This window comes from Mirounga leonina, unplaced genomic scaffold (assembly GCF_011800145.1).
Source record: "Mirounga leonina isolate KUSES-001 unplaced genomic scaffold, KU_Mleo_1.0 Mir_224, whole genome shotgun sequence".
Classification (NCBI taxonomy): Eukaryota; Metazoa; Chordata; class Mammalia; order Carnivora; family Phocidae; genus Mirounga; species Mirounga leonina.
Genome location: NW_023270615.1, coordinates 11,908,922 through 11,981,010, shown reverse-complemented (window position 1 = coordinate 11,981,010; position 72,089 = coordinate 11,908,922). Strand labels below are relative to the sequence as shown.

The 72,089-nt window shown below is 39.0% G+C and overlaps 1 long non-coding RNA gene across 1 annotated transcript; it reads right to left on the bottom strand.

Moving 5' to 3' along the window:
• Positions 1-25,727: 25,727 nt before the first annotated feature.
• Positions 25,728-51,515, bottom strand: LOC118026332. The gene is made up of 3 exons (XR_004683532.1): positions 51,214-51,515; positions 50,659-50,752; positions 25,728-26,080 (listed from the first exon to the last, which is right to left on the bottom strand). It is a non-coding gene; the product is annotated as an uncharacterized LOC118026332 (long non-coding RNA).
• Positions 51,516-72,089: the final 20,574 nt, after the last annotated feature.

The following is a 72,089-nucleotide window of genomic DNA, read 5'->3' as shown; positions in this document are numbered from 1 at the left end:
CGCGAGAGGGAACACAGGCAGGGGGGAGTGGAAGAGGGAGAAGCAGGCTTCCCGCCGAGCAGGGAGCCCGATGCGGGGCTCGATCCCAGGACCCTGGGATCATGACCTGAGCCGAAGGCAGACGCTTAACGACTGAGCCACCCAGTTTATTCCCTGTGTTAAGAAATCACTCAAGGATTCTGTGCAAGGGGATGCTATTATCTGATTTCTATCTGGAAGGGATTTCTCTGGCTGCCCTGAGGAGACTGTGGAAGTTCAGAAGTAGAAGAAAAGGAAACAGGATGTTGTTGCAGGAAATCACAGAGATGAGGGTGCCAGCTATTCAGGTGGTGAGAAATGATGGGACAGGTTTTTGAAGACCGAGCAGATTCAGGACTTGATGAAGGATGCAGTGATGGAGAAAAGTCAAGAATATGCATTCAGGATGGATGGCATGTCACTCTTGAGATGTCTAGCACACATTCAAGTAGAAAAACTTTATAGGCTGCCAAATAGGTAAGTTTGGGGTTCAGAGGCAATGTCAAGGCTAGCAATATATGTTTCTGAGTTATCAGCATGCAGATGGTATTTAAAGTCAAGCAACTGGATAAGGCACCAAGGGAGTGAACAGGAAAAAAAAGAGGGCCAACCGTGGGGCAAACTGACCTTTAGAAATCTGGATTACGAGAGGTGTCCAACAAAGAGAACTGAAAAAGTGTAGCCATCATACCATGAAAGAAAGGAGGAAAATCAGGAGTGTGGTAGATCAGCTTTCAAACTTTCTTCTTAGAACAGCGTAACTCCTTTCAAAAACTATTGCTAAATCTGGGCACCTGGGTGGCACAATTAAGTGTCCAGCTCTTGGTTTCAGCTCAGGCTCTGATGTCAGGGTCATGAGATTGAGCCCCATGTTGGGCTCTGTGCTCAGCAGCAGAGTCTGCTTACGACTCTCTCTGCTCCTCCCCCGTGCACTCTCTTCTCTCTAAAATAAGTAAGTCTTAAAAAAAAAAAAAAAAAAAAAAAAAAACCCACACACAAACTATTGCTAAATCTAATCTTACAAGAAGCCAACAACAACAAAACATTTTAAACCCTGCTGTTTAAGAAAGGAGTGTTGGGGATGCTGGATGTGTACCTGTTGGTAAGAAATGCTTCCTGAACCCTGGGCTTTCTGAAGGTCAACCGTCCCCTCATTGGGATAATTAGAGGTTCCTAACCAAAGCTTCATGTCTGTCCATTTCTTACACTCCAGGACCCAGCGGAGAGCAAGGGATTGAGGAATTACACTTTGGTAAACTCATTTGGGGTCAGAAGAGATAGGTGTGACTGGCAGGTACTATAGACTGAATGTTTGTTGTCACCCCAAATCCATATATTGAACCCCTAATCGCCAATGTGATGGTACCTGGCGATGGGCCTTAGGAAGGTAATTAGATCATGAGGGTGAAGCCCCTATGCTGAGATTAGTGCCCTTATGAGAAGAGATATACTGCCATTCTCTCCATCCCATGAGGGCACAACCAAGAGGAGGTTCCTTGTCAGGATCCAAATCAGCCAGAATTCAATCCCAGACTTCCTCGGCTACAGAACTGAGAGAAATCAATTTATGTTGTGTAAGCCACCCAGTCCATGGTATCATGTTATAACAGCCGAAACTGCCTGAGACAGCAGAGAATGGAAAAATACAAACAAACAAACAAAAACCCACCCCAAGACCAGCCAGGGGCCTGTCGACAGTAGGACACGTCTAGGGAGTGTGAAATGTGAGGTGAGGGAAGCAAACCCATGCTTGGCTCTTTGAGCTCTGCTTCTGAACAACTCTTACAGGAAGAATTCAGACCAATGTGCTGCCGTGGGGAGTAAACACATTTTGTCCACGAGTTGGGTATTTTCTCTTTCTTTTATGTTTTGTAATTTTTGTAATGTTTTACGCTTTCTAATTCTTCTTGAACTTGGATCTTCATCTCAGGAGACCACAGGGCCTTATTTGCCCTGATAATCCATTGATTTCACTCAGACACAGTCTGCATCTCAGTCTGGAACCTGTAGTTAATTACTTTTCAGACTCACTTCTACATACTGGGAAACTGACTTTGGTTCCCACCAAGCAAAATGTTTTCCTTCTTTTAAAACTATTACTTGTCAGTGAAATTGCAATTTAAACAACTTCTATTCATTTCCTCCTTATTTTAATGGGGATCTTCTTAGCGATATTCATGCATCTTTTATAAAAATTCACTCATGTAGCATTTATTTACTGAGCACCTACTAGGAATCGGGTACTGAGCTGGGCACTAGGGCACAGTAGGAAACAAGACAGACAAACATCTCTGCACTCAGGAAATCTGCATTCTTCAGAAGCAAATGTGTAAGGGGGAAAGGGCAAGTCAAGTTAGAGAAAGCTTTTAATTATGATTAGCATAAATGAGGTAATAAAGGTAATGTGAAGAGAGTACCTGTGCAGACCATTTTCCACAGAATGATCTAGGACACACTCTGAAATGGTGACATTTGAACTGAGGGGCATGCCTGAGGCAGCTATCCAAATGACTTGCAGAAGGGTCCGAGGCAGAAGGAACAAGTAGAATGTCTTGGAAAGGTAAGTGGCCTGACCTATCGAAGGAAAAGAAAGGAAGCCATTGCATCTGAAGCTACAGAAGGAGCGACAGAGAGGGAGATGGTTAGAAAGGCTGAAGGGGGAACAGATCTCACAAAACCATATAAAATCTAGAAAGAAGGTCTATTTATTCTAAGGGGGATGGAAGTCAAATGCTTTCAAGGAGGATGGAGACTTGATCTAGTGTACATTTTTTTAAATTAAGCTTTTATATTTTGAGGCAATTATAGATTCCCAGGCAGTTGTGAAAAATAAAACAGATCCCATGTACCCTTTTCCCAGGTTCCCCCAATGGTAATGTCTTGCAAAATTACAGTACAGTATAACCACCAAGATACTGAAAGTGATACAATCCACCAATCTTATTCAGATTTCTCACGTTGTATATGTACTTGTGTATTTAGTTCAATGACATTTTTAACAGACTCTATTTTTAGACCAGTTTCAGGTAAACAGAAAAAACAGAGCAGAAAGTACAGAATGTTCCCATGTGTCCCCTGAATCCACACACTCACACCTCTTCCACCATGAACCTCATGTACAATAGTGCTATATTTGTTATCATCCATGACACTACACTGACACATCATAAAGTCCACAGTTCATATTAGGGTTCATTCTTGGTGTTTCATATTCTATGGGTCTTGACAAATGTATAATGACACATCTCCATCATTATAGTATCATATAGAATAGTTTCACTGCCCTAAACATTCTCTGTGCTCCGCCCATCACCTCTCTTTCTTTCCAACCCAGGGCAACCTCTGATCCTTTTACTGTCTCCTTTTTGCCTTTTCCAGAATGTCATATAGTTGGAATCATACAGTAAGTATCTTTTTCCGATTGGCTTCTTTCACTATTAATATGCATTTAAATTTCATCCATGTCTTTTCATGGCTTGACAACTCATTTCTTTTTAGTGCTAAGTAATGTTCCGTTGACTCTATATACCGCAGTTTATTTATCCATTCACCTACTGAAGAACATCTTGGTTGTTTCCAAGTTTTGGCAATTGAATAAAGTGAATAACACTACCATAACAATCTGAGTGTGGACACAGTTTTCAACTCCTTTGGGGAAATGCAAAGGAATGTGATTGCTGGATCATAAAAGTAAATTTAGTTTTGTAAAAAAAAAACTGGCAAACTGTCTTCCACCATGGCTGTATTCCACCACCAGAATGAGTTAAGAGTTTGTTGCTCCATATCCTTGCAAGCATTCAGTGTTGTCAGTGTTCTGGATTTCAACCATTTTAAGAGATGTGTAGTGGTATCTCATTGCTTTTAATTTGCATTTCCCTGATGACATATGATGTGGAGCACCTTTTTCATATGCTTATTTGCCATCTGTGTATCTTCTTAGGTGGGGTGTCTGTTAAGGTGTTTAGACCATTTTTTAATCAGGTTGTTTGTTTTCTTATTATTGAGTTTTAAGAGTTCTTTGTACATTTTGGGCAACAGTCCTTTATCAGATATGTCTTCTGCAAATATTTTGTCCCAATCTGTGGCTTGTATTCTCAATAAGTCATCACCATAGCAAAGGTCATTTAGGTTTTCTCCTATATTAATCTTCCAGGAGTTTTACAGTTTTGAATTTTCAGTTTATGTCTGTGATCCATTTTGAGTTAAATTCTATGAAGGGTATAAGGTCTATATCTAGTATTATTATTATTATTTTTTTGATATTTGGAGTATTCAGTTAACTCTTTTTTTTAATATGTTATGTTAATTACCATACATTATATCATTAGTTTTTGATGTAGTGTTCCATGATTCATTGCTTGCATATAACACCCAGTGCTCCATGCAGTTTGTGCCCTCCTTAAAACCCATCACCAGGCTAACCCATCCCTCCACCCCCTCCCCTCTAGAACCCTCAGTTTGTTTCTCAGAGTCCATAGAATTATTTTTATTATTTCTTACATGTGGATGTCCCGTTGTTCCAACACCACTTGTTGAAAAAAGTATCTTTACTGTATGATCTTTGCTCCTTTGTGAAAGATTAGTTGTCCATATTTATGTGGGTCTATTTGTGGGCTCTATTCTATTCCACTAATCTTGTGTCTCTTCTTTCACCAGTACCACACTGTCTTGATTACTGCAGCTTTATAACAAGTCTTAAAGTTGGGTAGTGTCAGTCCTCCAAATTTGTTCTTCTTCCATACTGTGTTGGCTATTCTGGGTCTTTTGCCTTTCCATATAAACTTTAAAATCAGTTTGTTAATATCCACAAAACAACTTACTGGAATTTTGATGGAGATTGCATTGAGTCTATAGATCAAGTTGAAAAGAACTGACATCTTGATAATATTTAGTCTTCCTGTGCATGAATATGGAATATGTCTCCACTGATTTAGTTTGTCTTTGATTTCTTTCATCAAGAGTTTTGTAGTTTTCCTCATATAGATCTTGTATATATTTTGATAGATTTACCCCTAAATATTTCATTTTTTTTCACTAACATAAATGGTACTGTGTTTTTAAACTCAAATACCACTTACTCATTGCTGGTGTATAGGAAAGCAATTGCCTTTTATATATTAATCTTTTACTCTACAGCCTTGCTATATCATTTGTTATTTTCAAGTTTTTTCATCAGTTCTTTCAGATTTTCTACACAGTTATGTCATCTGTTAACAAAGACAGTTTTATTTCTCCATTCTCAATCTGTATGCCTTCTTTCTCCTTTTCTTGTCTTATTGTATTAGCAAGGATTTCCAGTAAGATGTTGAAAAGGCATGGTGAGAAGGGACATCTTTGTCTTCCACCTGATTTTAGTGGGAATGCTTCAAGTTTCTCACCATTAAATATGAGGCTGGCTGTACAATTTTTGTAGATTATCAAGTTTAAGTTATTTTCCTCTATTTCTAGTTTACTGAGTTTTTATCATGAATGGGTATTGGATTTGTCAAATGCTTTTTCTTTTTTTTTTTCTTTTTTTTTTTATTAACATATAATGTATTATCTATTTCAGGGGTAAAGGTCTGTGATTCACAGTCTTACACAATTCACAGTGTTCACCATAGCACATATCCTCCCCAGTGTCCATCACCCAGCCACCCCATCCTTCCCATCTCCCTCCACTCCAGCAATCCTCAGTTTGTTTCCTGAGATTAAGAGTCTCTTATCGTTTGTCTCCCTCTCTGGTTTTGTCTTGTTTCATTTTTCCCCTCCTTTCCCCTATGATCCTTTGTCTTGTTTCTCAAATTCCTCATATCAGTGAGATCATATGATACTTGTCTTTCTCTGATTGACTTATTTCACTTAGCATAATACCTTCTAGTTACATCCACATCATTGCAAATGGCAAGATTTCATTTTTTGATGGCTGCATAATATTCCATTCCACATCTTCTTTACCCATTCATCTGTTGATGCTTTTTCTGCAACTACTGATAGGATTATGCATTTTTCTTTTTTAGCCTGTTGATGTGATAGGTCACATGAACTGATTTTCAAATGTTGAATCAGCCTTGCATATCTGAGATAAATCCTATCTGCTTGTGGTACAGAATTCTTTCTATACACTGTTGGATTTAATTTGTGATTTTTGTATCTATGTTTACAAAAGATACTGGTTTGTAGTTTTCCTATAATGTCTTTGTCTAGCTTTGATATTAGAGTAATGCTGGCCTCATAGAATGAGCTAGGGATCCATTCCTTCTGCTTCCATTCTTTGAAAGAGGTTGTAGAGAATTGGTATAATTTCTTCCTTAAATGTATGAATTCGTCAATGTAAAATTCACCAATGCACCTATCTGGGTCTGGTGTCTTCTGTTTTGGAAGATTATTAATTATTGATTTAATTTCTTTAATAGATAGAGGTCTATTTTTGTTCATTTTTATTTTTTATTTTTTTTAAAGATTTTATTTGACAGAGAGATAAAGAGAGCACAAGTAGGCAGAGCAGCAGGCAGAGGCAGAGGGAGAAGCAGACTCCCTGCTGAGCGGGAAGCCTGACGTGGGACTCGATCCCAGGACCCTGGGATCATGACCTGAGCCAAAGGCAGATGCTTAATGACTGAGCCACCCAGTTGCCCTATTTTTGTTCATTTTTAAATAAGGTTGCTCATTTTCTTATTGTTGAGCTTCAAGAATTCTTTTGGAAATTTTAGAAAATAGTCTTTTACATTAGTCTTTTGAAAATATTTTCTCGGCCTGTGGTATGAGTTCTGTGGAATTTCACTGCAGGCTCATGTATGATCAGCACTGTCAAGATACAGGACAGTTCCATTACCACAGGATCCTTTATAGTTGCCCTTTACAACCATACCCACCTCCCTCTTGTTCTCCTTCCCAGTCTCCTCCCATGGCAATCACTAATCTGTTCTCTATTTCTATAATTTTGCAATTTAAATAATGCTTTATAAATGAAATCATAAAGCATATAATCTTGGAGGACTGGCTTGTTTCACTCAGTATAATTCTCTGGAGATTCATTCAGGTGTTTTGTGCATCAATAGTTCATTTCTTTTTATTGCTGAATAGTATTACACAGTATGGATGTACCACAGTTTGTTGAAACATTTACTCATTGAAGGACATCAGAGTTGCTTCCAGTCTTTGGCTATTGCAAATAATGCTGCTGTGAATATTCACATACAAGTGTTTGTGTGAGTCTAAGCATACATTTTTCTGGGATAAATGCAATCGCTGGTCACAGAGTAATAAATTTTTAGACTTAAAAGAAACTGAAAAACTCTTTAGTAAAATGGCTATACATTTTACATTCGTACCAGAAATGTATGAGTAATCCAGTTTCTCCAAATCCTTGCAGGAATCTGGTTTTGTCACTATTTTAAATTTATTTTTATAGTTTGCAGTGATTACTCATTGTGGTTTTATTTTGCAGTCTCCTAACAGCTAATGATGTTGAATGTGTTTTCATGTGCTTGTTGGCCATCTATATATCCTCTTCAATGAAATGTCTATTCATATATTTGCTCATTTTCTAACTGGATTGTCTGGGAATTGTTTTAACTATTGAGTTTTGAAGGGTTCTTTATATATTCTAGATGCAGAATCTATGTCAGATATGCAATTTGTAAGTATTTTCTCCTCCTTTATACCTTGTCTTTTAACCCCCTTAGCTGAGTTGTTGATAGAACAAAAGGTTTTAATTTTGCTAAGTTCACATTTATCAATTTGTTTCCATATTCACATCATATTCATTCATTTCATTTCATGCTGTATTTTTGGTGTTTAATAAGAATAGTTCATCTACTTTGCCAATCTCTGTCTTTTAATTACTGTATTTAGACCATTTACATTTAAGACAGTTATTCATATGTTAGAGCTTATGTCTACCATTTTGTAAGTTTGTTTGTCTGTTTTCTATTTCTTATTCCTGTGTTTCTATTTTCTTGTCTTCCTGTGGAATAACTTGAACAATTTTTAGAATTTTAACTTAATTTTTTTAAAAGATGTTACCTATTTGTCAGAGAGAGAGAGAGCACAAGCAGGGAAGAGTGGCAGGCAGAGGGAGAAGCAGGCTCCCTGCTAAGCAGGGAGCCCAATGCAGGACTTGATCCAGGGACCCTGGGATCATGGCCTGAGCAGAAGGCAGACACTTAACCGACTGAACCACCTAGGTGTCCCTTAACTTAATTTTTAATAGTATTTTTTAGTGTATCTCTTTGTATAGTTTTCTGAGTTATTGTGATATAGTTTAAATTTTTTAAAGGGTCACAGGCTGCTGTTACTAGAATGGGTTTGAAAGTAAAAAAATTAATGAAGAAAAACAAGTGGAAATGCTATTGAGGTTATTACACTAGTTTACAATGGTTACTTTAAGTGTTGCCCCAATTGGTATAGTCTCCAGAAAAGCACAGGCTTTTCTATCTGGGTGAAATATTATTTCTCACCCCTTTCACCTAAACTTTTTCTCATCTTTTATTTTGTCACTTTCATCTAGAAGCCATTTAATTCTTAAGATTGGATTTCTGTGTTGCCCCAGATAACCCCTAACACCTCCAATTATACAACTAACTACATGCATTTGTAATTGCTTATTTACTTGGCTGTTCTTCCTATTACACTATGAACTCCATGAGAGAAGAAACATATCTTTTCCCTTCTCAGAATTAACCCCTCACAGAGTGTTTGGGACCTAGTAAGCCCTCAAAGCATATCTACTGACTGAATCAATAAATTTTGTGAGATAGATGCAATGTCTTAAAAGGGCAAATTGTCTTCCAAAACATGGTCAGTTTATTCCCATAGATGTTATCAAAGTGCTTCAATATAGTATATGACCAATTTTAAAGATTACTAATTCAAAACCACACAGTTTAAGTTTGCTTTTACTATATTCCACTAGAATTGGGTTATAAACAATAAAAGAAATATTAATTAGCATGTTAATTATACATAAAAGCACTCAGTGTGCTAATGCATGATTTTTTAAAAAATGCTCTTTCTGGTCACTTCCGACTGGAAGAGAAACAGAATATTGTTGCAGAACTATTCCAGTGCATCAAATCATTATTTCAACTCACAGGGCACTGTGGATTAATCACTTCAGCATCCAAAATGAGTTCTGGTTTTCATTTCCCTGAGGTTTCAAAGGTAACAAACCAAAACCTCCCTTTTTTATGTTCCAAGGAAATATAGCTGAACCCACAACACTCATGTAACACCAAAAAGTGGCCCGAAAAGCTTCTGCTGCCGAAACCTTTATGTGCAGATCGTAACCCAGAGGAAACATTTTTGGACAAATGTGGATGAGGCCTTTCTGCACTGGATTCACTATTCAAAGGGCTGACACACAGGACGACAGTGTGGCAAGGGAATCAGTATTCCAGGCTATGTTATTCTAAACAGTAATGCATGACTGCTCCCGAAGGAAAACAAACCATGCAGCCAGCCTGCCTTTATCTTTCTGTCAAGTGCATAATTGTATTAAAATTGTTTACATATAGGACAGTGGGATTTTCCCAGAGTAGAGTGATGCTGCTTTATCAATAACCTGGCTTCTGTTTTTGTTAGGTGAGATCTAAGGGGATGTTGGCTTCATCTGTAAAAATATGACAGGAAGGAACACTAGTGGTGAAAAATAAACAATGACCTTCTTGGATTTTCCAAGGAATGATTTTCACAAGAACCACAAGATGGCATTGTCTGCTATAGGACTGTGTTCTGACACTCAGCAAGAATTGACAGCAGAAAATGGAGAGACTGGTTTTACATTCCTTGTTTTATTTGGGAAATCTTGTACTTCCTTTCATCAGCTTTGTTCACTGTGTGTTTGTGGTTGTGGTGAGCGTTGGGTTGTAAAGGAGGAGAAGGGGTGGGAAATGAGTCTTGGGCAGCCTCAAGAAGGGCACTAAAAGGCTGTAATGAAATAAAGAGCAAAGGAATTTGGGTAAGGACATAGGAGCTCCTACCTGCCACAACACCAGATTCAAAGACTCAGCTTGTGTTTACAGAACAGAGGGGAATTTAGACCTGATCCAGTTACTTTAGTTCAAGAGCTTCAGATATCTGTTTGCGTTACTCATATCTAAAAGACTGTCTTTCCCTTTGGCATCCCTCCATATCTACCTACACGGCAACTCCAAAGTTAAATTTCTATAGAGTGTGTAAGATGGAATATAATCTCTTGTCAGGTTATCTCCAGTCCCTGAGCATGATGCCATTAATGTAAAGCAAAAACAACAAATTTATGACAAATGCCTATGCTGAGCCTTGAACTTTACAGAAATTTCTCATTTTAAGCCCCATACAACCCCTTTTTGTAGGTATTACAGATGAGGAAATTGAGGCTCAGGACAATTAAGAAACTAGAGCAAACTCGTAAAGTGGTGTCCTATAATTTAGTCTCAAATTAATCCAACCCTATTGCCCATGGGCTTTCCATTATAACACACTGTTTTCAAACAGAAAGACCTTTTGCAACTAAGCAAACCTGAAACAAGTGTCAAAGTTCTGTCTTTAGCCCTAGTGTACCTATCCATAACCAGAAGGTTGCTCACAGGCCATAAGCACCCATATGGCAGACACTATGCCTGTCCCACACTGCTATTCTTCAATGTTCTGGTTGAGATGTCTCGTTACTATCACACATAAAGGGATGGGATAGTTGTACTTGTTCCCTCAATGGACCAGAAATTCGACTGCATCTCCCAGGTCAATTTTATATCATGCTTTATGAACCACTGTTCATGAGTTTTCTGTGAGTCATGTGCAGTCTCAGTGCCATACAGGAGTTTGCAATTTGAGGACTTAGAACTTGTTGTAAAATGTATGGTTTTTGCAAAAATCCATCAGTCAAAGTCAGCAATCTTAGATACCAGACATATGCCAGGAGCTAAAGATTCAAAGATGCATAAGATGACGTTCCTACGGAGCTTAGAGTCTAGTGAGGGAGACAGACACATAAAGAGATATAATTTCATCATAATCTGGTAAGTGTTATAAAAGAAGTAGGAACTGGAAGCTAAATGAACACAGAGATGGGCATTTACTCCATGTTGAGGTGAAGTTCAGGGAAGGTTTCTTGAAGGATATGATATATTAGCTAGGCCTAGAAGGATGATTTAGAGGCTACTGTTAAAATAGATTAAGTCTTAATCTTTTCCTCCTACTCTTCACTAGAAACCCACTTGGTAGGGAAACCTTTACCAAGCCTTGGTTGAGTATCAAATGCTTATTTTGGGGTACATGCTGGTTATTCTTCATTCTATCCCCCAAATGATTTACGCTATCTTCACTGAGAGGCTAACCTCCAGAGGCTGCATCATTTGACTCCATTACCCTTTGGCTTCAGTTGGATTTGGCCAATGTGGAAGCACCAGGTGAAGATTCCACGGAAGAAGAGAGACTAGAGTATTTATAACTCACACTGCTTTCAGATTTGTTGCAATTATGCTAGTCACCAGATCATCCTAGGATAGAGCTTCTGTTAGGGACCCTCTTCCTTAGCTGCAGCTCTCAACTCAGCTCTAGGCACACCATTTCCACCTTTGCCCTGTTGCTGGTGCCCAGGTGCCTCAACACCCCTTGCTGGTTCCCTTAACCCTTCCCACCCCTCTCTAAATTATTCTCTTATTAAAACAATTATTTACAGATTCCCTTACAAAGGCACCACCTGTTTTCTGTGGGACCCTGACTAAGAATGTAAGAGAGAAGGAAGAGCTTTCTTGCAGCTATACCATCTATAACATGTGGCCTCAAAGGTTCTGTGGGAGAGAAAAAGAGGTGTGGAAGCAGCACATTGCTGTTAATAATCTGGGCCTACGAGTAACAGAGTCACTTCTGTTCACCATCCATTACTCTGAACAAACTTCTGCCTAATGAACACCAGGTTCATGGCGAGATTTGTGGAAGAGGTGACAGCTGAGCTTGGTCTCAAAGAATCAGACAAAATTATAGATGATAAAGGAAGGGGAGGGTGTTCCAGACAAAGAGAAGGACATGTTTAAAGGGAAGGCAGCAAGAACAAGCAGGAGTCTTCAGAGCAGTGTACATATTTTGACACAAGCTGAACTCTAGGAGGTCATGAGAAGGTGGTAGGAAGTGTGGTAGGACAGGAAGGCAGTGGCCACGTGATGAAGGGCTTTGTTTGCCGTAGTTAGAATCTGGGGGGTTACGCTAAAGTTTATGAGAAGACATTATAGGGTTTCAAAGATGGGGGAAGTAACATGAGAAACATTAAATTTTAAAATAATTATTATCCTAGCATGAGGAGAACACATATCAGAAGGGAGTGAACCAGAAAGCAAAGGGGCTCTGGCTTCAATCTGGACACAGACAGGAAAAGGCCAGAAGCAAGTCAGCAGCAGTGGGGGCAAAGAGCATGATGGACTTGGCATGACTTCCAGCCGAGACTTCAACAGCTCTACAACCTGGAGAGGAGGTGGGACAAGTGAACTTGGACCTTTAAGGCTTCTAAAAAATGTCCCTTGATAAAGCATGATACATTCCCTGAGACAGCACATAAGAATAAGAGGCAGATGGTGATGGGTATTAAAGAGGGCACGTATTGAATGGAGGACTGGGTGTTATACGCAAACAATGAATCAGGGAACACTACATCAAAAACTAATGATGTAATGTATGGTGATTAACATAACATAATAAAATTAAATTAAAAAAAAGAATAAGAGGCAGAAGATAAAGGGGACAGTTTGAGATACGCTGAGGTTGAGGCTTCCGCAGGATCCACAGGAGGAGATGTTCAATAAATAACTGGAATAGAATCAAGACCTTGGCTGGAGATACAGAACTGGGAGTCAACAGAGGTGGTCACTGAAGCCCTGGGAATAGACACAAGTAACCAGGAAGAACGGATAAGAAAGCTCAGGATGCACCTCGATGAGACCTAGCAGAGGGGACACCGCTAAATAATGAGCTCCAGAGGAGACATGGATAAATGGTGATCCAGGGGTGTGAAGGCAATGCTCGGAAGTGAAACGTGGGTTGGAATAAGGGGAGCATGAGGGTGACGGAAAAGGAAATCCCATCAAACAATGAGTCTGTGAGTGGAAAAGAGGGATAAACAATGAACTACACATTGCAGAGAGGTCATCAAAAGTCAGAGAGATGGGGTAACTAAGGCAGCAGCTCTGAGAATTTCTGAATCAGCAGATTAGAGAAGGCTGAGTGTACAACTGTAAAAATGCCTTGGTTAATATGTCCAAATACAAGTCAGCGGGTCAGTGTCCTTCCTTCCCAACGATTATCACACAGTCTGCTGTCCATACATTTTTCTATGGACCGACGGTGCACTGTATAAAGCAAATTTGGAAACTGCTAATTTGATAAATTTGGGAATTGCTTAGGCAGCAAATCTAAAAATCTCTAGTATTTTTTAATTGAGTACTTAAGATCTACTAGGCACAGCCATAGTGCTTTATGTTTTGCTCCCTCGTTTAATCCTGTGAAGAGAATATTATTGCTATTAACAGACACAGAGGAATCAAGGGCTCAGATAGATAGTATGGCGCATCTAAAATTGAACAGCTGGCAAAGGACAAGTCAAAGGCAATAGCCAAGTCTTCAAATTACCAAAGTTTCAGCCACCAGCCATCCTGTCTCAAAGTGGTCAAAGAGGAAATGCCCCTAGGCAATCAGTTCTCTTAAAACAGACAAGCAAGCAAATTTGTAAATCAGGGAATCTTGAAACCTCTTAAAACTATTATCTAGGATTGTCTCACACCCTCTACATTGAGCATTAATGCTTCATGGTTCCTCTTTCCATTATTCTCTTTTAAATAACATGAAGATTTGTTATTAAGCAGCATCTCACTCCAAACCTGGGTCCCTACTGGACTTATGCTGTGTCACAAGGGGTAGAGAGACCAGAAAACGAGGTACCTGCCTCAGTACTACCTAGAAATAGCCTTCCCCACTATGCAAGCTTCCCCTTGTCTCCACCTCTCCTGCTCACACATCCGTGGTGACTAGGGGAACAGGAAAATGTAGTGAAAGGATTTAGAGTGTTCAGGAAAATCAATCAAACACAGTGACAAGCAAACCTCCTTTTGAAGGAAAAGTAGTAATAAATAAATAAATAAATAAAAAATAAAGCAAAACTAGTAGTGTCTTAATATACGTAACATACCACTATATAGTTAATTATGTAATTAATATGATAATAATATAATAATTAAAAAGTATCTGTGACTGCTGATGGAAGTGACAGACAATTGAGGGACAGGAAGGGCAGGGCCATGATAGCATGTTAATTTGCTCCTCGGGCAGAGACAGACCAAATATTACCTTGTCTTGTCTTTGATAAAGAAATGCACATTCAATTATATGCTTTATAAATGTGAAATCAATCTCTAAGAAACTGAGAATCAGAATATTTTGTATCTTGATCATCACTGTAAAATATTAAAATACATGATAGAACATAATCAAACACATTCAAACAATCAATCAAACATGATAGAACAAAACAAACCACGAAAAACATACAAGAAAGATGAGAGTACCAAAATCAGAAGATGTAAAATAAGGTATAAAATATAAATTAAACATCATTTGCTTAAATATCCTTACTAAAACACAAAAGCAGTAAACATAAAATGGTTGTAGTTCTTTATCAAAAGGTAAATAGTCCCAAACCAAAAATGTATCATATATGGAAAACATATACAACAAAATGATACTAAAAATTTATGAATAAAAAAAGGAGGAGCAAAGATCCATCAGGAAAATGCAAAGTTAAAAAAAAGGAAAATGGGTATTATTAATATCGTGGAAGGTAGAATTTGAGAAAATATTATATGGCATAAATGAGGCCATTCTGAATTGTCAATATGTATAATGAAATTATGTTAGACACCAACTTTATATAATGGATCAAATCCTTAGTAAAAAGAAAAAACTGAGTGAAACACAGGGAGAAACTGACAGGAACCCAGATGCGTGGGAGGTTAAACAAAGCACCATTTGTCTGTGTGGTAAGTAAAGATCATCAGTACTCCTGAACGCTATACCTACTGCTTAGATGCTTCTACCTCACCTTCTGCTCACCTTCTGCTCACAGACACGACGTCAGCCCTAGCTCCCCCACATTCCTCTGTGTGAAGCACGACAAACCTGAAGATTTACGAGGCCCAAACAGAAAGTATCAATGAGAGAAGCCGCCAAGTAGAGAAAGGCCCATGCAAAGGGCACAGGCAGTACCCGGCCCCAGACAGTTTCCACCAAGGAAGGAGAACAGGGCTGTGTTACAAGGAAGCCAGAACCTCGGACTTGTAGGTGGCCTCTCAATTTGTCAACATTAGTTCAGTTCATTACCAACAAAATAAAGCAAGACTCCACTTTGTGATGAATCTAGCCCGTAAAACTCCAGTCCAGTTCACAACGTCCATTCTAGGCTGTATCTCTAATTCTGGAACTTTTTGGTCTTTGACTTTTGATATATACAAGGAGCAAACTCCCTGGAATATAATTGGTAATCAAAACACTTGGTGAATGAATGACTGCATGAATGAATTGAATTGTATTGTATCTGCTTCTGAGTATTTTTGGTCTAGTTTGGAAGAAAAATAACCAGTGATGAAAAGACAGTATGACAAATGCTAGAGAAGGGCCTACCAAGGAGTCAACGGAGCCAGAGGAAGGGTCCTTAAGTCAACTCTAGATTCTCCTTCCCAGAATATTTTTGTAAAAATCTCTCTCAAGAGAGGAGTGAATACATAAAAGAGGAGATTTATTCATTACAGTAACCTGTAACGAAGTGAGGTTGAGTGAGTTTGATTTACAAGTAGCAACATGAACAAATATCAAAAAATAGTATCAGGTGAAATAAACAAAGTCACAGATTCCTAGAGAAAAATACCAGTTATATAAAATTTTAAGGTACACAATCACTACATATGTATTTTTTTTTTCTTTTTTTGAAGAATATATTCACATGTTGCCGAAGTTAAAAAAGAAATGTACTGAAATGATATATGCCAACCTCAGGGCAGTATTTACTCCTGGGGAGGAGGAAGGGAATGGGGGTTGGGGGAGGGCTGGGCTTTAATTATATTTGCAATATTCTATTTCCTACGAAGATATGAAACAAATATATGGATATATGTTGATACTCATTAAATTTGTGGGGTAGGTTTACTGGTGTTTTCATATTGAATATTGTTCTCTGTACAGTGTGTTTAAAACATTTCATAATTAAGAATAATAATTATGATGCCCATATTGGGAGAAGGAAGTTGGGAGTTAATTCTGAGAATGTGGCAATTATATTTTCAGGGTTAAGATGCGAACAATGCAATGAAATGCTAAGCTTCACTGTGTAGCTCTGACACACTTGATGTTTCCTACTCAGATTGTTACGTGGACAATGCAGTCGGTCTCGACCTTCCCCAAGCCCAGTTTTTGTCTATCCCCAGCTCCCTTGGCCCACAGACTTGGCCGTTGATCACACTAGACCTCAGGGAGCCAACTCCCAAGTCTAGACATGGCCACTAATAACACACAAGAAAACACAGCAAGAAAAATAAAGAAAGTTGGTTCCCTCACAAAAAACACAGAGCACACTCAAGGAAAGAAAGAGGGTAATCTTATAAAATTCGAGGTCCAAGAAAAACCATAAGAATTATGAGGTACAACTCCTAGTTTTACAATGGAGGAAATCCTCAAGGAAAAGAAGGACTTTCCTCAATCACAAAGGCTAATTAATAGTATGGCCTGGGGGTGCCTGGGTACCTGCTCAGATAGTTAAGCATCTGCCTTCAGCTCAGGTCATGAGCCCAGGGTCCTGGGATCCAGCCCCACACTGGGCTCCTTGCTCCAAGGGGAGTCTGCTTCTCCCTCTCCCTCTGCCCCTCCCCCTGCTCATCCTCGCTCACTCTCTCAAATAAATAAAATCTTAAAAAAAAAAAAATAGTATGGCGTGGCCACAGGTGAGGACCCAGGGTCCCACTCCGGGAATCTTCTTACTATTGCACCCAGGACCCTAGCAGAATTCTGGAGATAGAAGGGACCCTGAAGCTCTCACAATCCATGTCCATTATACTGCAAGCACAAGGCCCAAGACTTCCAACAATCCTCTCTTCAAAGCATTTAAAAGTTGTCAAGTCAATTTCATTCACTCTAAAATATACGGTGTTAATAAACCTGAGAAATTTCACTCTTTAATATAAAAATTTCTAAGTCACTTAATCTGAGAATCAACGAATCCAATAAATTCTGAGTCATCAAATCTGAGACTCTTGAGTCATCTCTCTGTATATATTCTACACTCAGGCAGCTTTCTCCATCTTATCTAGAGAAATACTGTTCATCCATTCACTTGCCACTTCCTTCAAAGTCTTTCATGCCACACTGACGTTGCCTTGGTTTCCCCTTCTCTTTATTCCCATGTGACATTTACAAAACCACTCAACCCTTCGAGCAATCAGACAAAAAAGTCAGCAAGCTTGCTCTAGGCTGCCCTGATAGGAAGCATGAAGTTAAGTGAATGTTATGCAAATACCATGCCAATGGTAGAAAGGATATTTTAATAACCAAACCAATCTAGTTCTGCTATGTAGGAATATGTACCCTTTTCTTGGAGGAATTCCAGAAGAGGTCAGATGGCCAATGGCTTGGGATGTGGTTGGGTGGATTTTTATCTTCATTAGAAGGTGGGGTTACATTTAGGGCATCCACACATTCTGATTTTCTCAGGACAGTTGCAGTTTACATCTTTTGTTCCAATAAAATTATTAGTTCTGCCCCATTTCACTTTCAAAAATGTCCCAGTTTGGATGATAAATCCTATGGTCACCCTACCCACATGAAATGACTCTAAAATCCTTCTCAACTTTCATAATCTTGCTCAATGTTTAACCTAGGGGTAGGAACTTTATAAAAGAAGGGACATCTCAGCTGGGTTAGATGAGGGACTTTCAGATTGAAGGAGATATTCCTCAAGATCCCACTAAATTACCTCTTCCATTCCATGACTCCAACCATCACTATCTGAAAAACTCAAACCCATTGGTGACCTACTAAGACATGAGTTTTCACCAGCCTTATGGAGTGCAGCACCTTACTATACTATAGACACTTCTAATACAACTTAGTTTGTATGGTTTTAGGAAAAATACCCTGAGAGTTCGTTAGAGGAGCATTTTCTGGCCACATATCCTTCCATAATAAAAATTCCTATGGATAGAGTAATAAAATTAAAAATTAAATACAGGTACTAAAATTATGTGTTGATTTACAAGAATTCATGTAAAGCTCCTTGACTTTATCACAGAACCTGAACACTTGTGGAAAGAGTCTCACAATGTAATGAAAGATTACAGTTCTTAGCCTGGTGCTATACACTTTTTTGCCTTCTTAATATATATTTAAATGATAATAGGGTCTTCAAGTAGGAAAGTGAGTAGGTGGCTGAAATTTATATTTTCCTGTCGCTAAGGAATATTTTTGGCTATCAGAGCTGAAGAAGGGTCACAGACTTTAACGCATATCCAAAGATTTGTCATAGCTCTTTCCAGGGTGCCCGTGGGTAAATCTGAAGATGTCTACAGTGAAAATGAGAACAATGTTTGTGGCTGCAGCCCAGCAAATTATTTGGAGAAATCGTAGTAAATTACAAGGTAAAGGAGTCAGAAACTAGGCCAACCTGCCTCTGCATGGATGCATGTGGCATCCCTGGGTACCATCTGATGTAACTTACCTCTAGTCTTGGAGTTCAAATTTCAATACAGTTCAGAGCTGCAAAGTTGCAAAACTGTTGAAATGCCTGAGGTGTGCAACCTAGCTGGGAGTATGGCCTGAGGACCTGGGCATCTGGCATCACCTGGGTGCTCATCTGAAATACAGAATCTTGGGCTCCACCCTAGATCTGCTAGATCAGCGTTTGCATGGTGCAAGATCCTAGGCAAAGTCATATCCACTTTTAAAATGTCAGAATTAAAATGTTCCCATCACGAGAAAAAATAATGTAACTCTGTGAGGTGATGGATGCTAAGTTATTGTGGTGATCAGTTCATAATATACACATTTCAAATCATTATGTTGTACACCTTAATGTTATACTATATCTCAATAAAACTGCGGGGGCCAGGGGGCAGGTGGAGGGAAGCATGAGAAATGCAAACTAACTGCTTACCCAAAGCCTACAGGTGTGGATTCAGATCTGGACTCTTCTGTTCACTGTAATACTTAAATTGCAGGACTAAACCCAGCATCATGACTGACAAAGGGGAGGGGACCCCTATATGCTGTAACTATAAGTTGCTCACCCTGAATAAAATCTGTCCCGGCCCTGGTCAGGCCCCAGGAATGAGTTCCTCTACACATCCTTTCCAACCTTTTCGCTTGAATGGATGTCCTCCATTCTTAGAAAATATCCACAGACACTGGCCCAGAAAGACCCAGTTGGTCCGTGACTCATGATCATCTTCCCACCCTGCACCTTCCTTCTGAAGATTTAGAAAGGGCTTTTGCCTCAAGATAAAAATAACCAGAAAAGCAGAACCTGGTTCTGTATTTTTCACACAGCCTGCTTGGGGTTTTTGAAGACCATGAAATGCAATTAACACCAATGTGAAATCCGCATTTGTTCATTATGAGGTTATTCAATGCTATTGTTACCTGACCTATCAGCAGCTGTTGCCAACTAATGTAAATTGTCACTGGGATCTGGAATTATTATATACAAGTGAAATAAATCTGCCTTTCAGATTGGCACGTTACAGAATCCTTCCCTCCCCTGCTCTCGACCTCTCACTATAGTCGGGTCATGTATAGCTATGGTCACACGTCTCACTTTTCTTTATGCAATTTCTCTCTTTTTATTTTTTCCTCTGAAGTTCTGCTCTATTAAACATTCTTATTCTTGCAACCCAGGATTTTTGGCCATTGAAGACATAGTAAAGAGGTTAATCTGAGCTGAAATAGATCAGATCTGTTACACTCATTCTGATTTATCTGACTCCTTTACTGGTTAACCAGCTTGAAATCTTTGGCACTGGTTCAGGCCATGTCTCTGGTAGAGAGGTTTTTTCTTTTCTTTTTTAATTTATTTTAAAGGTTGCTCTGTTTTCATTACAGATGATATGGCTGGATCTCAAAGTGCCACAAAGTAAAATGCATATACTAAATTTGATAGATATTTTTCCCCCTGGGGCCATAAAAATGCTTAAACAAAAGCAATTTAAAGAGCTCTTTTCAAACTTCTGGGACATACACTGGAAAATATATTAGGTCGGTTAGACTTATTTTTGTTCTTGGGTGCTGAAGACCCTAAGGCAGCAGCTGTTTTTTGCATATGCTGTTATTATTCCTACTATGATAAATACAGATGTGCAGCCTGCTGGACAGAGAGATACACTGGTATTCTGCCTGGGCTCTCTGGCTCCTGATCAATGAAGAATGTTAGAGCTGGCTAGAAGAGGAAGAGCTCAGTGACCAAAAATACCAAGAGAAGGCAGAAATCCTGCCTTGAAGGCAAAGAGGGGAGAAGGCAAAACAGGACCCAAGCTGGAAAATCCCTTGCTCTTGGCAGGAGAGTCTGCCCTGCTTCCCAGCTCCCCATGCTTCCCCAGGAATCTAGAGGTCGGTTTTGACTGCTTGATTAGCATAAACAACTGATTTGAAGAAGATGATTCATACTGGATATGGATGGGAATTAAGTACATGAGTGTAATGAATCTAATCGATTAGAAAAGAATTTTTCTGATAAGATAATGCAGTCTTTGCCACTGATGAGTTTGGCTATGAATTTCAAGTAAGCATAATGCAGGATAATTTAAATTCGAATTGTATTGATTACAACCTGGCTGTCATCCTCTGTGGGGCTCAGTGCAATATGTGCCCTCAGGAGACAAGGCCTCACTTCTGGTGTAAGGTCTACTTCCAGTAGCCTACGGAAGGAGAGCACACCCTGCCCGGTGCTATGTGGGGTAAGCCCAGCACCAGATTCTTGAGTCTCAGTCAGTCACGAAGCCTTATGTCCAAGGAGTTTCTCTCCCAACCAGAGACAAACAATCCAACATCTTTGGAGGTCTTTACTTCAAACCCCAATTGGAAATATTTAGAAGGTATTAGAGTACTAACTCCCACGTTTCCTTCGAGGTCTTGTGTCTTCGGGGTCAAGGATGTCTGCAACACCTTTACTTTCTTGAATACTGATTTTCCATAAACTGGTACCTTCCCATGCCTTGGGCTGTGGAAGCTGGATCTCAGGGCTGAACACAGAGCGGATGCATGACTCCATCTTTCCTCAAGAAGAAACCTTCAAACAGACTGGCATATCAGTCTGCCAAACGGTTCTCCTTATTTCCCTGAGGTCCAGAGATCTAAGACGGCCAGTCACCAAGTTCCCACTAAATAAATGCTCCACACGTGTGACTCTGCTGTGTCCAAAGCCCTGGCTGTTTCCAGGGGAAAAAAAGCAGGCCTGATTTACTTACACATCCAATGTTTTGGATCCACTCGTCTGCCTAACTTCAAAGAAAGCCTCTGTTTACAAGTTTGTCCCCGGTAGTTTTCACTTCCCCTGTGAAGTCTCCGGGGCTGCAGAGACGATGACAGAGGTGGGGTCAGGCGTCCTCCGCGCATCTCCACTCAGAGCTCTCACTGAAGGGGACACTCGAGCTTCTCCTCCTCGCGTCTGGGAGACGCAAGTCGAGGGGATGTGACTGATGGACTGCCATATCGCTCTGAGACAACAGCACAAGCCTCCGGATCTCGTGGACGGTTTGGTTTGGTTGTTCTCCGAAAGGATGAAACCAACTGGGAGGAACAGCTGTTCCGTTTATTTTCAAAAATGCTCCTCAAGTGAAAAAGAAGTGCCAGGTCTTTACAAATACCACCGTGACTACTCGGAAGCTTATGGGGTAACCCAGATGCACCCCCCATGCGTCGTGACTAGAAGTATTAAGCACCCCAGGTCTGCTTCTCTGCCACTGGTTGCGTTTCATTACAAAGAGCGTTCTCTTTGTGATTTCTGGCAGGTGCACAAAACTGGGTTGTCAATGTCTTGCACAAACACTGTTGACCCTAAACTTATTTACAGGCAATTTCCAAAGGTTCACTTATAAGTTGATTTTTCTGGAAGTCAGAACCATTCTACAGAAGAAGTAAGATTAGAAATTATGCTGGGCGCCTGGGTGGCTCAGTTGGTTAAGCGACTGCCTTCAGCTCTGGTCATGATCCCAGGGTCCTGGGATCGAGTCCCGCATCGGGCTCCCTGCTCGGCAGGAAGCCTGCTTCTCCCTCTCCCACTCCCCCTGCTTGTGTTCCCTCTCTTGCTGTGTCTCTCTCTGTCAAATAAATAAATAAAATCTTAAAAAAAAAAAAAGAAATTATGCTTATGGTTCCTCAAAATCTCCTTAATGCCTAATGTATTTATACTAGTCTATGCTTTAAACAAAACATAGTTAACAACAACAAAAAGCTAAAAGAACTTTTTCTACTCTGAACATTATTTTCTGATGAAAGCACTTTTTTTTTTTTTTATTAGAGGAAGATGTGGAAGAGCCAGTGGAAACTTACTGTAGATATAAATAATTGGACACTTTCTAAGGCTTCAGGATATAACGGCAATTAGAAATTTCAAAATTTGTGGTGTTATTTACTTAATCAAATGTGTTAACTAGTCATGCTTATCAGACCATGTTGGGCTCCTCTTCTTCCTTTTTAAAATCTTAATTATAACCCCCCCAAAAAAAAAATTAGCCAAAGAAAATAAGAGGAAAAGCAGGAAAAGATTTTTTTTTCCTAAGATATCTTAGGTGAAATGTAGGTAAATTTTACAAAAAGGCAGATACATAAGAAAATGTGTGTTGTTATGAAAAAGCAAATGACCTGAAGTTTTAAATTACCTAATCTGTGGTGAGTGAAACTGTTGACAATCACAGGGTACAGCCTGGGCATGGCCTCCTTAAAAGAAAGAACATTATAAAGCAACTCTTCTCAAGGTGTGGTTCTAGGACCAGCTGTTCACCACCTGGGAGCTTGAGAGAAATGAAAATGACTGGGCCCAACCCGAGACCTACTGAAGCAGGAGCTCTGGGAACAGGGTGCAGCAATCTCTGAAGAGACCCTCCAGGAGATCCCGCAGGCCACCGTTGGAGAAGCACCATGGTCAAGAAACCCCAAATGGGAGAGTTTCCTGGAACACCCGCTAGGTGGCTCTGTTGGTCAGGACAGAGTGGGGAAAGAAGGCAGTTGGGTGGTCAGAGCCCAGGATTGATGCTACTCCTAAGAAGCTATGGAGGATGATGACCTATCTGCTGTCTTTTAAAAAATCTTTTCTAAGTCATCAGAAAGAAACTACGAATAAATCCACTCTCCTAAATGGCCCACTAAAATTATGAGACATTTCTAGGTTTGGTTTTTCATGCCTAGGGCTTGTTTGCCAAAATGTTAATTTTTATTAATATGTAGAAAACATAAAATACCTGTTTTCCGTACTGTAACGTCAAACATAGCTACTACTACCTAAAAACATCATTTAACTGTCCCCTGACTTAGACACTTCATAATAGAGCCATACCATGACATAGCCAACAAAATTAGAAATGAACCCTTAACACAACCTTGGATTCTACTGCGCTTTGTGTCCATCCTTAGATCAACATTTCACTGCATCGGTCTATTTTTCACTTTGTCTCTCTGGTCTGACCCTTCTAGCCTTTCCAGTTTTGACCCAATCTTTTACTCAACCTAGAGCATTTCTCATTCGCTGCTTCTACAACACAGCTCTACCTTAGTCCCTGTGACTCTACTCAGGGTCAGGTACTCAAGACTAAGGATGGCCTTGGTCCAATCCATTGGACAGGGCATCTATCAGAGAGGGAAGAAAGGGAGAGCTGAGAACCTCAAGACACTAGAAAGCTCAGTAGAAAGAGTTTGAATCTTTTTGTCATTATTGTATCACTGGTTTTATAAGAAAAGGGGTACTTCACAGGGGTTCTTAACCTAACACTTTCTGACATAAAATTCTATTTCAATATAGTTTTCCTCCAGAATTCTAGTGTTTTTTATTATGTGAATTGAAAAAATATTATTCTGAACAAGGTCCTCTGGTTTCATTGGACTGCCAAAGGCATCCGTGTAGGATACAGATAAAGAAACACTGAATAGCACTGGGGACATGCCTCTATATCAGAGGAAGGTAAGTAATGCTGACCTCCCTGGGCCTCACCAAGGGACAGAAGAAACAATCACCCAGCGGCAGAAAGTAAACTGAGTCCCCGGATGAGCTGATCGAGGGTTGTCATGCTCCCAAATTCAGCATATGTGTCAAGCCAACAAGCGAGAAGTACTGTTTGTCAAGAACACACCCATGAGAGCCCATCCTAGTCTCCCCAGAACCCTAAAGAGTGTAAGGCTCCTGGTAGGTACTTAATGCAGTTAATACACACTGCATGGGTGAAGTAGAGTGGACTAAGTGTGACAAATGAAAAACGCATGCTAGGTTATGGGTCTAAGACTTGAGTTCTTATGCTATGTAAATTAACAAAATGTAACCTCCATTTTCATAAAGGACAAGTAAGCACCTTACTCTTACCGCAATGTTTGGGGGGAATTACGGCATCACTAATGTGAAGTACATCTTGCATTGGGAAAAAGCATTTCCTGTTTCAGGAGATGTTCAGGACCACGGGAGGTTTAATAACCATAAACTAATCTCAAGCATCTGGCTCCTGAGTAGCAAAGTCCATAGCTCATCCCTGCCAAAGTCAGGTCCTGACATTCTGCTAAAATTGGCCAAGAACAACAGGTTGAGAATTTCAGGGTACAGTTAGGAGCTTAAAAGAATCAGATCTTCCATACCCAACAGAAAATCAAAATTCTCTACCTTTGCAGGGCTCAGGAAGAACCTATTTACAAGTGTCTCTATCATGGAAATAAACAGTGATTTTAAAACCTACTCCCCTTCTTAAAAATCGGTCTCTTCAAGTGTTACTCTTTGTGATTACAAAATAGCATTTTCCTCTCTATATTATTTTGTTCTCTCTAAACCCTTTTTTAGGTGAGTAGGGGAGTATTAGTCCCTACTTCACAGCTGAGCGAACAAACAATGTTTTTGTCCCTGTTTACATGACTAATTGGTCCTGGAATTAAGAGACCACACAGTCTGTGGTCTTTCAGTAAGAGCTGAGGACCTACAGAGGAATGTTGAACAGTCCACTTGACTTTTCACGACTCCCTTTTCTCTCTCATTCAATATCAGTGGGAGTTGTCATCTTTGGTAGGGAAAACACTCAGCCCAGTCTACTGGAACAACCACGACACCAGAAAAGACAATCTCCCATCCCTGAAGAAATGAATTGCTTTGTGCTACCCTGTTTGCTTGCATCTGGTGCCACTGATTTAGCTCCCCGTCAACCAGCCAAGGGGTTGGATGGGTTTCGTCCATTGTGGATTGGAGATCACAGCCTCTTACTGAAGTTTTCCACTCTCTCTGCCACAGATCGAAGGCTGACTACGAAGTATTTACTAGAGTGGGCAAAAAAAATTCATAGGATTTAAGCTTCAAATCAATAGGGAATTCAGAGATACCCAGCAGAATTTTAGATTACCTTTGTCTCATTTAACAGATGAGGCAAAAATAAGAAAATACATGATTTCCCTTAAGAGGACAGACTCAGCTTCATTTCTTAGTACATAAGGAAACAGAAATCTTCCCACCTGTACTGGATATAGCCTGTACATTGAAGCTAAAATCTGCACTCGAGTCAGTGTTGAGGATGGAGGTGGCAGCGCTGGCCCAAAGCCGTCCCCCTGCCCCCCAGTCCTCTGAGAGTATGAGAGGGATCCCAAGACGGGGCGTGAACTAGATTCAAGTCACCCTAAGACCACAGAAGAAGTGAACACTTAGGACCAGATGAACATAACTGATGGGCCTTACCCTTGCTGCAATTAAACAAGCAAGAAGCAGGAGTGACAGCTGGAGTTGGAAGAGGAAGGGACCAGAAGGCCACTGGCTACTTACGCTGTGGCCAGAGCCGGCCACCCTGTGGCATCAGATCAGCCTCATTCATGAAATTAGGAGTTGGGTCAGATTCTGTAAAACCTTGGGAGACAAAGGGAGGTTGGAGTCACATGTAGCAGGCTGCACTTGGAAGTTAGAAAGTAGTTACAGGGGTGCCTGGGGGGCTCAGTCGTTAAGCGTCTGCCTTCAGCTCGGGTCATGATCCCGGGGCCCTGGGATGGAGCCCCGCGTCCGGCTCCCTGCTCCGCGGGAGCCTGCTTCTCCCCCTCCCTTTGCCTGCCACACCCCTGCTTGTGCTCACTCTCTATCTCTCTGTCAAATAAATAAATAAAATCTTTAAAAAAAAAAAAGAAAGAAAGTAGTTAGAAAGTTTCATTGAGAAATGAGAGGAGCTGCAGAGAAAGAATGCCTGAGTAGCTGCTGTGAGCAGGGCACAGCGCTGGCCACTAAGTGCTGAGAGAAAAGGGGACAGCCGAGACAGGCAAGAACATCCACAAAGGAAAATGCTCCTCATTTCGGCTGCATCTAAAGTAGGGTTTTGTTTGTATTTTTATTTATCTATTTATTTATTATTTATTATTATTCTTCCTACAGCATTGTATAAATGAGTGTGCAACTAAAATTAAAAGGGGAGAGGAGTCTGGGGAGCCTGGGGAGCTCAGTGGTTAAGTGTCTGCCTTCAGCTCGGTTCACGGATCGAGCCCCACATGCTTTTCCCTCTCCCACTCCCCCTGCTTGTGTTCCCTCTCTCGCTGTCTCTCTCTCTCTGTCAAACAAATAAATAAAATCTTTTAAAAAATAAATTTTAAAAAGGGGGGAGAGGAGTCTTGTCCATCTTGAGCATTTATTTGACTTCACAACTCTCAGCTACTCCTCATTCCCATCTTAACTTCCCTTTCCCGAACTGCTAGAAGGCCTATGGAACAGGTGTTCTTAGTGTTCTAGCTCTGGCCATTTGGCACTCACCATTCCTGGACCTAAGGGTGCACCTTATGTGACAACCTGCAATTCTGCTTGAGAGAACATGCTGGCAGACACCAGACAGGCTGCAAGTGCTGGGGCTTCATGCTCCTCTGGAGGAGGGACCCCAATCAATGGCAGATAGGAGCAGGTGGATAACCACCCTGCCTTCTCTCCTCCAGGGGCAAACTCCAACTACCATACGCGAGTCCTACCCTGGCAATACTGAGCTCCAATTGCCCCAACACTACTCAAATAACTAGCACACATCTGTACTACTTCCTACTAGTGCTTTGTGGGCTCAGCAACTAAATAAAATACTCACCCCAAATCCGTGTCACGGGATATACTTCTGGGAAAACCTAAGACTGTGAGCGTGTGTACATGTGTGTGTATAAATTTTAAAAACTTACTAAGATTTGATATTCATCGATCAAGTTTGCCCTGAAGTTGTGCAAAGTTCCTACGCTGCCAAGCCACAGAGTTTTGGGAGAAGGGAGGTGGGCATGTTGCTGGCTTGCAGCCAGGGGCAGCCGTAAAAGCAGAGCTTTCACAGGCTACTTTCCTGGCCTCAGACTCTCTCCTGGAAAGAGAAGGCAGATTCTTTTTTATCAACAGAGAAAACGGTTTCTGTGGGGTCTACTCACTAAGGGTTTTGACATCGTCGAATCAAGTATGAATATATGACTTTTTTCTGCACAGCATTTAGTAAGCACAAATAACAGGATATTTTAAATAAATAAGTCTACCAAAAATGTAAAACTTCTCTGGTCATAAATAAAAATACACCAACAATTGCCTTTGGGAGGGACTGGAACACTGTGTTATTTATTTCGGGATATGACTACCCAGAGAGACAGGTACATTCAGCGTATTGTAAAATCTTCTTTCTCTCTTCCCAGAAATTTGTAGGAACAAGGAGGTGGGGGAAGAGGAAAAAGAGTCATTTTTACACTCATTTTAAATTTCAGTTTAAACATTTCTCCTAGAAAACATTTTGGCAAGCAGTGAACCTTTCCCAGCTGTCCCCAGGATAGGAAATACCAATCTATTTTATATCATCCTTCTCTCACTTAAATATTTCCTTGGGAAATTGACTGGAAAGCTTATAACAACCAAGGATAAGAAAACATTTTGGTGAAAGAGTCGCATCCATGTGCTGAGGCAGGACACTGTGTGAGAGGCAAAATAAAACTGCCTGGTGCAAGAGTCTGTCAGTAAGTTGCTCAGCCCCTCAAATTTACCAGGTAAATGAATGATTTGTGGAATAAATTATCTCCTGCCAGAGAAGAGTTTGCATGAATTTGAGGATAAAAGATCTTGTCTGTCCCTCTCTCCTCCCCAGACACCGTGATTCTGTGGATAAGGATGGATTACTTCAATGCGAGGTGATGGTTGAAGCATCTAAATGCTGTGAGCACATTACCAAGCAAAGTGTCTCCGAGCAGCACAGGAAGTGATCCCATGTCATCAGGAGACTCAGGGGACCCTGTGACCAGGCAATGAAATACACTGTATTTGGTCAGAGTGGGAACCGCTTTAAGATGTGCCTTGAAAGCAGAGGTCCAAGCAGTATTGCTTGGGCAGGATGGAGATTTCTAATCAAAAATGAGGAAGCAAAAGGAGAATGGATGGGAGATCCAACTCTCATTTAAATACCTAAAATATACTGCAGCAAAAGGCCCCACAGAGACACGTGCAAACTCCAACTGCTCCCCTGCCCCCACCTTTTGGGAATTCAAAGCTCTGAACGGACCCGGCATTTCTAGGTAATCCCCACCCTGGCAATTTCATATCCGAAGGACCATCCATCCTGTTTGCCTATTTGCAGGGTCCAACCTGAAATAATCACTAAATAATGTCAGGAGTGGGTGTTCCTTGATTACAAAATACAGGATTGCCAAGGAAACCATGTGAGGTCTGATTTGTGCAGGTCAGCTCTCTGCAAGCAAGGGAGGCCACCAGATGGATGGGTCACAAGGGAGCGCAAGATGAAAGCACTGGAAGCTCAGTGTAGATGGGAGACTGCCACCCACTCACCTGGATCCCGACTGAGAAGCAGAAGCAGCAAGAGGAAGGAGATAAGCAGGTAGTATTTATAAGCACTTATTATATGCCTTACACTGTGTGAAGTGAAGTATATATATTTAAAATACACTTAAACTTAATAAATATAATTCACTGCGCTAAGAACATATATTTGCTGTATAACTAAGTTGTACCACATAGAGTGTTACCAGCAGAACAAAGACTTAAGTCTCAATGTTTCTTCCTTCTGTGTCAGGAACTCTCCAGTCACAGGACAAACGCTCAGCTTATACTTACTTCCCCCCACCGCCCCACCGAACAGAGATAAGGCGCCTCAAGGTCAGCCACAGCAGTACGAGAGCATCACAAAGCTCGGGCAGACACTTCCTGGGGGCTTGTTTAAATACACGAGGTATTTTTAAATACATGGGGTATATTTACACAGCTAAAATGTTAACCCTGAAGGGATCTTAGAAACCATACACTCCTATTACTCAGATGAGAAAACAGAGGATCAGAAAGATGAAGCTACTTGCCTAAGGCCACACAGCCTGTCAGAGAGTGGGAGCTAAAACCCAAGAGACTGCATTAACAAATTAGAGAGTTCTTTGTACCACAAACGGCTCTTTTTATCCAGGGTGTCAGAAGTGTCCATTCACTATTAACAACAAAACAACAACAACAAAAAAAACCCTTGTTTAAAAAAAAATAGGAAAGATTAAAACGTCAAGTGAATTAGGTATTCCAGAAGCTCTCCGAATTCTTATCTTTGGGTCATGAACTTTGTCTCGGTCTCAGATTCTGATGAGTTCAGACAAATTCCAGAGGTCTCAGCACATATGTGTGAAATGCATATGTTCACGTTCTATTGGTAATAACTCAGCTGAAGACTGTCAGGGCCACGAAACTCCACACATCAGTCCGGTCTGGCATACCCTCTGCAGCGATTTATGGGACCATAGAGGGGAGGCGGTCTGGGGTGAGATTAGGAGCCTGGCAGGGGCTTCCGGCGGTTCCTCGCAGCCCCTGCAGTTGTTGCAGCTGCCTGGCAGCACCATCCCAGAGAAACCGGCCCTGGGCAGAGTTTAACAACATATGTATTTGCCCAGAGAAAACACAACTCTTTTTTTTTTTTTTAAAGATTTTATTTATTTATTTAAGAGAGAGAGAGTGAGAGAGCACAAGAGGGGGAAGCGGGAGAGGGAGAAGCAGACTCCCCGCCGAGCAGGGAGCCCGATGCGGGACTCGATCCCGGGACTCGATCCCAGGACTCCAGGATCATGACCTGAGCCAAAGGCAGTCGCTTAACCAACTGAGCCACCCAGGCATCCAACACAACTCTTTCTTACTGTCATTTGATCACTGCAACAGGCTCACAGAGTTTTTCCTGGGAAGAGAAAAAGGAGTCTCTGAATCTGTGAGCACATAAGGTGGCATGAGAAAGAGAAGAAAGAATTTTTCTGATGCCAGAGGCCTGGCCTCATCACCAGTTAGCTGTGGGTCCTTGGGCAAGTTCCTTCTCTCTGAGCCTCAGTGGGCCGACCCGTGCAGTCAGAGAGGTAGAGGATGATCTGGAAGGGTCCTTCCTGGTTGATGGGTCAATGTTTACTGACTGGGTGCTATATCCTAGGGACACAAAGATGAACAAGGCGAGTCTCCGTGACAAGGAGCCCACCACGGCATGCGAGACACAGCAAAGAGTAATAGTAGTTAATAATAGCAAGTATCACTGTGTTTTAGGTACTCCATGTGCTTGACCTTGCTTAATCCTCACAACAACCAATGTTATTCCCAGTTTACATGGGGGAAACAGGTTCATACAGAATAAGTAATCTGCCCAGGTGACATGTTTAATTAGAAAGTACATAAGTGCCTTTCGGGCCCTGAAGGGAGAGTCAGGGAAGATTACACAGGAAGCGCTATTCAATTTCTCCGTGAGATAGGAACAGTCTACCAGGTGGAGGAGGGATGGCTGAGAGGCCAGGACACTCCAAAGAAAAGGAACGGTATATGCAAAGGTACAGAGGCACTAACTAGTGGAGATCCTGGCCTGGCAGATGGCAGTTGGCATGCACTGAATACCCCTGCCCCCACCAATGCCCCCGAATTCATACTTTGAAACCCCCACCCACAGTATGGAGTGTTTTGGAGATGGGACCTCTAAGTAAGGAAATAAAGTTACATGAGGTCATAAGGATGGGGCCCTGATCTGATAGGATTATTTTAACCTTATAGAAAGAGACTCCAAGGACGCCAGGGTGGTTCAGTCGGTTAAGCATCTGCCTTCGGCTCAGGCCATGATCCCAGGGTCGTGGGATCAAGTCCCGCATCAGGCTCCCCTCTCAGTGGGGAGTCTGCTTCTCCCTTTGCCTTCCCTTCCCCCTGCCCCTGCTTATGCTCTCTCTCTTGCGCATGCACTCTCTCTCTCTCTCAAATAAATAAATAAAATCTTAAAAAAGAAGAAAGTGACCCCAGAGAGCTCGCAGCCTCTCTGCTCTGTGAGCACACACCATGAGGAAAGGTCATGGGAGCACGCAGGGAGAAGGTGGCTGTCCACAAGCCAGGAGGAGAGCTCTCACTGGAAACCGACTTTGCTGGCACCTTGATCTCAGACCTCTGGCCTCCAGACTGTAAGAAAGGACACTTCTGATTTTAAAGCCATCCACTCCATGGCATTGTGTTTTAACCACCTGAGTGGATGGATACACACGTGAGGTCAGTAAGGGCCCAGGGGTGCTTGTAAATCAAGGGGCTAATGTGTACTCTCAGAAGCTGTTTGGAGGGTTGCTAGAAGAAGGAGGTGATGGACGCAAGGACCTCTTAGGAAGCCCTCCCAGTGAAACACCTCCAGAACCTTGAGGGCCCAACCCAGGCACCATCCTCAGTTCCTACTCAAGACATAGCCCAAAAGTCAATGCCTCCAGAGCATGTCCAACTCTGTTCAGATGCTCCAAGGCCCTCTGTGCCCATCCCCATTAGATATGTGTGACCCTGAGAAAGTTATCGAATGTATCATGAGTTACAAGGTGAATGTCTCTTCCTGACTTCCCGCCAGCTGATCAGCATAGATCAGCACTTAGCACCCAGCAGCAGCCCATTAAAAAAGCTCAGTGAGAGAGGTTAAAACAAGCAGATGTGCCATGCTAGGTCAGTTCAGGTTTGTGCCCCAAAGATGGCAACCTAGGCCAGGGACACACTGGACGGGTTTCTATTTCACCCAGCTCTTCTCTCCTATGTTAGGATTTCCCTAGGCCTCCTCATGAAAGAGGAAAGCAAAACACATAAATGGATAAAAATCCAACACTGGGTCATATTACAGCCAACTTACTTTTCTTCCATTTAAGGAAAAAGAAATCCCTTTTGGAGAGAAGAGAAAAGAATATAAATATTATAGTATATATATTGTATAAATAATATATACATTTTATGTACAAAATTCAGTCTTCTGCATGTGGCTGTCCTATTGTCCCAGCACCATTTGTTGCAAACATTTTTCTTCCATTTAATTATCTTGACACTGTTATCAAAAATCATATGACCTCACTGATATGAGGAATTCTTAATCACAGGAAACAAACTGAGGGTTGCTGGAGTGGGGGGTGGGGTGGGAGGGATGGGGTGACTGGGTGATAGACACTGGGGAGGGTATGTGTTCTGGTAAGCACTGTGAATTGTGCAAGACTGTTGAATCTCATCTGTACCTCTGAAACAAATAATGCAATGTATGTTAAGAAGAAAAAAAGAGGAGGAAGAAGGTAGCAGGAGGGGAAGAATGAAGGGGGGGAAATCGGAGGGGTAGATGAACCATGAGAGACGATGGACTCTGAAAAACAAACTGAGGGTTCTAGAGGGGAGGGGGGTGGGAGGATGGGTTAGCCTGGTGATGGGTATTGAGGAGGGCACATTCTGCATGGAGCACTGGGTGTTATGCACAAACAATGAATCATGGAACACTACATCTAAAACTAATGATGTAATATGGGGATAATATAAGAATAAAAAAATTTAAAAAAAAATCAACTCAACATATTGGCAGAACAAATACTGTTAAAATGTGTATACTACCCAAAGCAACCTACAGATTTAATGCAACTTCTATCAAAATACCAATAGCATTTTTTCACAGAACTAGAATAATCCTAAATTTGCAAGAAGCCACAAAAGACCTTGAATAGCCAATATAATCTTGAAAAAGAAGAACAAAACTGGAGGTATCACAAGCCCAGATTTTAAGACATACTACAAAGCTGCAGTTATCAAAACAGTATGCACAAAAACAGGCCCATATATCAATAGAAAAGAATAGAGAGCCCAGAAATAAACCCACACTTACATGGTTAATTAATCTACAATAAAGAAGGCAAGAATATACAATGGGGGAAAGGACAGTCTCCTCAATAAATGGAATTGGGAAAACTGGCCAGCTACATGCAAAAAAATGAAACTGGACCACTTTCTTACACCATACACAAAAAATAAATTCAAAATGGATTAAATACCTAAAGGTAAGACATGAATCCAAAAAATTCCTAGAAGAAAACATAAGTAATAATCTCTGTGACATCAATCATAGTAACATTTTTCTAGATATGTCTCCTGAGGCAAGGGAAATAAAAGCAAAACTGAACTATTGGGACTATACCAAAATAAAAAGCTTGTGCAAAGGAAACCATCCACAAAACAAAAACACAACCCACCATATGGGAGACAATGTGTGCAAATAAATACCCAATAAGGAGTTAATACCAAAAATATGTAAATAATTTGTACAACTCAAAACAAAACAAAACAAAAATCCAACTAAAAATGAGCAGAAGGCCCGAATAGACTTTTCCCAAAGAAGACATCCAGATAGCCAACAGACACATGAAAAGATGCTCAACATCTCTCATCATCAAGGAAATGCAAATCAAAACCACAATGAGATACCACTTCACACCTGTCAGGATGGTTAAAATCCAAAACAGAAAAATCAAGTGTTGGTAAGGATGTGGAGAAAAAGGAACCTTTGTGCACTGTGGGTGGAAATGCAAACTGCTTCAGCTACTGTTGAAAACAGTGTGGAGGTTCCTCAAAAAATTAAAAATAGAATTACCATATGATCCATTAATTCTACTCCTAGGCATTTACCCAAAGAAAACAAAAACATTAATTTGAAAAGATGTATGAACCTCTATGTTTACTGCAACATTATTTACAATAGCTAAGATATGAAAGCAACCCAAGTGTCCATCCATAGATGAATGGACACAGAAGAGGTGGTATATATACACAATGGAATATTACTCAGCCATAACAAAGAATGAAATCTTGCCATTTGCCTAAAATTAACAAGTCAGGAAATGACAGATGTTGGCGGGGATGTGGAGAAAGGGGAACCCTCCTACACTGTTGGTGGGAATGCAAGCTGGTGCAGCCACCCTGGAAAACAGTATGGAAGTTCTTCAAAAAGTTGAAAATAGAGCTACCATATGATCCAGGAATTGCACTACTGGGTATTTACCCCAAAGATACAAATGTAGGGATCTGAAGGGGTACATGCACCCCGATGTTAATAGCAATGTCCACAATAGCCAAACTGTGGAAAGAGCCAAGATGTCTATCGACAGATGAATGGATAAAGAAGATGTGGTATAACTGCTATTCAACATAGTATTAGAAGTCCTAGCCACAGCAATCAGACAACAAAAAGAAATCAAAGGCATCCAAATCGGCAAAGAAGAAGTCAAACTCTCACTGTTTGCAGATGATATGATACTTTATGTGGAAAACCCAAAAGACTCCACCCCAAAACTGCTAGAACTCATACAGGAATTCAGTCAAGTGGCAGGATATAAAATCAATGCACAGAAATCAGTGGCATTCCTATACACCAACAACAAGACAGAAGAAAGAGAAATTAAGGAGTTGATCCCATTTACAATTACACCCAAAACCATAAGATACCTAGGAATAAGTCTAAGCAAAGAGGCAAAGGATCTGTACTCAGAAAACCATAAAATACTCATGAAAGAAATTGAGGAAGACACAAAGAAATGGAAAAAAAGTTCCATGCTCATGGATTGGAAGAACAAATATTGTGAACATGTCAATGCTACCTAGAACAATCTATACATTCAATGCAATGCCCATCAAAATACCATCCACTTTTTTCAAAGAAATGGAACAAATCATCCTAAAATTTGTTTGGAACCACAAAAGACCCCAAATAGCCAGAGGAATGTTGAAAAAGAAAAGCTGGTAGCATCACAATTCTGGACTTCCAGCTCTATTACAGAGCTGTCATCATCAAGACAGTATGGTACTGGCACAAAAACAGACACATAGATCAATGGAACAGAATAGAGAGCCCAGAAATGGACCCTCAACTCTATGGTCAACTCATCTTTGACAAAGCAGGAAAGAATGTCCAATGGAAAAAAGTCTCTTCAACAAATGGTGTTGGGAAAATTGGACAGCCACATGCGGAAGAATGAAACTGGACCATTTCCTTACACCACACAAAAAAATAGACTCCAAATGGTTGAAAGACCTCAATATGAGACAGGAGTCCATCAAAATCCTAAAGGAAAACACAGGCAGCAACCTCTTTGACCTCAGCCGAAGCAACTTCTTCCTAGAAACATCACCAAAGGCAAGGGAAGCAAGGGCAAAAATGAACTATTGGGACTTCATCAAGATAGAAAGCTTTTGCACAGCAAAAGAAACAGTCAACAAAACCAAAAGACAACCGACAGAATGGGAGAAGATATTTGCAAATGACATATCAGATAAAGGGCTAGTATCCAAAATCTATAAAGAACTTATCAAACTCAACACCCAAAGAACAAAGAATCCAATCAAGAAATGGGCAGAAGACATGAACAGACATTTCTGCGAAGAAGACATCCAAATGGCCAACAGACACATGAAAAAGTGCTCAACATCGCTCGGCATCAGGGAAATCCAAATCAAAACCTCAATGAGATACCATCTCACACCAGTCAGAATGGCTAAAATTAACAAGTTAGGAAACGATGGATGTTGGCAGGGATGCAGAGAAAGGGGAACCCTCCTACACTGTTGGTGGGAAAGCAAGCTGGTGCAACCACTCTGGAAAACAGTATGGAAGTTCCTCAAAAAGTTGAAAATAGAGCTACCATACCATCCAGCAATTGCACTACTGGGTATTTACCCCAAAGATACAAAGGTAGGGATCCAGAGGGGTACGTGCACCCTGATGTTTATAGCAGCAATGTCCACAATAGCCAAACTGTGGAAAGAGCCAAGATGTCCATCGACAGATGATTGGATAAAGAAGATGTGATATATATATACAATGGAATATTATGCAGCCATCAAAAGGAATGAGATCTTGCCATTTGCAATGACGTGTATGGAACTGGAGGGTGTTATGCTGAGCTAAATAAGTCAATCAGAGAAAGACATGTATCATATGACCTCACTGATATGAGGAATTCTTAATCTCAGGAAACAAACGGAGGGTTGCTGGAGTGGTGGGGGGTCGGAGGGATGGGGTGACTGGGTGATAGACACAGGGGAGGGTATGTGCTATGGTGAGCGCTGTGAAGTGTGCAAGACTGTTGAATCACAGATCTGTACCTCTGAAGCAAATAATACATTATATGTTAAAAAAAAAAAAGAAGAAGAAGAAGGTAGCAGGAGGGGAAGAATGAAGTGGGGGAAATCGGAGGGGTAGACAAACCATGAGAGACGATGGACTCTGAAAAACAAACTGAGGGTTCTAGAGGGGAGGGGGGTGGGAGGATGGGTTAGCCTGGTGACGGGTATTAAAGAGTGCACGTTCTACATAGAGCACTGGGTGTTATATGCAAACAATGAATCATGGAACACTACATCAAAAATTGATGATGTAATGTATGGTGATTAACATAACATAATAATAAAAAAAAAAGAGTAAAAAAAAAATTAACTGATCATAAATGTGAGGGTTTTATTTCCAGACTCTCAGGCCTATTCCACTGATCTGTCTATCCCTATGTCTGTACTACACTGTCTTGATTACTACAGCTGTGTAGTAAGTTTTCAAATATATACTGTGTGTGTGTGTGTATACAACATATATAATTTAATTGTATTTATATACAAATTATACATAAATTATGTTAAACATCTTTGAGATATACCTGACATATCCTAAAACTTTCCCATTTAATGTGTACAATTCAATAGTTTTTAGTATATTCACAGAGTTGTATAATCATTGCAGCAGTGTAAATTTAGAACACTTTAACAACCCCCAAAAGAAATACCCTATCCTTTAGCAGATGCCTTTCCCCAGCCACAGCCAACCACTAAACTACTTTCTGTCTCTACACACTTACCTGGTTTTTTGTTGTTTTTTTTTTAGATTTTCCTGTTGTACACATTTCATATAAATGGAATCACAGGGTATGTGGTCTGTTGTAAAAGGTAACTTAACGTAGTATTTTAAAGGTTTATCCAAGCCATAGTGTGAATCAGCACTTCATTCCTTAAGGCTAAATAATTCTCCATTGTATGAATATACCACATTTTATTTAACTACTATGAACAATACTGCTATGAATATTAGCCTACATTTTTATTTATTTTTTTTTAAGATTATTTATTTATTTATTTATTTATTTATTTAATTTCAGAATGAGGTTGAGAGTGAGCGAGAGCACAAGCAGGGGTAGGGGCAGAGAGAGAGGGAGAAGCAGGATCCCTGCTGAGCAAGAAGCCCAATGCAGGACTCGATCCCAGGACTCCGGGATCATGACCTGAGCTGGAGGCAGATGCTTAACTGACTGAGCCACCCAGGTGCCCCTAGCCTATATTTTTAGACATATATTTTCATTTCCTCTGGATACATCCCTAAAAGTGAAATGATGGGTCATATGGTAACTCTATGTGCAACAATTTTAGGCATTGCCCAACAGTTTTCCAAAGCAACAGTGTATGCGGATTCAAATTTTTCTACATCCTCATCAGTACTTGTTATTATTTGCCTTTTTGATTATAGCCATTTCATTATAGTCATTACACCCACATCCTAGTGGATGTAAAATGGTATCTCATTGCGGTCTTCATCTAATTTCCATAAGAACTAATGTTATTGAAAATCTTTTCACATGTTTATTAGATATTTGTATATATCCCTTGGTGAAATAATACCTATTGAAACCCTCTGACATTTTTTTAAATTGAGTTGTCTTTACTTTGTTAAGCTATGTAAGAGTTCTTTATGTGTTCTGAATACGAGGTCTAATCACATGTGTGATTTGCAATAATATGCTCCTATTCCATTCATGATCTATTCACTTTCTTGATGGTATCACTTGCAGTACAGTAAGTTTTTAACGTGATCAAGTTCATTGTATCTATATTGTCTTTTGTTGTCCTTTGCTGTCATACCTAAGAAACCCCTGCCTAATCCAAGTTCAGGAAGATGTACTCCTAAATTGTCTTCTCAAAGTTTATACTTTTAGCTCTTACATTAGGTATATGATTTACTTTGAGTTAATTTTTATGTAAGTGAGGTGGAAGGAAGAGGTTGAAATTCAGTCTCTTGTATGTGGTTATCCTGTTGTCTCAGCAACATTTCTTTTTTTTTTTTTAAGATTTTATTTATTTATTTGAGAGAGAATGAGAGACAGATAGCAAGAGAGGGAAGAGGGTCAGAGGGAGAAGCAGACCCCCCGCCGAGCAGGGAGCCCGATGCGGGACTCGATCCCGGGACTCCAGGATCATGACCTGAGCCGAAGGCAGTCGCCCAACCAACTGAGCCACCCAGGCGCCCTCAGCATCATTTCTTGAAAAGACTTTTCTTTCCCTCATTTAACTATCTTGACACTGTTATCAAAAATCAACTCACCATAAATGCGAGGGTTTTATTTCTGAACTCTCAGTTCTATTTCAGTGATCTGTCATTATGTCAGTACTACACTGTCTTGAATGTTGCAACTGTGTAGTAAGTTTTCAATTTGCAAAGTGTAGGTCATAATTTTGTTCCTTTTTTCAAGATCATTTTGCCTATCCCGGGTCCCCTGAATTTCTACATGATTTTTAGATTATCTTGTTAATTTCTGTAGGAAAAAAAAACTAGCTGGGATTTTGATAGGAATTGCTTTGAGTCTGTTGGTCAACTTGAGGAGTAGTGCCATCTTAACAATATTATATCTTCCATTGCCTGAATATGAAATGTCTTTCCATTGATTTAGATCTTTATTGATTTCTTGAAACAATGTCTTGCAGTGTATATTAGTATTTCACTCATTTTGTTAAATTCATTCCTGTTTTTGATATTATAAATGGAAATGTTTTCATAAGTTCATTTTCACATTTTTAATTGCTAATGTACAGGAATATAATTCATTTTTGTATATTAATCTTACATCCTGCAACTGTGCTAAACCCATTTGTTCTAACAGTTTTTGTCGGGAGTCCTTAGAAATTTCTGTATACAAATTTTGTCACATGCTAAAGAGACAATTTTACTTCTTTTTCTTTTTTCAATATGAATGTCTTTTATTTATTTTTCTTGACTAACTCCCTGGCCAGAATCTCCAGTACAATGTTGAATAGAAGCAGAAAGAGTGGACATCTTTGTTTTATGGCTGATTTTAGGAAGAAAGCATTTAATCCTTCACCATTAACTATGATGTTAGCTGTGAATAGTTGATATGATTAAATGTCTTTTAATCTCTAGGTTCTATTTCTCTGTCTCTCTGTGTCTTGCTCTGTTTTTCTCTCCCTCTCTTCTTCAGACCTTCCCTCCCTCCCTCCTCTCTGCACGTTTTTTTGTTTGTTTGTTTTGTTTGTTTTACTTTGTTTTGTTTTTGCTCTTTGAGGGAAACCTCTTGCTTGGGGTAGTCCATCAGGGCAGAATGAGAGTAAGAGTAAGTAAGCTAACTGGTACAGCTCTTCTTCAGATTTCAATTAATCCTTTTCTTTTTAGATTTCATCCTAACTCAAATCTTGTTCTCCCAGGAAGTTCAATTCTACAGGTGTGATACACCTTTAGTTTTAGACATCTAGAAACCTACAAGACTATTTTTGGTTGTTTATGTTTTTTATTATTGTTACTTTTGCTGTTGTGAGCCAATGAGTGACTTGATTAGATTTATATTAGTCAGTAATATGACTGTCACTGCCATCATCTCTCATTTAAACTACATTAAAATAGTTTATTTCTCCTTAGGCTCTTTGCACTGAGGAAATCTTAGCCATGGAGTGCTGACTAGTTTACGAACTTGTATTTTAGTAGGTACACTGTGGCTATACACAAAGTGCACGGAGAAAAATATCTTGCATTTCCATTCAATCATGCTTACAATCCAAAACATCACTAATTAAAAATGATATTGCTTTGCTTATATTAAAACATCTATTCATATCATTAAAAGAAAAAAATATGGATTTAAATTACAACTGTGTACTTTGGAACTAATCCTTAACTATTACAATTACAATTCCTCTCTTATGCCCTTTTGTGAATCAATGAGAGACTGCTGACTTTTTCATTTCACATTCTTGGTTTGCAGTAGACACCTAGCATGTTCAAACTTGTGGCCTCTTATATTTCAAGTAGAGTTAGACATCCTTCCCTCCAAATTCCCTTTAGATTCCCAAATGCTTTCTGTATCTTACTTTCCTACCTACTAAAGGAAACCTGCAAACAGAATGGCAGAGACAGAATTGTGGGTCCTGGGGTTTAAAATAGTGCTGATAAAAACAGACACATGGATCAATGGAACAGAATAGAGAAGCCAGAAATGGACTCTCAACTCTATGGTCAACTAATCTTCGACAATCAGGAAAGAATATCCAATGGAAAAAGGACAGTCTCTTCAATAAATGGTGCTGGGAAAATTGGACAGCTATATAAAGAAGAATGAAACTCGACCATTCTCTTAAACCATATACAAAGATAAACTCAAAATGGAGGAAAAACCTAAATGTAAGACAGGAATCCATCAAAACCCTGGAGGAGAACACAGGCAGCAACCTCTGTGATCTCAGCCACAGCAGCTTCTTACTAGGCACGTCTCCAAAGGCAAGGGAAACAAAAGCAAAAATGAACTATTGAGACTTCATCAAGATAAAAAGCTTCTGCACAGCAAACAGTCAACAAAACTAAAAGGCAACCTATGGAATGGGAGAACATATTTGCAAATGACATATCAGATAAAGGGCTAGTATCCAGTATCTATAAAGAACTTATGAAACTGAACACCCAAAAAACAAATAATCCAGTCAAGAAATGGGCGGAAGACATGAAGAGACATTTCTCCAAAGAAGACATACAGAAGGCCAACAGACACATGAAAAAATGCTCCACATCACTCAGCATCAGGAAAATACAAATCAAAACCACAATGAGATACCACCTTACACCAGTCAGAATGGCTAAAATTAACAAGTCAGGAAACAACAAATGTTGGCAAGGATATGGAGAAAGGCGAACCCTCTTATACTGCTGGTGGGAATGCAAGCTGGTGCAGTCACTCTGGAAAACGGTATGGAGGTTCCTCAAAAAATTAAAAATAGAGCTATCCTATGACACAGTAATTGCACTACTAGGTATATACCACAAAGATACAAATGTAGTGATCTGAAGGGGCGACTGCACCCCAATGTTCATAGCAGCAACGTCCACAATAGCCAAACTATGGAAAGAGCCAAGATGTCCAACAACAGATGAATGGATAAAGAAGATGTGGGGTGCACACACACACACACACACATTGGAATATTACTCAGCTATCAGAAAGGATGAATACTTACCGTTTTCATCGACATGGCTGGAACTGGAGGGGATTATGCTGAGCAAAGTAAGTCAATCAGAGAAAGACAATTATCATATGGTTTCACAAATATGTGGCATATAAGAAACAGGGCAGAGGACCATAGGGGAAAGGAGGGAAAAGAGAATGTGAAGTCATCAGAGAAGGAGAAAAACCATGAGAGACTCTTAACCATAGGAAACAAACTGAAGAGTTGCTAGAGGGAGGGGATGGATGGGGTAATTGGGTGATGGGCATTATGGAGAGCATGTGATGTGATGAGCACTGGGTGTTATACAAAACTGATAAATTACTGAACACTACATCTGAAACTAATGATGCACTATAAGTTGGCTAATTGAATTTAAATTTAAAAAAAAAGAAAAGAAATAAAATAAAATAGTGTTGAGCAGGGGCACCTGAGTGGTTCAGTTGGCTAAGTGTCTACCTTAGGCTCAGGTCATGATCTCCAGGTCCTGGAATCCAGCCCCTGGGCTGGCGGCAGTCACCCTGCTCAGCAGAAAGTCGGCTTCTCCCTCTCTCTCTGCCCTTTTCCCCAACTAGTGTTCTCTCTCTCTCAAATAAATAAATAAAATCTTTAAAAATAAAATAAAATAGTGCCAATCAAACACCAGTAAGCATGAGAATCATCTCGGAAGTTCAATTAGTAAATTCATGAGTCCCTTCCCTAAGATTCTACTTCTATGGTGAAGAACACTGGCTCTCAGCAAAGTTCACTTTCTCTTTTTGGGGAGCACATGGCTAGACCATGTATCCCAACTTACTCTGTAGTGAGATGTGGCCATGTGACTGTGTGCTAGTTAATGGAATATGAATTGACACTGTGTACTTGCTCCAGGCAGGGCCCACAGGTTTTCCCATGTACCCCTGCATGCTCTTCTCTCTTTCCAGGTGCCTGAGATGGTGAACTCCAAAGCCACCTTATTTTCTCTTTCATTTTTCAAAATTGATGTAAAATTCACATAATGTAAAATTCACCCTTTTAATCATTTTTAAGTGTATAATGCAGTGACTTTTAGTTCATTCACAATGTGTGCAACCATCACCAGAACCTAATTCCAAAACAGTTTCAGCATCCCTAAAAAGATACCCCTACTCATTATATGATCACCCCCTCTCCTTTCCTTTACACACCTCCTGGTAACCACCAATTTTCTGTCTCTATGGATTTGCCTATGCTAGATACTTCATATAAATGGAATCATACAATATGTGGTCTTTTGTGATTTGTTTCTTTCACTCTGTTTTCAAAGTTTATCTATGTTGTGGCACATATCAGTACATCATTCTTTTTATGGCTGAGAAATAGCCCACTGCATACATAGATCACACTTTACTTCTCTATTTGTCAGTTGATGGGTATTTGACTTCTCATTTTGGGCAGTATTATGAATAATACTGCTATGAACATTCATATAAAATCTTCTTCTAAACATCTATTTTCAGTTCTCTTAAGTATACAACTAGGAGTTTAACTGCTGGGTCATATAGTAACTATGTTTAAATTTCTGAGGAACTGCCAAATTGTTTTCCACAGTACCTACACCATTTTACATTCTCAAAAGCAATGTATGAGGTTTCAGCTTATCCACATCCTTTGCCAATGCTTGTTAATTTTTACCATTTTTATTATAGCCATCCCAGTGAGTATGAAGTATATCTCATAGAAGTACTGATTTGCATTTACCTGATAGCCAATAATGTTGAGCATCTTTTCATGCACTTATTGCATTTGCATATCTTCTTTGGAAAAATGTCAATACAAATCCTTCACCTGTTTTTAAATTGCATTATATTTGTCTCTTACTGAATTTTAAGAGTTCTTTATATATTATGGATCTTAAGACCCTTACAGGTAAATGATTTGTGAATAATTTCTCCCATTCTGCAGGGTATATTTTACTTTCTTGATAATGCCATTTCATGAACAAAAATTTTTAATTTTTAATTTTGATAAAATCCAATTTATCTACTTTTTCTTTGGTTGCTTCTGCTTTGGGTGTCATCTTTAAGAAAAATACCTAATCCAAATTCATGAAGATTTATCCCTATATTTCCTTCTAAGAGTTCTATATTTCTAGTTTTTACATTTAGATTTTTAATCCATTTTCAGTTGATTTTATATATGATCTAATTTTATTCTTTTGCATCTGGATATCCAGTTGTCCCACCACCACTTTAAAAAAAACATTGTTCTTTCTCATTAAATGGGCTTGGCACCCATGTAGAGAATCAATTTATTATAGAGGATTGGTTTATTTTTGGATTCTCAATTCCATTCCATTGATCTAAAGCTCTGTTTTTACACCACTGACACACTGTTTTGATTACAGTAGCTTTAGAATACATTTCTAAATCAGGAAGTGAGGATCGACCACTGCATTCTTCTTTTTCTACACTGTTTTGACTCTTTGGGCCTCTTGCAATTCCATCTGACTTTTAGAATTAGATTTTCCATTTCTTTCAAAAACACCTATTGAAATTTTCATAGGGATTGCACTTTATTGATTGCTTTGGGAAGTACTGCCATCTCAACAATACTGATATTAATTATTAAAATCAATATTAAATAATTAAGTAATAGTTAATATTAATATTGAACCCATAACACAAATATCTTCCCATTCATTTAGGTCTTCATTGATTTCTTTTGTAGTTTTCCGTGTACCAGTCTTGGACCTCCCTAGTTAAATTTTTTCCTAGGTATTTTATTCTTTCTGATGATCTTTTTTTTTTTTTAAGATTTTATTTATTTGACACAGAGAGACACAGAGAGAGGGGGAACACAAGCAGGGGGAGTGGGAGAAGGAGAAGCAGGCTTCCCGCCGAGCAGGGAGCCCGATGCGGGACTCGATCCCAGGACCCTGGGACCATGACCTGAGCCAAAGGCAGACGTTTAACAACTGAGCCATCCAGGCGCCCCCTTTCTGATGATCTTATAAATGGAATCGTTAGTTTCATTTTGGTTGTTCATTGCTAGTGCACAGAAATACAAATGATTTTGTATATTGATCTTGTATGCTGCAACTTTGCTGAACTTATTTACTATCTCTAATAACATTTTGTGAATATTTTTATATATAAATCATGATATCTATGAGTAGAGATAATTTTACTTCCTTTCCAATCAGAGTGCCTTTTATTTCTTTTCCTTGCATAGCTGTCCTGGTGAGACCTCACAGTATAATACTTAACAGAAGTGGTGAGAGTGGATATCCATATCTTGTTCCTGATATTAGGAAGAAAGCTTTCAATCTTTCACCATTAATATGATGTTAGCTATGTATTTGCACAGATGCCCTCTATCAGGCTATCAGGCTGAGGAAGTTCCCTTCTTTTCCTAGTTTCTGTAATATTTTTATCATAAAATGGTATTGGACTTTGGCAGATACTTTCTATCAACTAAGATGATCATGTGAGTTTTTTCAGTCTATTAAAATGATGTAAATGCCAATAGAGTTTCATATGTTAAACCATCCTTGAATTCCTGGGATAAACCCTATTGGGTCACGGTGTATATTCTTTTTAGTATGCTACTGGATTCCATTTGCTAGTGTTCTACTGAGGATTTTTGCACCCGTATTCATTATGGATACTGGTCTATAGTTTCCCTTCTGGTGATGTCTTTTTCTGGCCTTGATATCATGGTGACACTGGCATCACTGAATGGGTAAGTGTTCCCTCCTTTTATTTTGGAAGAGTGTTGGAAAGATAGATATTAACTGTTCTTAAGATATTAGGTAGAATTCCCCAGGGGAACCAACTGAATCTAGGCTCATCTTTGTGGAAAGTTTTTTGTTTTCATCACTGATTCAATCTTTTCACTTGTTATATGTCTATTCAGATTTTCTGCTTTGTCTTGAGTCAGTTTTGATATGTGTATGTAGATTACCTAAGATATTGGTATATGATTAATAATATTTTCTTAAAATACCTCTTATTTCTGAAAGGTGGATAGTTAGGTCCCTACTTTCGGTCCTTGTTATAGTAATTTTGATCTTTTTGAAAGATTTGTCAAAGAGGAGTTACAAACCAAAATTCATTAATACTGACCTTTATATTTACCCATGCAGTTATTTTACCAGTGTTTTTATTTCTTAGTTTGGATTTGAGTTACTGACTACTATCATTTTATATCAGCCTGAATGACTCTCTTTAGCATTACTTATAGGACAGATCTACTGGTGATAAACTCTGAGTTTCTATTTACCTGGGAATGTTTTAATTTCTCCTTTATTTTTGAAACACATTTTTGCCAGATACAGAATTTTTGTTTGATACTGATTTTCTTTCAGCATTTTTAATATGTCCCTGCCCATTGTCCACCATGGTTTCTGGTAAGAAATCAGCTGTTAGCCTTATTGAGAATCCCATGTACATGAGTCCCTTGCCTAATTTTTTAAAGATTTTTCCCTTTGTCTTTGTATTTTGACAGTTCGATTACAATGTGGTTTGGTGTAAGATTCTCTGCATTAGTCTACCTGGAGTTTATTGAGCTTAATGAATGTATAAATTTATGTTTCATCAAATTTGGATAGTCTTTAGACATTATTTTTCAAATATACCTTTTGCCCTTTTCTCACTTCTCCTTCAGGGATTTTTTTTTTTTTTAAGATTTTTATTTATTTATTTGACAGAGAGAGACACAGCAAGCGAGGGAACACAAGCAAGGGGAGTAAGAAGGGAGAAGCAAGCTTCCCACTGAGCAAGGAGCCTGATGCAGGGTTTGATCCCAAGACCCGGGGATCATGGCCTGAGCTGAAGGCAGATGCTTAATGACTGAGCCACCCAGGCACCCCATCCTTCAAGGATTTACATTAGGCATAGTTAATATGGTTGTTGATACCCCACAGGTCTCTTAAGCACTGTTCATTTTTATTTCATTCTTTTTTCTTTCTGCTCTCAGACTGGATAATTTTAATTATCTTATCTTCAAGTTCACAGATTCTTTATTCTACCTACTCAATCTGTTGACTCCATCTAGTGAAATTTCAACTATTGTACTTTTCAACTCCGGAATTTCTCTTTGGCTCTTTCTCACAATTTCTATTTTTTATTGATATTCTCTATTGGATGAAACATCATCCTCATGGTTTCCTGTAGGCATATTTAAAATAGTCAATTGAAAGTCTTTGTTTAGTAAGCCAAATGTCTGGCCCTCCTCTGTAATGTTTTCTATTAATTACCTGGTGTATGGGCTATATTTTCTTATGTCTTTGCATGCCTGCCTTCTAATTTTTGGTTGGAAGCAGGAAAATTTGAGTATTATAATGTGACAACTCTAGAAATACGATGCTCCTCTGTCTCTAGGTTTATTGTTATTACAGCTATTGTTAGTTTAATGACTTTAACTAATTTTGAAAGTTTGTATTCTTTGTTATGAGTGGTACTGAAGCCTCTGTTCCATTAGCTTAGTGGTCAGCTAATTATGCAACAGAAGTTTCTTCAAATGTATGAACACACAAACACGTCTATGTACATGTGTGTGTGCCTGTATGTGTGTGCACACACATACAACCCAGTCTTTGCAGATGGACTATGAATGTGTTCCAGGACATGCCTTTAGCACTCAGACAAGCAGTTCACAACTATGCTTTCCCCTTTAGATCCTGCTTGCACAGAGCATGAAGTTCAGCCAGAGGTAAGAGTTTAGATTCTTCTCAAGTCTTTTCTGAATATGCACCCAGACTTGGGCATGTGTGTGGCATTCTGGTTCCTACGAATTTGTGAGAGCTTTATAAAGCCTTTTTTCCTTAAAGCATCTTATTCCTCAACCTTTATTACCAAGACTTTTCGTTAGTCTATTGTTTACCCCAACCATTATTCTTTGGCCCAGGTGACAGTGCCTAATACATTCTGTCTTTAAATGTTCTTAACAAAGCCTGAGCCTCTTCCTTTAGGCATTCTTTAAAAGACAGGTCTGCAGAGAACAAATTATTTCTATTATCTCACTTTTCTTTCATCTGAGAATGTCTCAATTTACCCCTATTTCCTATACTACTTTCACTGATACAGGATTCTGAGTTAACATCACTTTTCTTCAAGCATCTGAAAAATACTGTGCCACTTCCTTCTGGCCCCCTAGGTATCTTATGAAAAATCCATTGTGGTATTATTTTATTCTTATAGGTAAGATGTTGTTTTCCTCTGGTTGCTTTAAAATTTTTTCTATCTTTAGCTTTCAGAAGTTTAATTATAATGCTTCCTGACATGAGTTTCCTTGGATTTTGTTAGAGGCTCACTTCATTGTATGTTTATGTCTCTTGCCAAATGTGGAAAGTTTTCAGCCACTATTTCTTCAAATATTTTTCAGCTTTATCATCTTTCTCTTCTGCTTCTAGGACTAATAACATGAATTTTAGGTATTTTGCTAAAGTTCTACAAGTTCCTAAAGCTTTGTTCTCTTTTTTTTTCCAGATTATTTTCAGCTTTTCAAACTGAGTAATTTCTATTGTCCTGCCTTCCAGTTCATCGATTCTTTCCTCTATCCCTTCCAGTCTGCTCTTGAACCTATCCACTGAGATTTTCATTTGTTATTATAATTTTTAGTTCTAAAATTTCCATTTGTTTCTCCTTAATATCCCCTATTTTTTTGCTACTTTCTATTTTTTTATGTGTTTCAAGTTTGTTTCTAATTTCTCATTGAAGCATTTTTATCATGGCTGCTTTAAAGTCTTTGTCAGATAATTCTAAAATTTTATTTTTTTTTTAGATAATTCGAAAATTTTTGACATCTTAGTGCTTGCCTCTATTAAGTGCCTTTTACCATTCAGGCTGAGGTAATTTAGGATGAAATTAAAAGCATGGAAAAAATATATCATGTACATGTTAATCAAAGGAAGGCAAAAGTAACTATACTGATACCAAAGCAAAGCAAATTACCAGAGACAGAGAAGGAGATTAAGAGCAACTTTACCAAGAACACATAAAGTTCTAAATGTGTGTGAGCAAACAACACTGCTAAAAAATATGTGAAGCAGAAACTGATAGAATTTAAAGAAGAAATGGACAAATCCACAATTACTATTAAGGACATCAATGCCCCCTTTCAAAACTTGATTGAACAACAGAAAACCAACACCAATGTAGAACTCAACAACACCATCATCCAAGAGGATCTAACTGAAATTTAAAGAACACCCCATAGAGTAAGAACAGAATACAAATTTTCAAGTGCCCACAGAACACATAGCAAGACACACCTTATCCACACAAACCTCAACAAATTTTAAAGAATTGAAATCATATAAAATATGTTGTCTAACTACAATAAAATCTACTAGAAATTAATAATAGCTATAAGGAAAATCTTCAAACATTTAGTAACTAGACCATACAATTCCAAATAATCCATGAGTCACCAAAGAAATCTCAAGGGAAATTTTTATAAAATACATTGAACTGAATGAAAAATACAACATATCAAAATTTTGGAGGCTCAGCTAAAGCACTGCTGGGAGGGAGGGAAATTTATTACACTAAACATATACATTAAAAAAAGGGGAAAGTTATTATGAGCAATTATATGCCAACAAATTGGGCAATCTGGAAGAAATGGATAAATTCCTAGAAATGTACAAACTACCAAAACTGAAATAGAAAATTTGAACAGACCCATAACCAGCCAAGAAATTGAATGAGGAATCAAAAATCTCCCAGCAAACAAGAGTCCAGGGCCAATGGCTTCCCCTGGGAATTCTACCAAACATTTGAAGAAGAATTAATACCTATTCTTCTGAAGCTGTTTTAAATAAAAGGAAAAGCCTCTAATCAATAATCTAAGCTCTCACTTCAAAAACCTAAAACAAGAAAGCAAAATAAATCCAAAATAAGCAAAAGGAGGGGTGCCTGGGTGGCTCAGTTAAGTGTCCGACTCTTGATTTTGGCTCAGGTCATAATCTCAGGGTGTGAGATGGAGCTCTGCACTGGGTGTGGAGCCTGCTTAAGATTCTCTCTTCCTCTGCCGCCCCCCACAGCTCACATACTCTCTCTCAAAAAAAAAAAAAAAAGAACTCAAGCAATCCAATAGAAAAATGGACTAAAGACATCAACAGGCATTTCAGAGAAGAGGAAACTCAAAGGACAAATAAACTCATGAAAACATGCAACCTCATTAGCAATCAAGAAAGTGAAAATGAAGGCCACACTGATATACCATGCTATACTCATTTGATAGGGAAAAATTAAGTATTGTAAGGAGTATATAACAATAAGATTTGCCATGACTGCTCAAGGCTGTATTTGTGCAATGGTTGCAATAACCACACCATCATGACAACTACACTGCCTTCCAAGGAACTCTGATCCTGTTCCTTTCCCTTGCATGAGCTGTTACTTGCCCCTAAACAGTATAGATATAAAATTTCTTGCTTCCTAACTCTCTCTTGTTTGATCCTGAAAATCCTATCTTCCTCCTACAGCAGCACTCAGAAATAAGAATTTTTACTCTGTATACTATCCAGGGAAGTTTAAGTCATCTTTTTTCTACTTGTATATCATTTCACTCATTTGCTGTTTGGATGAACTGATTATTATTTTTATTTTGTCTAATTTATCTTTAACAACTGTTGAGATTTTGAAACTACTTTAATTCTAATAATGAACGTGGGCCCCCAAAAAAGCAGTGAAAACACAGAGCAGCTGCCCAATTAGGCCACTAATATCATAATTTCCCTGTTTTTCTGACATTATTCAATGATGTTCTATTGTCACTCTCTTAATATTATAATAAGAATCCTCAATAAATATTTATATATGATTATCATTATAAAGTTCACATATTATCAATATTATTTATGATATAGATTATATGCACTTGTATTAAATCAGTTTATATCATCACTCACATTGTTATTGACTGAAAACATTAAATAAACTCACCATTTTTTTTAAACTACTCTTGCTTGGGAGCTCACCAAGGGCAGGCCTGTGTTTGTTTTTTTCATTGCCTTATCTCCAGTGCTTGATACAGTACCTGAATCAAAGTGAAATCTTTTGATTGATCAAATAAATTAATCCCATGTGGCTACCTTGTTTTAGAGTGCTGGAGTTCAGGAATCTCAATTATTTTCCAATAAGGATAATAACTAAAAATGGCTAATGTTTTGTTTTTGTTTTTTTTTTTTTTAATGTTTACTGTGTGCACAGAATTGTGCTAAGGATTTGTATTCATTAGCTTCAGGGCACCTCCACTAGTAAAGTATATTTAAAATCGTAATTTGACAGGTGAGGACACTGAAACTCAGATCAGTTTGGGGGATTTCCCAAATTCAGAGAGCTGGTAATTAATGGTACCAGAATTGAAGACAACCACCTGTCCTATTTCTCTCCCTAGGTCTTAGCTCAACTAGGGCATTCAGCCTGTAAGGGTCATATGGAGGTGGGGGGTTCATCCAATATGGACCATTAGTTTGACCTCATGACTAGGAGACCAACCTCTTGTTAGGTTTTGCTGATGGCAGATCTCTGAATCACCCTTCTCACTGTAGGACATTGAACTCATTGCTGAATTTCTGAGAACTGAAAGAAAAAAAAATATCCATGAGCATTTCTGGTCCCTCATATCTCTTTTCTTCTATTTCTTTCCTCCTTTCCTTAAAAGTAAAAGCCTCCTCAGGAAATAGTGTATTTTTCTATTGCTGTTATGCCCAATGATTACATACTTTGTAACTTTAAACAACACAAATTTATTACCCAACAGTTTTGTAGGTTAGAAGTCCTAAATGGAATCATATGATAGATTGGACCCACCCAGATAAATCAAGATCATACAATTTAATCATATTTGAAAAATCCCTTTTGCCATTTAAATGAACACAGGTACAGGTTTGGAGAATTAGGATACAGCTATCTGTGGGGAGCTACTATGCTGCCTAACACAAATAATTAACCCCACTGCCTGTATTCCATAAAGGATTTCCTCACTGAAAGTTCCCTTTAGCCATTTGAAGACCAATTAGACTCAATTTGTTTCTTAGTTCCATTAATTCCTCACCATGTAGGGAGTAAAAAAGATGCTATAGGAGAAAACAAAACACAAGATGCATATATTATGGCTCAGGACCTCAAGATTTTTACAACCTTTTGGATATATGTGATACAGAATTGACCAGACTTAGAGGAGTCTTGAGTTGTGTCTAAAATTAAATATGCAATATAGGACTTTTATCCATTTAGCTTTTGTTTGTTTTTTGTTTGTTTGTTTATTATGTTATGTTAGTCACCATACAGTACATCATTAGTTTTCGATGTAGTGTTCCAGGATTCATTGTTTGCATATAACACTCAGTGCTCCATGCAATACATGTCCTCCTTAATACCCATCACCGGGCTAACCAATCCCCCCACCCCCCTCCCTTCTAAAACGCTCAGTTTGTTCCTTGGAGTCCATAGTCTCTCATGATTCAGCTCCCCCTCCGATTTCTCTCCCTTCATTTTTCCCTCCCTTCTCCTAATGTCCTCCATGCTATTCCTTATTTCCACAAATAAGTGAAACCATATGATAATTGACTTTCTCTGCTTGACTTATTTCACTTAGCATAATCTCCTCCAGTTCCATCCATGTTGATGTAAAAGTTGGGTATTCATCCTTTCTGATGGCTGAGTAATATTCCATTGTATATATGGATCACATCTTCTTTATCCATTCGTCTATTGAAGGGCATCTTGGCTCTTCCCACAGTTTGGCTATTATGGACACTGCTGCTATGAACATTGGGGTGCATGTGGCCCTTCTTTTCACTACATCTCTATCCTTGGGGTAAATACCCAGTAGTGCAATTGCTGGGTCATAGGGTAGCTCTATTTTTAAATTTTTGAGGAACCTCCACACTGTTTTCCAAAGTGGCTGTGCCAACTTGCATTCCCACCAACAGTGTAAGAGGGTTCCCCTTTCTCCACAACCTCTCCAACATTTGTTGTTTCTTTCCCTGTCCATTTTGGCCATTCTAACTGGTGTAAGGTGGTACCTCAGTGTGGTTTTGATTTGGATTTCCCTGATGGCTAATGATGATGAACATTTTTTCATGCGTCTGTTAGCCATTTGTATGTCTTCTTCAGAGAAGTGTCTGTTCATCTCTTCTGCCCACTTTTTGACTTGATTATTTGTTTTTTGGGTGTTGAGTCTGAGAAGTTCTTTATAGATTTTGGATACCAGCCCTTTATCTGTAGTGTCATTTGCAAATATCTTCTCCCATTCTGTGGGTTGCCTCTTTGTTTTGTTGACTGTTTCCTTTGCTGTGCAGAAGCTTTTTATCTTGATGAAGTCCCAGAAGTTCATTTTTGCTTTTGTTTCCCTGTCCTTTGGAGACGTATCCTGAAAGATGTTGCTGTGGCCGATGTCAAAGAGGTTACTGCCTATGTTCTCCTCTAGGATTTTGATGGATTCCTGTCTCACATTGAAGTCATTCATCCATTTTGAGTTTATCTTTGTGTATGGTGTAAGAGAATAGTCGAGTTTCATTCTTCTGCATGTGGCTGTCAATTTTCCCAGCACCATTTAGTGAAGAGACTGTCCTTTTTCCATTGCATATTTTTTCCTGCTTTGTCAAAGATTATTTGACCATAGAGTTGAGGGTCCATATCTGGGCTTTCTATTCTGTTCCACTGGTCTATGTGTCTGTTTTTGTGCCAGTACCATGCTGTTTTGGTGATCACAACTTTGTAACATAGCTTGAAATCAGGCAACATGATGCCCCCTAACTTTGTTTTTCTTTTTCAACATTTCCTTGGTGATTCGGGGTCTTTTCTGATTCCATACAAATTTTAGGATTGTTTGTTCCAGCACTTTGAAAAATGCCATTGGTATTTTGATCGGGATGGCATTGAAGGTGTAGATTGCTCTGGGCAGCTTAGACATTTTAGTAACTTGAGGAGACATGATTTTAAAAGGATTCTGCCTCATGGACTGCAGCAAAATGCTAAGAGGGCAAAAATGCAACATTTTCAGTTTTCAGTTTGGTCGTGAGAAGTATCTGCAGATGAAGAAACTGAATCTCCCAAAGGAAAAGATAATTTACCCATGGTCATAATAATAATAAAGTTGAAGAGCCTGTATTTAAATCCAGTTCTTTCTGACTTGAAAGTAAATGTTCTTTCCACTTAAGCATCTAAACATCACTAAATAGTCCACTCCAAAGTTCATTATGACTCTTTACATTTCTAGTTGGTCATCAAGCCACTGTTTCTGAAAGAACAATATATACTATGAGAAGGAATAGCCTTATTTTGTTTCTGTGTGAGGTAAGACTGGGTGATGGGTTTTAAAAAACTGAGCTCTCATCTCTTTGAAAGTGAAGCACTGTGTTTTATTTAGTGTGTGTTGAACAATGGCTTTCCAGACACAACTGACAAGTTTTGTTTCTGGTAATTCATTTGATACCCACCACTTTAAAACTGAAAAGTGATATGTTGACTTCAATTCGTTAACAACGGCATCTACAATAAATATAAGGTATGCCTGACAGATATCCTTTTTCAGTAACTGCTATAAAAACAAGCCTAATAGACTCAAAATTCCTATGGAAAAATTAATCATACTGGATTAAGAGGAAGCATTTTATGATTTCCACAGACATTCCTTCCAAAGTACCTGGCCGCAGTTTAGTTTTCTTAGTAATATAAGAAAATATTAACTAAAATTCAACACAGGTAAAAGCAAAACCTGAGAAGAAAGAGCATAGAAAAGAAGGAGAGAGCTCAACCAACCTCCTCAAAGTAAGGGAGATATGAAGTCGTTGAGGAATTCCAGACTTGAGAAGCCCAACTTCTTTGAAATGATGTGTAGAAAGTTGAGAACAGGTAATTATCCACCCAAGAGAGTAAGTACTCTCCAAAGGCCACACATGTAGAGACGGCAAGCCTTCTTCACAATGGAGAGTGTGTTTGGTAAAAATAGTATGAAGTTTGGGGACACAGAGAAAAGAGGATACCGTAATGCCCTTTCTCCCAAACTCTTTTCTCTTCCTTTCTGTTCTCCCAAAAGAAATGCATTTTATTTTTTTATAGGACTTGCAGAGTGATTTGTGTTCCTCTCCTAAAGGAGGAAGAAAGCCAAAAGTAGAATCCAAATTGGCTATTAACTCACAAAGTGACCCTGAGTAAGTCACTTAAATTTCTTTAGGCCTCAGTTCCTACAGCTATAAATGAGACAGGTGAATCAGATTAGCTGTTGGGCTCACTTCAACTATACATATATGTGATTTTAGTAATTCTCTACAAATAATTGTGGACAAGTCTGAAAACGCTTCTCATGACCAAACTGAAGGTTTTCGAAAAGTGAAGCGTTCATGGTTTTATATAAGCCAGATTAAAAAATCAGCTTCTTTAGCTGACTGGTACAATCATACATGAGTTCCATTTTGATCAAGACTGCTGTGATCCAGCAAAATATCCTAGCAGGTGACCTGTTATATTATTTCCTCTGCTCACTACAAAATGACTAGACTTGGAAAAACAATCATAATTTTCGGGAACAATATCAAAAGTAAGCACATCCTAAAGGAAATACAGTATCCTGGATGGGATCCTGGAACAGAACACAAGCAATAACAGAAAAACTGATGAAACCTTATGTAATTTAGTTAATAGCCAATACCAGTGTGAATTTCTTAGTTTTGACAAATATTATATAACATGTTCACATTAGAGGATGCTGGGAGAAATGTATATGGGAATTCTAACTATTTTGCAACTTTTTATTAATTTTTTTAAATTTTAATTTTATTTTACTATGTTAGTCACCATGCAGTACATCATTAGTTTTTGATGTAGTGTTCCATGATTCATTGTTTTTGTATAACACCCAGTGCTCCATGCAGTACATGCCCTCTTTAATTCTTAAATTGTTCAAAATTTTAGACAAATTAAACACACCACTGGCAATTATTACTTTCTTTAGGTTGATCTACTCATGTGGCATTTATTTTAGCAGATTTAAAAAAAACTCTCTTGTCTAGCACTTAATCATCTTCCTTTATGTTCACTAGATTGTTTAATTGAATTCTCTTCCACCATTTATTCTATGAAGTGTACTTCACAGTCTCTAGCACTGTTTTGCAAAGAATAGTAAATGCTCAATGATGTTTCTTAACCAAATGAAGAAGGGAAGAGCTATGTATCTCTCAACAGTACAAGGCAGTGATGCCTAATTCACCTATAGTGTTTGAGTGAATGAAGTTACTGTTTATAAGAGAGATGGTTGCCCAGTTGACTTGATTTCCTGGGAGTTTCAGTATTCTAAATGCTCAGTGCTCTGCTTTGTTATGAAAAATATTCAGGGAACTTGACTATACGTGATGAGCAGGACAAGGTCCTAGAATAACCTTTGCTAATCAGTTGTACTATAATTTTCTTTTAACCACGTGTTTTCTATATGTCTTCCTGATGGTACAGTATAGTTCAATCTTGCAAATAATTTTCAAAAATCACAACTTCATGGAGCCTGCAAATGGGCAACAGCTCCAGTAGCATTTTCCAGACCACTCACTTCCCTTTGCTTACTTTCTTACCCTGCCCTATGCATAATTAATAATGTGAAAATGACTGAAAACTAATCGGCCCTCAACTTCACACAAGTTCCACAGAAAAACTCAAAAGGAAGCCACACATCTCTTTTATCTTAAAATGTATATTTAATTTCACTTGACTTCTTGGTTCCCTTTATGTCTGTCTTGACACTGTTCAAATAAGTAGAAGAGACTGTGCTTATTTTTATGGCCCAGCTTTTTTTTTTTAAAGACTTATTTGTTTTAGAGGGGGAGGGGGGAGGAGAGGGAGAACAAGAGAGAGAATCTTAAGCAGACTCTACACCGAGCATGGAGCCCAATGTAGGACTTGATCTCATGACCCTGAGATCACAACCTGAGCCAAAACCAAGAATTGGACACTCAACCGAATGTGCCACCCAGGTGCCCCATGGCTCAGTTTGGAGGACCTGTGGCTTATAGGTGGAAGAGGAGATGAGGAAAAGGTAGGTGGGATACAGCAGGGTGTAGTATAGTAAACTTCAAACTCTTTTGCCTATTCCTCTCAAAAGAAATAGATTTTCATGTATCATGGATACACACACATTAAAGTTTCATGATAAAACACCCTGGGTTCATAGAACATTCTCTGATGTTTTCTATTCTGCTTAGTTTTCTATCTCATCAAAACAAAAATACTAGTTGTAACCAACTGACATAACTGGAACCTCAGATTATAAAAGCCTATAGAGTAGAAATAAGGTTCTAGAATTCCATGCAGACTGATTTTCAGTCTAGTTCTGACAATTATCATTGAAACCTTGAGCTAGAAATTCTCCTAACCTCTTTGCTAACATCAGGAAAATAAACTTGCTTTACACCATAGCTTTGAGAATTTCAGCAATAATGCACATAAAATTACGAGGCATATAATAAATGTTATCCCTCAAACACACCCTGCTATGTAATTGTATAGTAGTTGAATTGCTTTTCAAAGAAATAGTATCAGTAGCAGAATGAATTCTTCTCAACCCCACATTTATAAATTGACTCAGACCCCCAAAATTATAGAGCAGTCTACTGTCCAGCACAGGGAACAGAGGGAAGTGACAGGAAGACTTAAGATCCGGGCTCCACGGCCTTCCTGGGAACACCTGTGGTCAACAGGGTGGGTACAAGCAGGTGGATAAATTCTGGGCATGGAGTCAGGCTACATTTCTAAGCCTAGAGAGCAAGGAATGTAGGAATGATTTCCCTCCCCTGCCTGGCCTCCCCATCTGTACCACCTATGTTTGTTTACCCACAGACATCCTGGACAACACGAAGGGCATCTGATATAAGGTGTTGGCTTCATTCAGCTGCACCTGTGCAGAAGCATTAGTTAATGTCTCACTGAAGTGCTCCACATGTTTCTTTCACCTCAAGCCAGCTTAGTGATGACATTCTCACATGCTCTTTTAATCCTCCATAAATCCTTTACAAGCCCCTCCCTCCATTGTCCCTCCCATCCATCAAGAGCTCAGTGAAATCCCTTGGCATGTACAGTACATCTTCTCCTGAGCCCATTCACAAAGAAGCCCTGTCATCACTGTTATTTGCGGCCTCCATTCCTTTTCCCCCTTTGTGTATGAGTGGGTGTGCGTATTTGTGTGCAGTGTGTATGGTTGGGGCAGATGTGGTGAGAGGACAGAGGGGTATCAAGTTGTATGTATGGTGAGGATTTGAGAATGGTGTGGGAAAACTCAAAAGAAGGTAAGAATGGCCAGGAGAGGCCATCCAGTGGGGCAAGTGTAAGTCCTAATAGCTTTTCCGCAATCTTATTATGTGTCTGTAGACATGAACCAGACTGAGTTTAATTAGTAATAGTGACTAGGATCAGTGTCTCCAAATAATACTGTAATCCTAAAAATCTGCTGTTCTTATATCCAGAACAACTGAAATAAAAAAGCAGAATTGCTTTCTAGAGAGGTAAACTGGTCCCAAATCCTCTACCACCCCCTTGGAGGGGATGATGTACTTCTCAATTAATTTATCTACTCTGGTATTTCTCAGTCTCTATCATTATCACCCCCCTAGAGAGAAAAAAAAATTTAGATTTTGTTACTGTAATTTTATGCCATTAATTAAAATAACTTATATTTAAGTTATATTTCATTTTTCTCTAATGTGAGAAATGAAAGACCAAGCAATAATATCTTATTGGACAGGACTGAGCTTTAGACCAATGTAATAGCTAAGATTTTGTTCACCCACCAAGAACAAATTTTTGCCCTCTTGGGGGCAATACTGCCCCTGTTGGGAAGACATATTCTGCTCTGCTCTATTGTATGTACTGACCCCCAATTTGAGATGTTCATTCTTTAGGTCCTTCTCTCTTCCCTAGAGAAAGTTGTAGATAAAGTCAGTAAGTGATAATATATCACTGTCTAAGAACAAATGATGTCACTTCATTGTCTTCAGAAACTGTTCAAATTCTTATACTTTTTCTTTAAATAACTCCTGTCTTCAGTTCTTATTTTCAAATGAAAATGTCTCTAATTTTTATTATAAATATTATGTAAACTTATCACAAAAGATATTGGGACTTTATAAAGAAAGTTATAAACAAACCATAATTCATTATTTCATTGTACACTTTAAAATAAATTCAGACTTATGCACATAATCCCAATAGGTACATTTAAAAAAAAGAAAAGTGAATCCTACATTTAAGTATTTTTCTGTAATCATTTTACTCTCATTTTACATATGTCACAAATATACTTTCATGACAGTAGAACAATTTGGGTTTTCCATTAGGTAAATACATCATAAATTCATTAATCAATCACCTACTGATTGAGACATTTAAATTGTTTCTAAATTTACTATAATAAAAATATTCTATGAGGAATATCACTTCATATGTATGAAGAGCCTCACCTTGTACATCACAAGAGCTGCACTTCTTTGCCTACTTGCCCAATTATTTCCTAAGAATGGATTCCTAAAGGTAGAACTGTTGTGTCAAAAAAACCTCACAAATTAAATGTTGATACACATGGTTATACTGTCCTTCCATCTTGATTTTATGGATCAAAATCGATGCACTGGATTGTTTGGTGTGCTTTTACACTTTACATAAATAACCTCATACTCACTGATTGATATTCTAAAACCTTTTTCTTCAATATAATTATTTGAGTTCTATCTTTTTTGAGACACAAAAATTAATTCATGCATATGTAAATTGCTGTAGAATATTGTTCAACTGAACACCATCATATCTAGTCTTCTACTGGTGTGCATGTAGATTCATTCCAATTGTTTGCTATCACAAATAATGAACATTCAAATATATATCTCCCTATGCATGTGTGTAAAGGTTACTGTATAGAGTTTACTGGTAAGTAGAACCTCTGGGTCATTAGTGAATGCATATATTGAACTATGCTAGAGATTACTAATTCATCTTCAGCAGTGGTTGTGCCAATTTTGACTCCAAACCCAGAGCAGGCATGTTTTAGAATTCCAGTTTCTCTCTCTGTCTTTTTTAATTTTCAAACAGCATTTGGTATGTTTGAGTATTTTTATTTGGGTAAAATGATATCTTGATGTTGTAATTTGAGTACTCCTCATTACTAGTGATATTAAATATATTTTAAATGTGCTTATTGACTTTTTAGTTTCTTACTGATTGATGGGGATTTATTAATAACATGGATAATTTGGACTGTTTTAAAATTGGATTGTTTTAAAACTGGACTGTCTTTCTCTGCCACTAAGCAGCAAAGATATTTTTATGTAATTTCTCTTAAATGTTCAGTGTTCTATTTTTTCATTTTTGGGAATTTTTTTGTTACGGTATCAGGTAAGAATCATACCTACTGGTATTTTTCATACTCTCCTAGCATCATCTATTCAGTAATCATTCTTACTGATTTATAGAACTACTCATTGTATCATTATAATATAGCAACTTTCCATATTTATCTAGGTTCATTTCTTGGCTCATTATCTGTTCATTTGTCTACTGTTTCTGACACTGTCTCAAGGCCACCACCAGTCTAATTACTACAGCTTTAGAAACACTCTTGATATCTGCTGTTATGTGAGCAAATCCCACTTTTGTTCTTCCTCATTGAAGTTGCCATGATTACTCTTAGAACTCAATTTTTTCATATACTCTATAACTATTTTGTTAAGTTCATGAAAAATTCTGTTATGATTTATTTTGGGACTATATAGATAGAAGCATACAGATTAAATTGGGGAACCACTGACATCTTTATGATATAGAACCTTTTCATATAATATTTATTCAGTTCTTTTTCCATGTTCTTCAATAAATGTTTATAATTTTCTCAATAAGTACATTAATCAATATACATAATAATATATAATAGTAATAAATAATAGTAATAAATAGTAATAGTAATAAAATTAAAAATTAAAACACCCCAAAATTATATTATTAATGACAAATATTAATAATATATTACTTATATTTTCTCTTCAATGTGTATGGCCAGTTTTCACCACCTTCATATTAGTTTCTAAGGCTACTGTGAACAAAGCAACATAAACTAGAGGCCTTAAAACAACAAATATGTATTGTCTCACAGTTCTGGAAGCTTTAAGTCCAAAATACAGCTGTCATCAAGGTCAGGCTCCCTCTGAGAGGATTCCCGCAAAGGAATCCTTCCCGTCACTTTCCAGCTTCTGGTAGGTTGCCTACAATCATTGGTGTTCCTTGGCTTACAGATGCATTGTTCCAATTCCACCTTTATGTGGCTTTCTCCCTGTGTGTTTCTGTCTTCATGTGGCTATATTCTTACAAGGACACCAGTCATACTGAATTATGGGACCATTCTACTCCAGTATGGTCTCATCTTAACTCATCATATCTGCAATGACCCTACTTCCCAACAAAGCCATATTCTATGGGTTAGGACCTCAATGTATCTTTTCTGAGGGAACACAGTTTAACTCATAATACTTCCCTTCCACAATCTCAGTCTAAGCCACAAGTGTCTATCACTTGGAACACTGAAAAAGTCTCCAAACTGCTCTTTCTGCCTCCACTCTGACCTTGTGCCTCACAATTCACAGACGTTCACTTGCATACACAGAAGTCTATTTCCACATAGCATGGCAGATATTTTCAAGCTTAACTTCATTCATATCTCTCCCCTAATGAAAATCATCCAATGGCTTCTCAGTGCCAGAATAATAAAACCTAAACTTCTTACAAGGGCCTATTGGGCCCTACAAGATGAGCTATTATGTGAGCAAGTCCCACTTTTGTTCTTCCTTGAAGTTACCATGATTATTCTCTACAGGATCAGGCCCTCCTGCTCAAACTCCTCTCATTCATTTCCCTCCAGGCCCTCTGGTCTTCTGATTGCTCTTAGGACACTTCAAGCTCACTGTTGTCCTAAAGCCTTCACCCATGCTATTCCTCCCCTTGGAATATTCTTCCTTCTTTTGCTATCATGAAGACATCATGTAATTAATTGTGTTTGATCTCTCTACCATATCCAATTTTCCCTCTCTACTGGATTATTCCCAAATACCTTACAAACATGCTTTAACATAGGAGAAAACATACAGAAAAGAAAGCCAAATCTCCTCCTTGATCCAGATAACACCTTATATTCTCCTTTCTTCATGGTAAAACTTTCTGAAAGAGTTGTTTAGACTCAAAATCTTTAATTCCCCTCTTCCCACTCTTTTCCTCTTTCCCTTTCAAACTTTTCACTTAAAAAAGTATAGGAAAAGTACAAAAAACACTCCTGTGCCCATTATCAACTTCTGCAATTTTTAAAATACATTTACATCTAAAAATTTTTCAATATAGTTGATGCACCATGTTACATTAGTTTCAGGTGTGCGGCATAGTGATTTGACAATTCAGCAATGTTATGCTGTGCTCACCACAAGTGTAGCTGCCATCTGTCACCCCACAACGCTACTACAATACCACTGACTGTATTCCTTATGCTGTGACTTTTATCCCTGACTTATTCACTCCATAACTGGAAGTCTGTACCTCCCAATCCCCTTGACCCATTTTGCTGACTTCAACAATTACTAATTGTGTCCAATACTGCTGTGCTCTGGATTATTTTGAAACAAATCCTCGATATCATACAGCTTTGTGTAAATATCTTAGTACATCTTTTTTTAAAGATTTATTTATTTACTTACTTACTTACTTATTGAACATGAGTTTGGGGAGGGGCAGAAGAAGAGGGACAGAGAGAATCTCAAGCAGACTCAGTGCTGAGCACAGAGCCAATGCGTGATTGGATCTCAGGACCGTGAGGTGATGACCTGGGCCAAAATCAAGGGTCAGATGCTCATGTGACTGAGCCACCCAGGGGCCCCTTTAGTATGTATTTCTGAAGATAGAGTCTCTATTTTTAAAAAATCAACTACAACATCTAAACAAAATACAAAAGTATTTTATTATCATCAAATACTGTCCACATTGTATTATTTCCCCAAAGGTGTCAAAATAGAACTCTGTGTTCACTAAATGGCCAGTGTTAGCACTACTGCAGGATCTTTTTGGTCCTGACCATGGCCTTGTTCCTAGGTCTACCATGGAATGAGTTTTATATATTGTGCTTATTTGTCGGGGGGGGGGAGGGGGGAGTGCAGTTTACAAATATAATTAGGTACATTCTCTCTGATATGTTCAAAAAAGGAAAAATCCTATAAGGTCTAAAAGGATGGAAATTTGTAAGAAGGAAGAAATAATTAAAAGAATGGAAAGTGTTCATAAACTGCATCATTCAGATAATGAAACGGCATGCCCCTAATTCAAAGACATAGCTACTATATCTGTAATTAATAAAAAACTCATTTAGAAAAAATAAAGAATTTTTACAAATTGATAAAAGAATGTACACAACATAATAGTAAAAAAGAAAAAAGTGGGAAAAGTATTGAACAGGCCCTTCACTAAAGAGGATACCCAAATGGCCCATAAACATAGGAAAAGGTATCGAACTTCCTCGGTCATCAGAAAAACACAAATGCACATATTAAAAGTTGAAATTTAAAAGACTAACAAAACTGCGTCTTGACAAAAAGGTTGAGAAACTGTAACTCTCATATACTATTCAAGGGGGTTTAAGTATATTCTTTGGAAAACCAGCAATATCTACTAAAGCTGAACATATGCATACCATTTGACCCAGCCATTCCACTGCTATGTAGATACCCACAGAAATACCTATGCATGTACCCCAAAGCTTATCACAATCTTCACTGCAGTACTATTTGCAATAGCAAAAAGACAGAAACAACCCAAATGTCCTTCAACAGTAAATGGATACATTTTGATAAAATCATAATGGGATCCTCTACAGAAATGAAAATGAATTTGTTGCACTAAAAAACAATGGATAAAGCTCACAGATATAATACTGAGCAAAAGGAACTAGACACAAAAGTCATACTATATGACTCTGTTTATATGATGTCCCAAAACAGGAAAAATCTACCAATGGTGATAAATACCAGGAGACTGATTGCCTTTGGGGAAGGATTTAGTGACTGGGAGAAGTTACAAATGTGGCCTCTCGGGTACAGATATTGTTCTACTTCTTAAGGTGGTGATTAAATGGATATGTTGACACTGTGAAATACGGGCTGTACATTTATCATTGTTCAGTATCCTTGCCTGTATGTTATACTTGAATAAAAACTTTAAATGAAAATAAAAAGTAATCTCAGCCTTCTGCAGGCAAGCACCAAGAACAGCAGGGGGAAAAAAGCTAGTACATCTCAGCACAACCAAGATGATCATTTACTAATTGAGAAAATATTTTCTCTTTGGGGTTGGTTTAGACCAACATCCACCAACTTAAATGACTGTAGAGGGCATGGCTTTCAAAAACATGAGTGATAGGGTCAGGTGTAAGGCAGTAGGGATTAAATGGGCAGCAGTGTTTTCAGACAAAAGGCAAAATCCAGTTACTTCACCTTTAAAAACACCGTGTGCACGTAACTCACAGACCAATGGATACCCAGGTTAAGATTGCTGGGACTATTTTGTCTGCAAGGAAAAACAAAAACAAAAATATCTATCTTTTTGGGGCGCCTGGGTGGCTCAGTTGGTTAAGTGACTGCCTTCGGCTCAGGTCATGATCCTGGAGTCCCTGGATCGAGTCCCGCATTGGGCTCCCTGCTTGGCAGGGAGCCTGCTTCTCCCTCTGACCTTCCCCCCTCTCATGTGCTCTCTGTCTCTCTCATTCTCTCTGTCTCAAATAAATAAATGAAATCTTTAAAAAAAGAAAATGTCTTTTCACATGACTTTTCTTTAATAGGTCAACTAGTATTGGAAATGGCAAGCCTATCTGTGACACTTAACTGGTGGGTACAGAAAAAGGAAATTCAACTGGAGAAGCTACAATGAACTTTGTCCATGGGACTGGAGCCCATTTTTCCTACTAGCAACCATGAGACTTAGTGGCAATGGACATCAAATGTTCACCCTGTTGAAAAGCAGGGAGCTATGTGACATTGTAGGATTTGGAAGGCAACAAGGGGTAGAAGTTCTTCTTGTGGGGACAAATATGTTTACTCTGTGGAAGCCAATCTTACCTCCTGTTTTTAGGTTTGAAGAACTTGAGGGCATAACATCTTAGAATGGTGTACTAAAAGGGACCTGGGAGAAGCCAGGGAACTTGGGATGATAAAGTACAAGATAATTTACTGATTAGCCGGCACCTTCTATTTATAGTAGGATGAGGAGATTTATATTTTGTTTAACTCTGGTATTTTTGGTATATGAAAGGGAACACCAGCCATGCAGTCTGAATTACAGAGCTCTGCCACTCACTAGCTGCTGTGTGACTTGACCAACTTACTAAGCCTTTCTCCATCTGTAAAATGGGGAAGGAAGGGTGACTCCCATCCTGAGTGAGAAGGCATAAATCTTAGTGCACAAAAGAGTTTGTAAGAATTCTAGTAATTTGGGGGTGGAGTCTTTTGGATTTTCCACATAAAGTATCATGTCATCTGTGAAGAGAGAGAGTTTGACTTCTTCTTTGCCATTTTGAATACCTTTGATTTCTTTTTGTTGTGTGATTGCTGTTGCTAGAACTTCTACTACTATGTTGAACAACAGTGGCGAGAGTGGGCATCCTTGACCTGTTCCTGATCTTAAGGGAAAGGTTCTCAGCTTTTCCCCATTGAGAATGATATTTGCTGTGGGTTTTTCATAGATGGATTTTATGAACTTGAGGAATGTTCCCTCTATCCCTATACTCTGAAGAGTTTTAAATAGGAAAGGATGCTGTATTTTGTCAAATGCTTTTTCTGCATCAATTGAGAGGACCATATGGTTCTCTCTCCTCTTACTAATGTGTTCTATCACATTGACTGATTTGCAAATGTTGAACCACCCTTGCATCCCCAGGATAAATCCCCCTTGGTCATGGGGGATGATCCTTTTAATGTATTGTTGGATCCTATTAGCTAGGATTTTGTTGAGGATTTTGGAATCCATATTTATCAGGGATATCGGTCTGAAATTCTCCTTTTTGATGGAGTCTTTGCCTGGTTTGGGGATTAAGGTAATGCTGGCCTCATAGAATGAGTTTGGAAGCTTTCCTTCTGTTTCTATTTTCTGAAACAGGTTCAGGAGAATAGGTATTATTTCTTTTTGAATGTTTGGTAGAATTCCTGAGGGAATCCATCAGGCCCTGGACTCTTGTTTTTTGGGAGGTTTTTGTTCACTGCTTCAATCTTGTTACTGGTTATTGGCCTATTCAGGTTGTCAATTTCTTCCTGTTTCAGTCTTGGCAGTTTATAGGTTTCCAGGAACTCAAAATGGATGAAAGTCCTCAATGTGAGACAGGAATCCATCAAAATCCTAGAGGAAAACAGGCAGTAACCTCTTTGACATCAGCCACAGCAACTTCTTTCAAGATATATCTCCAAAGGCTAGTGAAACAAAAGCAAAAGTGAACTTTTGGGACTTCATCAAGATAAAAAGCTTCTGCACAGCAAAGGAAACAGTCAACAAAACAAAGAGGCAATCCACAGAATGGGAGGAGATTTTTGCAAATGACACCACAGACAAAGGGCTGATATCTAAGATCTATAAAGAACTTCTCAAACTCAACACCCAAAAAGCAAATAATCAAGTCAAAAAATGTGCAGAAGACATGAACAGACACTTCTCCAAAGAAGACATACAAATGGCTAACAGACACATGAAAAATGTTCATCATCATTAGCCATCAGGGAAATTCAAATCAAAACCACCTTGAGATACCACCTTACACCAGTTAGAATGGCAAAAATTGATAAGGCAAGAAACAACAAATGTTGGCAAGGTTGTGGAGAAAGGGGAACCCTCTTACACTGTTGGTGGGAATGCAAGTTGGTACAGCCACTTTGGAAAACAGTGTGGAGGTGCCTCAAAAAATTAAAAATAGAGCTACCCTATGACGCAGCAATTCCACTACTGGGGATTTACCCCAAAGATACAGATGTACCACATGCACCCCAATGTTCATAGCAGCAATGTCCATAATAGCCAAACTGTGGAAAGAGCCGAGATGCCCTTCAACAGATGAATGGATAAAGAAGATGTGGTCCATATATACAATGGAATATTACTCAGCTATCAGAAAGAATGAATACCCAACTTTTACATCAACATGGATGGGACTGGAGGAGATTATGCTACGTGAAATAAGTCAAGCAGAGAAAGTCAATTATCATATGTCTCACTTACTTGTGGAATATAAGGAATAGCATGGAGGACATTAGGAGAAGGACGGGAAAAATGAAGGGGGGGAAATTGGAGGGGGAGACGAACTGTGAGAGACTATGGACTCTCTGAGAGAAACAAACTGAGGGTTTTAGAGGGGAGGGGGTTGGGGGGACGGGTTAGCCCAGTCATGGGTATTAAGGAGGGCGCGTATTGCATGGCACACTAGGTGTTATATGAAAACAATGAATCATGGAACACTACATCAAAAACTAATGATGTATTGTATGGTGACTAACATAACATAATTAAATTAAAAATTAATAAAATAAAATGATTTTCAGATATCTATTAAAAAAAAAGGTTTGTAAGAAATATCACTTGTTTTCCTTATGATTTACTTGAGTCCATCCATGTCCCAGCAAGAACTAGATGGTCCACTGTGAGGGATTCATCTGAAAGGGATTTCATGAAAGGATTATTTTGAGAGTATGAGCCGAGTTGAAGAAACGAACAAGGGAGAGCAATGCAGGGTTTAACAACAGCACAAAGCCTGTGACCTCTCCTAAGCCCAAATGGGCAGTGCCAGAAAAAAATGTTACTAGGTCAGTGACAAAGCCGGAACCCTGAAAGAGGAGCTGATAAGCAGGAGTTGTGGCCCCAGGGACAGAGCCACTGCCAGCATAGTGGCCCATAGGAAGAGGGCTAAGACGACAAGTATGTGAACTCCACTCCTACATCTGCTAATATCTCCCAATGGCTGAATCCAAGCATAAGTCAGAGGACAAGAGAAAGTGGGTGACAGATACCAAAGCAGTGGGCCTCCCACGCTCAGAACAGGGAAGACAAGAGCAGAATGGATCTAGGGGTGGGACATAGAGAGAGTAACTAACAAATCAGTTATTTTTGTCCCCATTCAAAATCCTGCCACATTCAGTTTTAGTCATTATTTCCCACCTGCCCCTACCCAACCCACAGGGCTGGGCCAAACTCCTGGGGTGATTCTCAGTACCGAAAGATTCAGCGGGACCTGTGGTCACTGCTTCATGCTAGTAACTTCTGAGGATCTCTTATCTCAGTACCAATGGTCCTTGCAGGTCCAATGGTCCAGGTGAGTTCTCTAGGCCATGACTCAGAACCTATGCTTCCCTATGGCCAGCATTTGGCCTCCACAGGTCACCATATAATTATTTCCAGTGAAGGTTATGCCATCTCACCAAGCCCATTCAAGAAACAGGTGTCCTCCCAGGCCTCTGGAAGTACTAACCTCTGTCTACTTCTCAGTCTATAAGAACTCTATCTATCTATCTATCTCTCCATCATCCATCCATCCATCCATCATCTATGTTTCTATGTATCTAACAAATAAGGACTGATGCTTTTCTCTCTCCTTTACCCACCCAGCCTTCCAACCTTATCATACTCTGGAATAAGCTTGACCTTTCCTAAAAGTCTTAGTTCTCCAGCAGCTTTTACAAAATTCCTATAGACAAGGAGATACTGAGGACCCAGATACTCATTTAGAAAACTGGAGGGGAAAACTTATTCATCTGCTTTTTCCTCCCTCACCTCCCTTGTCTCGAGCCATGGCAGCATCCCTTCTGCTCCTGGAACAGCTCCAGCTCCTTCCAGCTTCCAGGACTCCATGCTTGCTGTTCGCTCTTCCCCAAACACTTCTCTAACTCAATGCACAACCAGGTTACTTTGTCTACTCTGGCTCTCAGTGCAAATGTCTTTTCCTCACAAAGAGTCTTCTCAGGCAAGCCTGGTTTGTTTATTTCCAAATAATGCAATATATGTTAAGAAAAAAGAAGAAGAAGAAGAAGAAGAAGAAGAAGAAGGTAGCGGGAGGGGAAGAATGAAGCGGGGGAAATCGGAGGGGTAGACGAACCATGAGAGATGATGGACTCTGAAAAACAAACTGAGGGTTCTAGAGGGGAGGGGGGTGGGAGGATGGGTTAGCCTGGTGGTGGGTGTTGAGGAGGGCACGTTCTGCATGGAGCACTGGGTGTTGTGCACAAACAATGAATCATGGAACACTTCATCTAAAACTAATGATGTAATGTATGGGGATTAACATAAGAATAAAATTTTAAAAAAAAGAACAATGAAGTATTGTTTATTTCTACCAGCATCTCAAACTACCTTGCACACTTATATACTGGTTCATTATTTGTCTCCCACTACTTGAAGTCTGTCCTGTGATCTCATTATGCTGGCCAAAATTCCCAGCACATAGTAGGATTTAATACAGATTAGTTGGGTGAATGAAGAAATAAGTGAATGAATCGATAAACCCATTTGTTGAAACGAGTATCGTAAATCCTCTCGTCCTTTTGCCTTCCTCAGAGGGTTCTTGTATGGATCAAATGAGATAAATTAAACGGAAGGGCTCAAAGTGTTATTCTACGGGGGTGGCTTCTTTCTGGTCTGCTTCTCTCACACCAGGATTTTTGGAACCACTAAGAATTCATCTTTTTTTCCTCAAAAGAGAGATGGCACGCAGCTCTTACATAAGGCGTGAGAAAAATCCAAGTGTTGTGGAAAAATTACACATTCCAGTTCTTTTGAATACGAAGGCTTTCAAAATGTTAGTTTGTAAGAGACATAGCTTAAAGTCCCATGATGTAGACATAAACAGCAATATGGATATTATCCATAGACAGGTAGATGCATATATACACAGATATGCACAGTATCTATATAAAGATATAGATATGAAAAGTTGGGAAAGTACAAAACATAATAAAAATAATGAGAAAATAACACCCACAATCCCTTGACCCAAAGATAACCACCACTGATGTTGAGGTGGTAATTTTCTCCCCCCTTTTATATTCTCCTTCCCATTCTTAGGTTTGCTTACTTATCTTTACATTTTGTTTTCATACTACATTGCTTATAATAACAGTATCTATAATTCACAGAGACTCTGGCTTCTCATTTTAGTTAATAATTTCAGAATGCTCTCATTTAGCACTAACACATAATAGAGCATGAATTTGTCTTGTCCTCCTCTTCCTTCTCTTCCTCGGTTTCATGCCCCCTCTCCCCATTCCTCCCCATCCTGGGCAATGGCAATATACTTGCAAGAATGGGGGGCCCAGAAAGGTTTGGTCTTACCAGACTGGTATGCTGAGAACCTGCATGTGAGTAAAGAGACCCCCCCCAAAATTATTCTGACCCAGCCTTACCCAAGTCCTTGTTTAACTAAGCCATGGGCTGCTGAATAGTATTCTCAGGATGTCCATGCAGTGTAGGAAGCAGAGGAAGAGGCAGGCATCTGGGCCTGAGAAACAATACCCATAAGAGGCTGACACTTACTGGGGACTTCCAATGTACCAGGGACGCTGCTTACGTTTATGGCCTATCTCAAAAAATTCTCTCCCAATTCATTTGTAATGACTACTATTCCCTTTTCTCATTTCAGAGATGAGGAAATTGAGACTCAGAGAGGTTAAGTAACTTGCCTAAGCTCACCTATGTAGCAAGTGGTGAACCTGTGACTTGAACTGAAGGGTCTAACTTCAGAGCTCCAAGAGGAAAACAAATTCGATGAAAACAACAAAAAACAGAGAAATAAGTACACCTGAGAACTGATTTTGGAAGAAGAAAAAAACAGCCTTATACAATTTTATCCTTTCCAAAGAGCACAGATCTCATTATCTCTCCCTAAAAGCACGTATTTATTTTGTCGCCAGAACGGAAGTGCATTATCACTCAAGACCAGTGAGGGATACCAAGACACAAGGCATTTTATGAAACGTATCTCTCTCCTCTGTTGAGAAGTGCTCAATTAGGAAGGGCTCTTCCCACTACCTTAACCAATTTTTATGTTGGAACAAATCTTTTTTTTTTTTTAATTCAAATACAATTAACAGTTTTGGGTGTATAAATAATGATTCATAAATTCTACACACTAATCAGTGCTCATCATAAGTCTCTTAATTCCCTTTATCTATTTCACCCATCCTCCCACCCAGCTCCCCTATGGCAAGCACCAGTATGTTTCTGTATTTAAAAATCTATTCTTGATTTGTCGCTTTTTCCTTGTTTGTTCAACTTACACAACTCAATACCACAAAAACAAATAAGCTGATTTAAAAGTGGGCAGAGGATCTGAATATACATGTTCCAAAGAAGACATACAGATGGCCAACAGACACATGAAAAAATGCTCAACATCACTAATCATCAGGGAAATGGAAATCAAAACCATAATGAGAGATCACCTCACACCTGTCAGAATGGCTAAAATCAACAACACAAGAAACAACAGGTGTTGGCAAGGATGTGGAAATGAGGGTACTCTAGTGCACTGGTGGTGGGAATGCAAGCTGGTGTAGCCACTGTGGAGAAGAGTGTGGAGGTTCCTCAAAAAATTAAAAAGAGAAATACCATATAATGCAGTAATTCCACTGCTGGGTATTTAACCAAAGGAAAAAAAATACCCACTAATTCAAAAAGATACATGCACCTCTCTGTTTACTGCAGCATTTTTTACAATAGCCAAGATGTAGAAGCAACCCAAGTGTCCATCCACAGATAAATGGATAAAGAAGATGTCATATATACATACAATGTTGGAACAAATCTTATCTTAGCAGCCATAAGGATGTTCCAAACAGATGAAGAAGACAAAGATTTCCTTTTCCTTTTTCTTTATTACTTTTCACAGATGCAGAGGTCATATCATTCCCAGGTTGATTAAAGTAAAACAAAACAAAACAGTTACTCTTGTCAGAATTTTGCTTCTCATGGCACTTAAGGAATTTGGATGGTATAGCAAGGCTTTTAAAATTCCTTTATTGGTGACACCCCTGCTGATGAATGACACACTGTCAGAGCTCCAGCTACAAGCTGAGACCAACAGAGCTCTTCTGCATACAGGGCAGGAGTCAGCAGGTAAGTCAACTCATCTCTCTACTTAGCACATGTCATCCCAGCACCACTCTAATGGCAAATTTAAGAGAAATTCTAAGTAAAAGAAGAATATACATAAAGATAGAGGAAGAAGAATAGCAAGTCTTCTGAAACACCCATGAAAGGGTGCTTCGCTAGCTCAATCTCTTTCTCACCCTCTCTCTGATGATCTCTCTCTCTCTCTCATATGCGCACACACACTCTTAAAATCA